The sequence below is a fragment of the Saccopteryx leptura genome, chromosome 3 (assembly GCF_036850995.1).
Source record: "Saccopteryx leptura isolate mSacLep1 chromosome 3, mSacLep1_pri_phased_curated, whole genome shotgun sequence".
Classification (NCBI taxonomy): Eukaryota; Metazoa; Chordata; class Mammalia; order Chiroptera; family Emballonuridae; genus Saccopteryx; species Saccopteryx leptura.
The window spans coordinates 157296370-157368458 of NC_089505.1; positions in this window are offsets into that span (position 1 = coordinate 157296370).

The window sequence follows — 72089 nt, forward strand, 5'->3', positions numbered from 1 at the left end:
AATACTTATGATATTGTGATAACTTTTTTCCTCCTGGAGATCTGGATAGCTTTGCTTTTCCTTAAAAATCTAAATTCCATCATTTGAAGTCAACCTAAAACTTTCTAAGATTTCTGCAAACTCTTGACCAATCATTGCTCTGGCTCCTAGGTTTTATCTTGTGTCACCCTTAGTACAGAATTTTATCACTTTTGCAGTAAATCTAATTAGTCAAGGCTTTTAGGAAATTTTACTAGAAATGACAGATTGAATTGAAGATCTGTGGGTTACTCAAAGAGGTCAGAGAATGCTGCTCAGTTTTCTCTCAATTCTGCTTTTCACTTCTCTTCCTTTCATGCACCAATTTTTCTCTTTTTCATCCCTTTCTGGTCTTAAGCATCTTCCATTGTTTCAATTTCTCTTGAGGTCTCAGTCTCCACCCTGATGATGACTCAATAGAAATTTATCAAAATATTTCTTTCAAACCATCACAGGGTTCTCATTGAGAAATTCAGATAAACATTTTTCTCCTCCAGTTCATCTTAGTTCTATCACTAAAATCTCATTTAAGGCACCGAGAGCATAAAGGAGCACAGGTGCTTTGTACCATATGAACCAGAACAAAACTGAACACAAACTTGGATGAAGACATTTCCCTTCCTCCAAACTGGTGATATTAGTTGCACAGAGCTGAACAATTACCAGAAGCAGCAGCAATAAGAGACAGCCGCACTGATCTATTCTAGACCAGTTTTTCCTGGTGTGTGACAACCAGAAAGCCAGGGTTTATGAAACTAGCAGGAGTGATGAGGACAACAGCTTTCTTTTCTGGGTGCTGGGCTCAGTGCTGATATCAAGAACAGGAGACTCATTGTATCAGCCTTATATGTAACAGGGCCAGAAATGTTATGAGATCTGGTGATTCAGAGTTACAGTTCCAGGAAGGGGAAAGAAGAAGGCTGTTATGGATTAGATAGGAAGATTACATCAGGCAGTAAACATGAGATATTCCCTGGGGAATTCCTGAATGAATCAAGGAGTTTTGTGTGTGAGCTGGGGTTTCCATCCATGCTGGGGATGAGCCCTAAGCCTGAAAAATGTCATTTTGTGACATTATTTTACTCCACAGTTAAAGTCAGTCTAAACAAACATGGGCTCCACTTGCATTGCACCTAGGTAACAATGAGCTAAAGACCTCCTGCTCACTTCAATCAAGCCTGTGCTTTTTTTCAGGAGTCACACATGGCTTTGAATGTCAATGCCACCTTTTTCTTAAAAGAGTTCAAACTCTACTTGACAGTGGTTTCCTTACTGTCTCAGAGCCCTATTACTTCCATTTAATGCTTATAATTGAAAGAAATATTTAAAATAATGAAAAAGGACAAAGGCATGTAAAACATTTTGGAAAGTTTAGTTATATTTTAGTACATTGTGTGTCACTATCTCTTTTGTTACTACCTAGATCCTTTTTGAAGGTTAATATTTTAAAATTGACACCAAGAACTTTGTAATGATTGTGAAACTAGTAACTGGAGACTAACTATTCAGTTTATGAATTATTTGCCTAGCCCTTTTCCCTCCTCAACAATTATTTTTCTAATTTTTTGGCATCATTATTATATGTATGGCACTCACTAAATATAATAATAATAATAATTCTAATAGCTAACATTTTTGGATATTTATCAGGGTCTGTGTGATTTACATATCCTATATATTTTAATCCTTAGAGCAATCTTTGAAATTATTGGTTATTGAGATTATATTGTTACCTTACTTTGCAGTTTGGATCTAAGAAAGGTGAAATTCTCTAATCTTTCATAGGTAGTAAACACCAATGCTAGGATTTTAAATAGGGCTTTGTCTTGTACCAAAGACTTTACTATTGATTACAATGCTATAATGCTTCCTCAATTTCAGTAATAGAAAGCAGGAATGCAATTGTGGAGAAATAAACAAAGAAATTCTTTTGCATATTAAAACTGTGGTGCTTTTGTAATTTGCCTTTTTAGGTAAATTGGAATTACATTTCCCAGAATTCCTTCCCTTTAGGCTTAGTTCAAAGAGACATTTAATGAGATTTGGAAAGCAGGAGCAGAGGAATAGCCATGGCTCTCTGAAGGCTGGAGTGGTTAGAGTCAGTAGGACAGATACAGGTGCTGGCTGATCTAGCTTGCCCTCATTTTCTCCAGTCTCCGTCTAGCTGTCCTTTGTGATTGGTTGGCATACTGAAGATCAAAAAGGACTAGAGTTGAAAGAGTGGCTGTGGTAGTGTGAGCAAGGGGACTGGACAGGAAACAGAGTTTAGAGCATGACCTTATTTTAAAGACCATTTTATAGGACCCTGTTAAGAACTTTGGCTTTTATTGAAAATAAGATGAGAAGCCTTGGGTGCTGATGGACCATTGTAGGAATGTTTGTGTGAACCTACTCATCTCTTTAAAGGGTTACTCTGGCTTCTACAGTGAACAAAGCAGGGCACAGGTGAAGCTGGAGACATTACTTATTATGAAGAATGTTCAGCATGTAGATGGTACTTAAGAGTCAAAGGACAGGGTGTAATTACTTAGGGAATGATTATTAATAGAGATCTGAGGAGGTAGGAAGGCAACCTGGATCAGTCTTATTGTTATGAGGAAGGAAAGACAAACCAACAAAGGAACTGAGCAGAAGCATTCTGTGAAGCATGAGAACCAAGGGAATATAACATTCCAGATGACAAGTTTCCACAAAGGAGAGGGTGATCGGCTTTGTTAAGTTTTGCCAATAAATTGAGTTAGATGAGTAACAAGATTTGTCTGAAATTTAATCAGTTGTGTACTACTGTACTACTAAAAAAATCCTAAATTTCCAAAAATATAAGAATGAACGAGCCTGACCAGGTGGGTGGCACAGTGGATAGAGCATCTGACTGGGATGCGCAGGACCCAGGTTTGAAACCCCGAGGTCGCCAGCTTGAGCGCAAGCTCATCTGGTTTGAGCAAAGCTCACCAGCTTGAACCTAAGGTCGCCGGCTTGAGCAAGGGGTTACTCGTTCTGCTGTTGCCACCCCACAGCCCCGTCAAGGCACATATGAGAAAGCAATCAATGAATAACTTAGGTGCTGCAATGAAGAATTGATGCTTCTCATCTCTCTCCCTTCCTGTCTGTCTGTCTGTCCTTATCTGTCCCTCTCTCTGTCTCTGTAACAAAACAAACAAACAAAGAAAAAAACAAAATGTAGCAAACACTATAATTATTTCTTTCTATAAAGCCCTTACCTCCTCTCTGATCAAAACCTCTATTCATCTGGAGATGTGAATTCAGATAGAATATACCTACAAACCTTTCCATTTTTTTTTGTGACAGAGACAAAATACTATATTAATATATAAAGGAAAAAGTTAAATGTAAATAACATTATTGTGTCCCTAAGATATGTTAGTCATCTTGCATGCAAGTTGATATTTTGACAGCTACTTATTCTATATGATTGGTATTATTTATCTAAGCACTTATTTTTAACCACATTCTATATTAGAAAATTAGTTCATAGCACTAAGCACCCATACAGGCAAACAAAGAGTAACATATACACTGATGGCAGAACTGGGATTTGAAACATACCTGACCTCAAGTGTTGGGGACTGAAATATAAATGGGGTATTTTGTAATTTGAATATATCTTGGGGGCAGAGGTGCTGGGCCAAACCCCCCACCTCACCTGCCTAGTTAACAAAGAGCTACACCTGATTCTCGCTTGTCCCACCCTTGTTCTCCGGAAGAGACTGGAGGCTAGTTTCTTATTGGTATAAAGTTAGATCTAAATGGTATGGTGGGGGTTGTCTTTGAGTTGCCTTGGACACAACTGAATTGCTAATATGCCACATTTTTTCCCTGAATAAAGACAGATGCGCTCTTGGGAGCAGCCATTGCATTGGCTCAGGAACAGTAGAGACATTTCTCCGTGCCATTCTCCCAAACCATCTGTATGTATATATATCTTTATGTCTCTGTCTATCATTTATTCAATTCCATACCTTTTCTTGTTCAAGACCCTGGAATAGACTTGTCGTGGCTGGACCGTGACACTCAAGATTCATGATATTTTTACTATGTTACATTGAAAAAATAAATTAACTAAGGAATGAATAAGCAATGCTTTCCCTTCCTGATGTCACTACTAGAATGGCTATTTATCCTCAGGATGCCTACATACCAGCTCAGCCCCTTAATAGATATGGCGGAAGAATCTTGGTCATTATCATCATCTGCAAAAGTAGCTGCATTTAACCTCCTCATTAAAATCCTAACTTTTATATACATTTATGCTAAATGCTTTAGAATAGATATTTTAAGAAATATAAAAGATATCAAGCCTTAATTTTTTTTTCCTTGTTAATCCAGCCTGCAATTTAAGTCTCCTGGACCATTCTGCCTTGCCTCCCAATTCTGCTTTACTTTTATATAAAAATAGCTCAAATTTCTTATATTTGTACTTATCTCCATATTGGATGCTATAATGAGCCTTCAGGCTGCCCTCAGGAATAAAGACTCATTTTCTCAACTTCTGGAAGGGCTGCCAGCCAAGAGGCCTCTGGTGACAGCCTCTTCCAGGGATTGGCTAGATATGGAATTGAGAGAGGCCTTGTCCAAGATCACACTTCTTCCCAGAGTTTCTTGTATGCAGTGATTGATTAAAAACATTAAAAAGCAGGGACACATAAAAGTCTTACTTACTCACTTAACCTTGGACAAGCCTGAATGGTTATCATATATTCAGAAATTCCAGGATTGAGAACTGTGTTGAGACTTCATTGTGCCTCATTTTCTCCCTTTGTCCAATTCTGTTTCCCTCCCATCCCTTCCATAGGGCAGTTCCTAATAACTTCTTGCTTGTTAATCTCTCTCAGAGGCCAATTCCCAGAGAACTCAGCTCTTGACACCCCTGAGTAAATGCTTTTCAAAGCATCTTCAGGATATAATTTAGATTTACTAAGAATTTATGACTATATTGACCACTCTGTGGTCATAAGATAATAGAAGTCTTTCTGCTCCCCAGAAGTAAATTATGTTTTATTTATTCTGCCCCCCAAAGTTAAGGCCATAAAAAATCAGTTTTAAGGGGAAAAGTACTAAAGACAGATAAAATTACTTTATATTATCTGAATTTTAAATTACATAATAAATACTTAATTCAAGTATTATTTGAGTCACAATTATGACATAATAAAATTAACCCTTTTCCTGCTTTCTTTAGTCAGTACTTAACCAGAGGACAGGTAATTATTCAGTGCCTACTATACACTCAGCAACATCTACTGTATTCTTCTTTATTTTCTAGAGGAGTGAAATAAACCTGGTTCATTAAAAGTTGAACTCTTGACTGACACAGGCGATGGTGCAGTGGATAGAGCATCGGACTAGGATGTGGAGGACCCAGGTTTGAAACCCTGAGGTCGCTGGCTTGAGTGTGGGCTCACCAGCTTGAACGTGGGGTGGCTGGTTTGAGTGGGGGATTGTAGATAAGACCCCAAGGTCGCTGGCTTGAGCCCAAGGTCGCTTGCTTGTGCAAGGGGTCACTTGCTCTGCTGTAGCCCCCGGGTTATGGCACATATGAGAAAACAATCAATGAGCAACTAAAGTGCTGCAATGAAGAATTGATTCTTCTTAACTCTCTTCCTGTCTGTCTGTCCCTATCCCTCTCTCTGTCTCTCTCTTTGTTTCTGTTACTGAAAAATAAAAAAGTTGAACTCTCGCTGTCATATATTTACACAGTTGTTTAAAGTTAAGTTCAGGAAGTAATCATCACAACATTTGCTTTATATAAACTTAAAGAATCTACATTTAATCAAAACCCTCTTTGTTTCATTAATACTCACTCAAATAGCTTATCTTAATATATAAAAATAATTAAACTCTAATTGATATGACACTTACTGAGAGTGACCAACCATTTAATAGACTCCTTCATACTTAAAATTCATATTCCATTTTGTAGATCACATACTTTCCAAATATGATTGTTTTATACAATTAACAGTATATATGACTCATATCAAAATGGTGTCACAAGTGAGTGGCATTTTGATGTGCTCATTTCTGAACACAGAGCATGATATACTGACCCTACTACAGAGAATAAATATCAATAAAACAACAGGTGTCTGATAAACAGATATAATTGCCAGAAGGATCTGCCTATTTACACATCAGGATTGTTGCCTTTATATATCTTATCCCATTACATAATCATGAAATAAAAAAGTAATTTGAGAATAAGTCATAGCAATCACATAGAGTACTGCATGGGTAAATATTTCCATCCTGGTTGGAAGGCATTAGTATGTAATATCTAACAAAGAATCACTCAGAATCTCTAAACAATGCACCGATACCAAACTGATGTCTGAAAAACCAATCAGCATCCAGTGAGAAGGTATTTCTTTTGTGATTCTTACATGGTTTTTTTTTTTTACTTTAACAAGTGAAAAAAACCCAAAACTGTCAGTTTTAAGACATGGTGGTTGTTTTTTATTTTTTATTTTATCGTTTAGTTTGAAGAGCTTCCCTTTTGTAAAATCAGAAGTCCTTAAAAGAGTGAATTTGGCACTGCAACATGCCTTCTTTTGCTTTTCAGGAAAGTATCTCTGTTTTCTTTTTCTTCCAGTGCTGTGATGGGCACACCAAGAGCAGTTTCTTGCTGAGCTGTGCAGCTCCTACAGATGAGAACAGCAGGAGGCCAGGCAGATAGCCAAGACCGAGAGTGAGCGGAGCTGAGATCACAGCCAAGGCTGCAGAAGGCGATCTGCTACTAAAGGCAGAAAAGGGAAGAGGTCCGCTCTGAGTCCTAGGATGCTCTGGAAGCCTGCTGCTTTGGGCACTGGCCCTCAATTGACCTGGGCTTTTATAGACCAGAAAAGACTTTTATTGAGACGCCTGGTTTTGAGTCACAACTTTGCATCATAATAGGTTTGGTAAAACCCCACTGGTAGCAATAGCATGCAGGTGTACAGAGACCTCCAGATTGATTGACAAGCCTGTTATCTGCTGCCATACTTTCAGTTCCCTCATTGGATGAGATTTTGGTTGGTTTCTCCCAAAGACATTTTTAAAAAAAAGAACTCTGTATTGTCCTCTAGGATTAGTGCCACTGTCTTTCAGGCTGAGCAAGATGGAGCATTTCAGTGTCACTCACCAGTCAGTCAAATTGTGACAGAAGGCAGTCCCATTCCATCAGAATCCTGAGGAGGAAAGGAGGGACTCTCAGCAGGAGCTTTCTTTGCAGCACTTAACGATTTGGGTCCCGACTGGAAAGAGTGGGAAGGAGCAGGAAATTGGACTTAAGTCACTTCTAAATCAGTACAGAGTTCAATCCTAGCTGGTGTTTGTTTATAAAACAGCTCTCTAAGTAATTCACACTCTGTTTCCCATTTAACCTCTCGGACACAAGACGTTCAGCCTACCGAGAGATTTTCTGCAGTTGTTCTTAAAGTGCTGAGTTTGACATCGACAGAAAGGAATTTGGGGTCAGAATTACTATTTTAAACTTAGGCCTTTGGGATTTATAAAAGATGTTACCGATATGCTAAAACAGCTGGAAGAGACTTAGAGATCTGTAGTGTAAGCGAAGGTTTCCTTAATTTGTATTACAGGTGAGAAAAAGCAGGCCTGAGAAGGTTGGCTGACTTCCCCCGGCACCTAGAGAACTTGTGATAACATTTTGCAGTCCCTCAGGCAGGCAGCTACTGAAGGAGACAGTAACCCCCTCCAAGCTCCCAGACCACTCCTGAGTTGAAGTTGCACTTGGTGGGGAGGTCTCCTGTCTCTCCTCATCCCAGCTGAGGGAGTTTCAATGTTGACCAGAAAAGAAAAGAGACAGTCGAGGTCATCAGTCCAATTTTTCTCTATGAGGGTGGAGTGGAGTTGGGATGGGCCGCTGAGCTGCTCTGATGACCCAGAAATTACTTGTATTCATTTCTTTCTTATTAGATAAAAGCATTTCTATTCTAGTTTTTCTATGGTTCTTTTTCAGCAGAAGAGATGAGGGAAATGTCTCACAGTTTTGCTAGCAGACTTTTCTTTTCTACTCTTAGTCTTTTATAATCTATCTTGATTCTCAGCCAATACCTTACTTTTTTTTTGTACTTGGTGCCTTTTAATCACCTAAGGAATCTGACTCAGTGTCCTTCTGTCGGAATCACAGGCTACTCCTCTCTTATCTATGTTTCGGAGGAGAGGGAGGGGCTAGAAACCTTTTTTCCTGTGTTGGCTCCTGCCCCAACAATATAATTTCCTTTCCTACCAGGTTTTTTTGAGGATGTTATTCATTCTTGACTGGTTTCTTTTCTTTTCTTTAAAAAATATTTTTATGCAACAGGAAAATCTCTTAAGAGATTATCTCATTATTACAACAGTTGTCTCATATACATGTGCACACAAATGCACAGAAATAAGTGTATAAATGCACATACCTACATACGTGTATGTCAAATAAGATTATGGAAACCTCTCTTTAGGTTTTTTTATTAAATGTAATAAATACAAGCCAAAAAAATGTTAGCATTCAATTGATTCTTTTTAAGAATTTTCCTTCTTGAATGGGCAGGCAATTACGTGATTAAATATTTTCTACTTAGGTCATGTCATACTCAAAGCCCTCTTTGTAACTACCCTTTTCAGGTCTTGGTATAATAGAGGCAAAAGATATAGTTATATAGAAAAAGAATAGCAATCTACTTAAGCATGATGAAAGTAATTCAAATATAAAAATTTCTGGTGAACTCACCAGAAATTATACCTTAATTTGTATTACAGGTGAGAAAAAGCAGGCCTGAGAAGGTTGGCTGACTTCTCCTGGCATCTAGAGAACTTGTGATAACATTTTGCAGTCCCTCAGGCAGGAAGCTACTGAAGAATACAGTAACCCCCTCCAATACTGTACTGTAATACAATCTACTAAAGCATGATGAAAATAATTCAAATGTAAAAAATGTTGGTGAGAGGATTAGGAACAAACCTGGTCCCATTTTAGTACATTTTGATGTGGACCGTGGGCTTCAGAATCATAGGCAGATTTCTTTTGGGACAAAACTTTTTTTCTGACCAAATTTCAATATTTTTTCTTTAGTTTGACTAGGTGGTGGTACAGTGAATAGAGCATTGGACTGGGACATGGACGACCCTGGTTTTAAACCCCAAGGTCACCAGCTTGAGTGTGGGCTCAACAGGTTGAGTGCGGGGTCGCTTGTTTGAATGTGGGATCATAGACATGACCCCATGGTAGCTGGCTTGAGCGTAAGATCACTGGCTTGAGCTAGGGGTCATTTGCTCTGCTGTAGCCCCCTGGTCAAGGCAGATATGAAAAAACAATTACTGAATAACTGAAGAGCTGCTCAAAGATTTGATGCTTTTCATCTCTTTCTCTCTCTTCCAGTCTGTCTATCACTATCTGACCTTCTCTCTGATTCTGTCTCTGTCAAAAAAAAATTTTTATTTAAAAATGATTTTTCTGTTTTCCATTCCATACTCAAATATATTTAGTTTTTCCAAATGCCTGAATTTTTATATAAAATGATGAATTTGACAAACCATAGTCTTCTTTACATTGGCATTTGTATTTTGCCTGACAGTGCCAGGTATTGGGTTATGTTTGGAAGGTTATGCTGCTTTTTAATTTTCTACAAAAATATATAAGTAATAAGAAATGTATAGTTAGAAACAGCCATCACAATTAAATATCACATCCATCTTGCATTGGTTGCTTACTTTTTTAATTTGTACATTTATCCATAAATCTCAGTGTATGAAATTCCTGAAGTAGAAATATAAGGCACAACCCTAATTTCTACTTGTTTCAAAGTGTCAACATTTATCTTAATTAAAAAGTGTTTGGGTTAATAGTTTATTATTCCTTTCCCAGCATATCTTAAGCTTTTATGGCACCATTAGTGAGAAAAGAAAGGCAAATATATTCTGAAAAGAGACCAAAAGAACTAAGAGTGAAGGAGAAGAAGCAGTACTTTCACATTGCGTTATGCGGGACAACAAGGGCCATGTTGCTAAAACCTGTGGTATCATACACACACTCAAATCTTTCTATTAGAGACACAATGTTTCTGAAGCTATGTAAATTTCCAGATCTTTTTTCTATAACTTATGGGATGATCCTTAAAACAATCACAAAAATAAGGGGAATGCAGAGTATTTCATGTTCTAACACTGTACCCATCAAGCTTCATCAGATTCCTGTGCAACAGTTCTGTCTTCAGCAGTTTTTAATTGATTCATTCATTATATTGTGAGCAATTATCAATTGCATGGTATGTATTAGGACTGTGCTATAAGCTAGGGATATGACGCAGTGTTTCTGCCTTTCAGGAGCTTTCCGAATGGTAGAGGAGATATATGTTAATCAAACAGCCATATGTCAAATTACAACCTGACAAAATGCTCTTGTGGAAAGAAACATTGTTCTTGTGTGCCTAGACTGAACAAAATGAGGTGATAGAATGACAAAGGGTCCCTTGAAGAAATTCTAGTTGAGGTGTAATATAAAGAATGGTAAAGTTGACTAGGTAATGAGAGAGTGATTAGCTGTCCAGAAAAAGAAATATTGTGGACCTTAGCTCTTTGTCAAGAGAAGCCATGGCACATGCATATAACTAAAAAGGGGGTCATAATGGAAGACACACAAACAGAAGGGGGATTATGCTAATGAAATGTAAGAGTTAAGCAAGTATCTTACCTATTAGTGAAATCATTAGTGGTATGTGTGTGGGGAGCAGGTGAAGGAAGACAGAGAAGGGCAAGATTAGAGTAGAATTAGGTTGTTTGTAATAGAGACAGAGAAGAGAGTTCTGATGAAGAATATGAACAAAGCATATTTTGAAAATGTTTATTTTATTTATTTATTTTTCTTTTAGTGAGAGAGCAGGAGAGAGACAAGAACATCTGTGCCTATATGTACCCTGACCAGAGATTGAACCAGCAACCTCTGTGGTTTGGGACTATTCTCACCAACCGAGCTATCTGACCTGGGTGAACAAAACATATTTGGCTGGTCTTGGTGGATGGGAGAGAAGGAAGAACAATGGAAAACTTTCAGGTTCCAGGGATGAGAGATTCAGATGTTCAGAAGATAATAAAATATAGATTACATGTGAGAAAGCCAATTCTGAAGGTTATAATGATGACTTCACTTCTTGAAATGGTGTGTTAAAGATGGTTAGCAGACTTTATGATAATGAATCTAAACATCTGGAGAGGCTATGCTGCAAATACTCATTTGGGAATATTAACATATAAGTTCTATTTGAAAGCTTGAAGAATAGATGAGATTTTCTGGGGAAAGTGTATTCAATACTAAATAGTAATGGGTCAAGGACAGAATCCTGATGAATACTAAGTTTTAAGAGGCAAGTAGATATCAGAAGCCTATGAGGAGATATGAACAAACAGTCTGATTTTTAAAAGAGGAAATAGTAAAAGAGAATGGTGATGAAAGTCATGGCAGGGAGGCAAATACAATGGAAATTGTAGCGGAGGTCTCCTTTAAACACGGGGAATTGAGGGATTTGGCACTCAGAAGATCATTAGTGTCCAGAATGAAAGAAGTAGAGTGATAAAGACAGAAGTCAGATTACACTGGATGGAGAAGTGAAGGAGACGTGTGAAGGCAGAGAAGACTGGAAACATGAAAGATAAGCGAATGTGTTGGATGCAGGATCAAAGGAGAGTTGTGTTGTTAATGAAGGGAGTTTGAAATGCATGTGTTAGAAAGGAGCCAATGCAAATCACAAGGTTGCAGTTGTATACTGAAAGGAGATCACTGAAGAAGCAAGGATCGGACAACTGAGGGGATCAGGTCAAGAACTGAGGAGGTGGGGTGATCTTGAATGAGAGTGAGGGCATCTGTTCTTTGGGGACAGAGAAAAGACATTCAATATGGATTATTGATAGTTTGCTTATCCTTTTTCACTGGGCTCCTTTCCACTAGGCGGGATTTTCTGCCAGAAAAAAACATGTAGATTTCATAATATTCTGTAATACAACACATTCCTGGTAGGCAGACAGGCCAATGTGGTGTCATTGAAAGAACATAGAGTATGAACATAGTTCACAGTTGAGATCCTGTTTTCTCATCTTTGTGACCATAAAAACATATATGCACAAACATGCATGAGCATGGTCACACATGCATATATATGTACACGTATTTTTAATCTTACAGAGCCTTTTTGTTGTTTTCTTGTGTGGGATAATGATACCTTCCTCACAATTTTGTAGTTTGGGTTAAACAAGATATGTAATATACGTGCCTTTTTATGTCAGCCAGTATTCAATTAGAAAAACAGAAACCATACAGGATATTTCCAACAGAAAAAATTAAAACAGAAAATTGGTTACAAAGGTGCTGGGAAAGTTGAGGAGTTAGTACAGGGATGATTAGGCAACATAAAGATTAGCCATATAGTAGCCATGGCCACATTTATTCCTAGAACAAAAGAATAAATTGGCTTAGCTGGAGCTACAGGTGGAGGATGACTTAGTACAAAGCAGAACCAGGCAGGGCCTGCTCAGCAGTATCTGGGACTCTGAAGGAGCAGCTGACTCATGAAACCTAGAACAGCAGAGAAGACGCAGATACTTTAAGAAATGTCAGGAAGAGGATGCTAGCCTTTTAGCAAAGCTTCCCTTTGACCAAATGTACATGAAGCTAGAGGAAAAGGAAGCTTTGGAAATAAAGGTCCCCATGAAACAACACAGCATCGGAAAGACAGAAAAAGCATCTGAGAACAAAACAAACAACTGACAAATCACAGGCATGCTAATTTATCTAAAAACATAGCTAGCACAGAGTAAGCACTTAATACACTTGACACGTTTTTAGTTATATCTAAGCTGGCACTAGTTAGTTGAAAGGCAAGATAAAACAAAAAGTCAAAGAATCATCTTAGAGTAGCTGCTCAAAACAATTGAGTTGACTTTTGACCCCATTTTTTGCCACAGAGTTGAGATAGCTTCTGGTTATTGAAATATTTGCAAGACTCATCTCATCACACAGTGGCAAATGTATTTGAGGGAAAACTTTCCGAGCACATTAGAAATAGTGTAACCATCTCTTAAACTTTACACAAAACACTGGTACTGCCCAACTACTCACGTTTTATGCCTAGGAAGTAGGTGACTTCGTCTATTCCTCTTTTTGGCTCTGGTACCTCATGGCTATTAATATAATATCATCACTACCAGCAAAACAGGATGTACTGCTTGGAGGATCTTGTCTTTGAAGTGAAATGAAACCTTAAAGCTTTCATTTGCCTAATGAAAACCTCTGCCAGAAAGTTTCCTCGTTTCTGATCACATATGGAGTCTTCTAAGCTCAGTTTAGCTTGGGACACCAGATGCTGGTCCCGCAGCACGTGGCGTTCTCATGTAAATTCGGGGCAGGTGCCAATTATCAGAACAGGAAACAGACATTCAATCCAAAGAAAATCCCCCCTCTTGGTTATATTAGAAGGCCAGTTCGGTGTTAAATTATAGAAGGATCCTTATTAGCTTGTTGCCCTAAGTACCAATGTAGGTAGGTTTTTGTCTTCTCCTTGGCCTATGACTTCCTGGGAACTCGGGCATAAACATTCAGATCTCATATAAGAAGGCTTTATGTAAATATGAATGTAATTTTTCCTACATCTAAATGTGGTTTTCGTTAAAGAGCAACAGTAGAGCCACACTAATAGCCAGCATAGTATGAAGAAAAATATTCCAAGCAGATCTGAGAAAATGGGCACTGACACAGATGTTTCTGTGTGGGAGCCCCTGCCCACCCTCCCTTTTCTAAATATACAACACTGAATGGTGGCTGTCAGGGTCAGGAGAAGAGGAAGTTCTCAGATGCCAGTGCAAAGCAATAATCTTCAAGTGGATGCCAGGCCGACAGGGATATGGTGTTAGTTACAAGGAAGTCAGGAGGCCAGGTCTGACAGTCAAGGAAAGTTAAAAACAAAATCAGTATGAGGGAAAGGGTCACAGAGGGAAGCAAAATGAGAGTCAGAAGGAAAACATCTGTAGGTATCGCAATAACTAACAGGGAGAGGAAGAGGGAAGAGCACTTTCTTTCTTCCCTTTCTGTTGTGTAGGGCATGGTTTTGATATCCTCCCATTTTTCTTAAGACTACTAAGGTGTGGATAGGAGTTATTCTCTCTAAATTGAGGGTCACTAAACAAATGTTAACACTCACCTAATGCTTCAGGTCTACATCCTTATCCCTTTTACAAGATGTCCAGTGTGCTCTCACCCACACCGTGCAGTGCTACCTTCAGATGCCATCAGCTTTTACTCAATTGGATGTGTGTTTGCTTACTTCCCAAAGGAATTTGGGGAAGCAAATACAAGAAGTGTTTTGTTGTTTTTTTAATCTTTCTCCTGTCCAGAAGTAGAAAAATGAGTTACATCTTTGTTTCATAGCACATTATCAACTTAAGTTCTGTCTTTTTATTTGATTTTAGTTATTTTATTTTTCACCTTTATCCCTTATCCTCAGTTTCATTCTTCTACCTTCCCATAGGCACCTACACTAATATATTTGATTTTAGTTTTTTGATATGAATGTCTCCTTATAAAATAGGTAGAGTTATTAGAGTATTTTTACATATAAATCACACTGTGCTGTAATTTTTTTTGCTTCTTTTTTTCTTTCACTCCATATCGTATTTGTATTCTGTACATTATGTTATATATATATACTTATGCGTTTTTAACTGTGATATCATAGTCTGCAGTATTTATCGGTCACATTTTAGTTATCCAATCTTGTATCCATTCTCATATTCGTAGGTTGCCTCAAAGTCCTCTGCTTCTGTAAAAACTGTCATGATGAACAATCCCACACCTGTGTCTGTAGGGATCAATGTGAGAAATCCTCTGGCAAATATACCCAGGAGAAGGATGGCTGAGATGAGATGTGGGCTCGACACACACATTATTCTCCTCACTACTGTGAGATTGTAAAGCAAATATTTTACAATTCTTTTGGCCATCTGGTTTTCATTTGACCTCCAAACCATACAAAAATCTCCAATCAATACTCCTTAGCCTCATCTCTTATTGTTCCAAAATTTCCTGTGTAAATTTGTTTCTTCCCACCTGCTGTCTTTTGTAGAACCACATTATGGCCTGCAGACATTCTGCTGCATCAAAAATAAGTCTGTGCTTACTTTAGAAACACTTAAGTTACCTTTATTAGAATTCATATGGATTGAAATACCACAAATGTGATCCTTCAATACTAACTTGATTATTAAATATTTGAATTCACAGCATTTTCAGTCATAGCTATCATCCCAAGTGAGGTGTACTTTGTACTGAGGAATGTTGGTAAAAATTCAAGTTAATTTTAAAGTCCTCCAATTCTTCATGAAATCCTGCACTGATTCTTATAGCATGAACAGTCACAACCTCTTAAGAAGATCAGATAATGTTGCTTTACTAGCATAGCAAAGGAACAAAAACCATGAAATATGATTCTTTCACAAATGGTTTTAGTAATACAGCTTATATAACTTCTGGAACTCTTTTCCTTTAATGCTCTTCAACTCTTGGCATTGTTTGATGGCAAGAATAAATCTTCCCTTATCTAAGCAGGAAGGCTCTGAAACACAAAGGTGCTCCCTCTTACAGTTTGCCTCCTACCTTACTGATTGATCCTTCTCAACTGCACCCACTCCTTAGCATAATGTGACCTCCTTAGAGAGAGCTTTCCTGCTCAACCAATGTAAAGTAGTTACATAATCTCTCTCTCTCTCTCTCTCTCTCTTTTCCTCTCCCTTCATATATCCCTTCATGTATGTAATATGTGTTACACACCTCATGTTATATATGTAACATATTATGGCATGCCTTCCCCATAGAATACATATTCTACAAAGTAGGATATGCATCTTCTTTGTCATCCACTATGTTTCTTATACCTAGAACAGTACACTCATTGACTGACTGAATAAATATTGAATAATGATACAGGGAATTCTAGTGGTATGTTTCATAAATCAAGGCAAAGTTATGCTAATAAGACCTGAAAAGAGGTAGTACCTGAATGTCATCTCAGATTACAACCATTTCTTCTCAAAATGCAGTCAAGAGAAGAAGAGTTCACAAAAGTGAGAATGATGCTGGAACCACAATCACTTTATTGTCATCTGTGCTTGTGCTCAAGCCCCAACACAAAGTTCTACCTTCATTTTCTTAAGAAACTGTTTTAAATATTGACCTGAATTTTATTATGGAATCTCAGGAAACTAAGGAGAAGAGAGGGCCAACATTTAAGATGCAGGGGAGAAAGGGGCAAGATGACCAGAACTTCCCTTTTATGCTTTTGGCTTTACAGGGCAAGGAGAGAGACAAGCAAGCAACATCCTTATGTGGACTTCCAATGGCCTGTGAACCCTCTCATGAATAACTGTGGTTATACATATATTGACATATGATCAATCAGGTTATTTTTATCCTTCTCGAAGAGATAGAAAAATGAGGAGGGGGCAAATAGGTGACCAAAGGGCCCTCCTTCTCACATGCTTTCATTTAATCTCCTTTCTTTACCCAGTATTGATCATTGCCTGTTCTCTGGTTATCACTTTGAAACTGTTGAGGAGAAAAGGCACAGACATTTTTTTGAAGTACTCTACAGTATTAAAAGCACTTTTACCACTAAGTGATATCTTTAGAGTTAACTACACCTTTGGAAAAAAAGACCAGATAAATCCTAGCATGCCAATTTAAAGGATCAAGAAATTCTTGGTTTTATGCTCAGTGAGTTTTGCCACATCCATTAGCCACATAAGATCAAGTTATTATTATTATTTTTCCTAATTGCATCTTGCATAAAGCAAGTAGATAGGCTATTGGGATCTATACAAAAAGGGTCTCCTTAATGTGTTAGTTTCTATAGCTGATCTTACTAACTACTTGAGGCTTGGCTATTTGGCTTATATAGATAAGACTTCTGAAAAGCCCAAACCCTGATGTAAAGTTCTATTCTCACATTCTCAGGAAACTTTACTAAATCCTAACCTAAATTTTGTAATGCTTTCATATTCTAGTTCTGATTATTGAATCTCAGAAAACTAAAGAGAACAAATAATCAATATTTAAGATACCTTTCTACCTTTCTACCATTCTACCATTTTATTTTATCACCAGTTAGAGGCAATTGAGAGGTTCAGAAAAAAATAAAAAGCAAAATACAATTGACCCTTGAACAACATGAAAGTTAAGGGCACCAACCTCCCACACAGTAAAAAATTCTTAGATAACTTAAGTCTGCCCTCTGTATCTATGAATTCCCAAAAGCAGATAAAAAATACTACTGCTTTTCATCCATGGTTGATTGAATCCATGGGTATGAAACCTGGGTTACAAAGAGCTGACTGTATATTTATTTATAAAAAAAAATCACATATAAGTGTTTCCACGCAGTTCAAACTGTGTTGTTCAAGGGTCAACTGTACACTTCTCTGCTCAAGAAAAGAAGGAAGTGTATAAGAGTTTATAGTCTATATAGTCATGGCTGGATATTTTAAACTTTACATTTTTTTATATTTGTGCAAAAAAATATGAGGAATCGTTTAGAAATCTTGCCAAGAATTTTCTCAGAAAAATCTCAACCTCCTTAAAGTAATTCTCCCTCTTCCCTAGAGAAAAATGTAGTGCTTACAATTCTCCATACAGAGGTCCTTAAGATACAAAAATCTTGTCTCCTTAGCATGCATATTAAATACTTTTTAGTTACATGCACTAAGTTGCTTATTTTAGTCAGGGTTTGAGTTTGTGCCAGTCTATGTCACATTTCCCGGGGAAGCTGAAGCTAGGTCAACAGAGAACACGCTTTATCCATGAGGGTATTACTGTGGGAGGCACTCAATGAACATTCAACTCATTTAATACTTGTAACAAGTCAACACTGTTATAATTAATACAGCTATTGGCCACAGCCATTTTATATACTGTTTTTCCCCTTTTTATTGAATTTATTGGGGTGACACTGGTTAACAAAGTTATACAGGTTTCAGGTGCAGATTTCTACAGCGTATCATCCATAATACTGTATTGTGTATTCACCACTCTAAGTCAAGTCTCCATCTGCCACCATTTATGCCCCCTATACCTTCCTCCACCTCCCTTCACCACCCCTCCCTTTGGAAATTACTACACCATTGTTCGTGTTCATGAGTTTTTCTTTTTTTTTTTCCTTTTTTGCTCAGTCCCTCCTCTACCCACTCAGAGCCCCATCCCCCTCAACAGCTGTCAGCCTGCTCTCTATCTGTGAGTCTGTCTCTATTTTTACTTATTCACTTTGTTCGTTAGAATCCATGTATGAGTGAAATCATACGGTCCTGTCTTTCTCTGACAGTTTATATCACTTAGCATAACGCTCTCTAGGTTCATCTATGCTGGATGCAAAGGGTTTATATAATATATATTTCAAGTTTGTGTTTAAAGATCTCTAAAAATCACCTAATCTGAGTTTGGGCCCTTCTAATAAACCTTGGTTCAGTTTATTGAACCACACAAACAGATTTGCCTAAAATAATAAAGTTTTATGTATGGCTTTCACCTATTCTCAATTATACATAAACACAAATGATGGCCCTGGTCGGGTAGCTCACTCAGTTAGCTATCCCCATACACCAAGGTAGTGGGTTTGTTCCTCAGTCATGTCACATACAAGAATCAACATTTATGTATCAATGGACACATAAATAAGTGGAACCACAAATTGATGTTTCTTTCCCTCTAAAAATCAATCAATTAAAAATAATCATGACAAAATAAACTTGGAAAAATAATAGCACAAACTGAATTAATTCTTACTATTATGACTAAAATAGATGCACAGAGTGACTATATTTTATATTGGCTTATTGGTGTGTGTGTGTGTGTGTGTGTGTGTGTGTGTGTGTGCGCGCGATATGGTGAATGGTGTTTGCTTTATTGGACACATAGCTGTTCACTTTTATATATGGTTAGAGCTCACATATTACTGGTTATTTACCTTCCAAGTTTTCTCTTATTGATCTGATTAATTTATAATTTTGTTGAAATCAATTAAATAAATACCTGAAGAAGGCTTTCATTGAATGGTTCCATTAAAGACTATTATAACTAATGTACCTTCAACTAAGGATCCTGTCTTCTGTCACTCAGCATCCTCTTTGACTATGTACAGAATTTACAGAAGGACATACAAAGCTCTTCATGGAGGTGAGAAGCAGGTGAGAGCAGCTAGTATTTCCCTACTCTTCTATTTACTATCACATTGTAAGAAAACTACATGTCAGAAAAAAAGTTCTTGAAAATTAAATCATAAGCACTGTTTCTAGTCTAAAAAAAGGATTTGAAAGTTCTTTGCACCTGATTATTTTCAGTGAGTAAAACAATAAGCAATATAGACAACTTATAAGGGAAAACTCTATCTCAAATAGTTTTCTCTTGATTTGGAGTTACATTACCTTAACTAAATGAACATCATATTTTAATGTGTCTAGCACAAGGCTGATATATGGAAAGACTAAACAAATATTATATTTATTGAATGTGAATGTGTGGATTTATTATTATTTATAATCAATTTTCAGCCATCAGGTTTCCAAACAGTAGCTCATCATCCAAACTGTCTACTTGAAGAAGTGTAGCTGACCTCACTGCAGTAATATGTTATTTATTTTGGTGCTTTTGCTCCCAAATACCTTAGAGAATGAGCTTTGTGTTTTATTTACAAAGAGAAAGGTCTTCAGGTTGTTCAAATCACTATTACTCAAATCAGAAACCTTCTAGTCTGGGTGTCTCTTCTGTGTAGACTTCCCTGCTCTTCAAAGTCACCGTGCACATTCCCTACTCATGCACACAGTGCATACTGTTCTAATAGCATGGCTTGACTTTTGCTACCACAGGGCTCAATGTAAGAATTTTGTTCCACAAAAGACTATCTCTTACCTGAAGCAAGGACAAGACTTAAGATTGGACACACTGCTCCTAGTAACTTCCTAGAAATAAAATGGTTTCGAAAGGGATATAAAGCCAACATTCACTCATTAAATTCTCTTATAGGCCGTTGAGGTAGAAAGGGTAAGTGTTATTATCCCTAATTCACAGGTGAAGAAAATGAGGCTAAAAGAAATTAAGTAATTAAATAAAGTCACCTCTCAGCCAATCTATCAGTTAAGCTCCAGGCAAGATAGAGATGGCACACACACAGAGACTGGGTAATTAGGGAGAGTTTAATGAGGGGGCAATTTACAAAGTTATAGTCAAGATTTAGGAAAAGTCATGAGGAATTGCATATATATATAATATATATATGCAATATATATTGCATATATATAATATATATATAGCTGTATATTGGGGCTGGTAAACCTGGGAACTGTTTCTCTTGACCTGAAAGCAAAGAGAGGAAAGAGCAGTTCCCGAATCCCAAGACTGGGTCACCCGATAGACCAAGTGACCTCCAGTACAGGCCACTGCCCAACCCATTACTTGAAGGTAAAGGAATGAAACCCTGGCCCTACTTTCACCTGCCTCCTATTAGCTGAAGTCAGAGGGAAAATGAGCCTAGAGATGTAGCCCATCTAGTCCAGGCTCTTGGAATAAGGGGAGCTACTAGGGCTGAGTTTGAATTCAGCTCTTTCTATTACACTTTGTCCTCTTGATACAAGACATTATAGTCTTTGCTGTTAGTCACAATTTTATATTTCCCTTAAGATGGGCAGATGGATCTAGTCACATTTTGCTTCTTCCTTACACAAGTTTTAACCAGCTGACTTACAGGCCACAAATGGAAATCACAATGATAATAAAGATTTTTTTTAATATTTCTGAAGACAATTCTAATTACAGTGGCACTCTGAGATACGAACAGATCAACATACAGATTTTATTTTAAAGATACGAGCTGTGACTTGGTCCATATTTTTGTTTGAGATCTGAGCGAAATTCTGAGATACGAGTCGTGATTCGGGAAGCTGCGGCTAGTTGACGCGCTAGCACGTTGGCACACAGGTCCAGTATCGGTAGTTTGATATACGAGTCGACTGACTTACGAGCTCAGTTACAGAATGAATTAAATTCCTATCTCAAGGTACTACTGTACTTTGTTTCTAGATGGACAAAATAATTATTCCTCTTTTTCCATATGAAGCATAAATCAAAAATTGTTCAGTGGTTTATTTAGAAGTTATACCTATTTACTACAAGACAAACACTGCTTTAGGTCTTTCAGGGACCACAAAAGACTACAATATATAGACTAGCCTTTGAGAAGCTCACAAGTTTAGTTCAAATACTGCATATTATTGTTATGAAAAATGTAAAATCAAATCTGTTTTCTATTTGATTTGGATCTAAAATTGTTCTGAATAGTAGTATCAGAGATATTTACGTCTTAGGTTAAAGTATGATAATTTGTCTGTGGTCATGTAAGCTTGGGGGAAATGGTAAATGCAAATCTTCAAAAGTATGAACTTATTTCTCAGAATACTTTTTTACCCATGTATGAAATCTTTGAAGACTAGGCTTCCCCTCAAAAATATTGTTTTGGAAAACTATGACCATCTGGCCACTTATCATTTCAAATTGGAGGTAAATCTACTATTCATAGTGTCTTCTAACATTTAGATTAGTGTCTTTTAGGCTGTCTATCTGGTAATTTTTAAACAAAATACAAATGCTTAATTCAGTAACAGAACTGGTATTGAAAGGGAGATTTTAATTTCTAAAAATCTTTTCTCAATAAAAGTAATATTTATTTTTATTTATGATTTGTTGGTCTGAATTTTGTTCATCAAATTTCTTAAAGTATGATATGTTTGCATGTAATTTTAAGGGTTTAAAAGATCATGTAACATTTCTTGTGTTTAACTTATTTTATAAAATTTAAGTGATTAGTAATGACTAAGTGTAATAGTTTTGTAGTCATCAACATATGACTACAGATACACACAAATATATATGCACATGTATAATACTTAGGATATAACCTGCTAATAATTTTCACCAGAACATGGTATTTTTATACTTTTTCCTTATTTCCTGACCTTCCTCTGGCCCTACACTGCAGCTCCCTGGGGCTGATGGAGAGCCTGAATGCAGGGCTCTAACTGTACATCTATTTTCCTGCAACTGCAAACTCACAAAGCTAGCTTCCCCAAAGCTAATGGAAAAAAAGAGTTGGAACTTACTACTGTGAAGCTCTGGCCATTCATTAATTGAAAGTAACCTTGCTAAGGCATTATTAAAGATAATGCATGTGGAATGGTGTGAGGTTTTCAAATTACTGGACTTGGAAATAAAGACATGGGATATAATCTCAAGTCTGTCCCAGATGAGCTGTATGGCTTCAGAGAAGTCACTCTGTAGGGCTGAATGGAGACATGAGGGCATGCCACAAAGCCCCTTCATTATCAATTCTCTGGAAGTCTCTATTCCCCATTTATTTAGAGGAGCAACTGAGCTCTGCACAGGGTTTCAGAAGAGAAGGAGGATGACACAGTTTGCAAAGCTGCAAGTCTTCTTTGCATTAAAGTGATTAGTTTCCATAGTAGAAATTTTAGAGGTTCAAAGTAGTTATTACTACCACTTGGTAGTTTTAATTTTCTCTTTCCACTACTAAAACACTTCAGGCAATTTATTGCCCGCAAAATTCCTTCTATATTTCTACTATACACCTGAGATATTTTCACATAATTTCTTTCATTTTTAAACATTTTCAATAATATTTTAGTGCTCATATAATGTCTTAATATTTGTTTTAGGTTAGTGCCTCCAGAGGACTGACTGGTTGGCTTAAAAGATGCACAATTCTTCCAATGAAGGTCAGTGTTCTTATCTTCTGGTTAGCATGGTTGGATGAGATCAGTAATTACCAATCCTGAGAATCAAAATCATCTCGAGAGAATTAAAAACATACACATTCTCTGCTTCCCCTCAGACCAACTGAATCAGAAGACTCCTTAAGTGAGGATTCAATACACATGTTTCTGTGAAACCTGTATGGATGGGGCAGGTACAGCAGGTCTGCAGGCTGGTGTGTGATATCTCATGGCTAAGTGGTTTGTTAGGCAGAGAGTGATGTCTCTCTGCCTAAAAAAAGATTGTGACCTGGAAGTAAAAGAGATTAAATAGAATACATGCTGGTTAGATGCATTGTCATATTCCACAAGGAGACTTTATTTCTCAACAGCTATGTCATCACAACTTTAAAGAATCCATATAGTGTCATTATTACTTTCCTTTTACTCAGAACACCAGAGACAGAAAGGGACACGCATATGATTTTTAGCATTGGAAGAGGATATATAGCTCCTGATTTTTAGTACAATAATCTTTAAATTATAGCAGTTCTAATATGTAGGACACTAAAGAAGGGGGCTTTAAATGTCAGTATGAACTCATTAATACTTCCCCCCTCTTTCAATAGGAGGCCAAGGGAAAGAAACGACTTCTTCTGGGTATGCTGTGGTTTTCCTGTTTAAATAAGCCTATTAAAATTATCCTCTCTTCTTCCTGCCTAACTAGTCTCCCCTGGTTCTCAGTGGATGAAGTAACATGTACTACTTAAGATTCATATTTCCTTTCTAAATATGCCTTGAAGGAGCAGGATTAACTTTCTCAGCTTCTTCTTTAGCAGTAAACTCTAATTGGCTGACAGCTTGCTCAGACAAACACATAGCCCCTGAGGGATTTTATGGTGAAAGAAAAGAAAACATGGTCATGGATTCACCACTTCTCAATACAGTTCTCCCACAGACTATATATAAAAATAGTACTGCATCATGAAGGCTGAGACAAAGATGTTAGATACTGACCAATAAAATTTTAAAATGAGCCAATATCATTCCGTCTTTTAAAATACTCTTTTTATTGTCCCATATAAAAAAATATTCTCAGCCTTGTAAATCACAATCACATATGCTATGATCATTTCCACAATGCTTTGTTGAATTACTCTAGCCAGAAACCTCACAACTATCTCAAAACTGACCATTCATATACTGCCTTTGTGTTTGTCTTTATCTGTGTCTGTGTTTGCTGGACACATGGATAATTTCTTCTTCAACTTTACTGTATTCCTTTTACGCTGTTTAGAAGCAATAGGTTTTGAGGACTGACTTTCCACCAATGCAACTTCATGTCCACGAAGACTGATTCCTTGAGGTTTGAGTGACTCAGACCTAAAAACCATTGCATGACTTTCCCTGACCATGGGGAGTAATAAAGATGTAAAGGGGTGGTTTAATCAGTTCAAAGTCCAAAACCTTCTCCAGGGATTTTGGCACTGGTCCACTATTTCTGGATGATGTGAGTTGCAGAAGACTACACAGTTGTAGCCATCACATTTTTATGAGTGAATGCATCCTGCAGATGAAGCTGACACGATGGAGAGGTCAGAAACAGGAGAGTTCAATGGAAATAGTGCCAGAGCCATTTCTATATACAGTTTCTGCAGTAATGGAATGTATTAAAAATATTATTCATACCTAAGATTTGTTACTTCTATTCTCCATTAAGCCAAGTCTAAGAAAGAGTTTTAACAGGATTACTAAAACGATAGAGGAAGAGGATGTCATAGATTTCACAATGGCTTTGGTAAAGTCTCTCATGAAACTTTTAAATCTAATGGCAATATATAGTCTGGGCAAATAATCATTTAAATGTCAAGGTCTTCAGTTTCTTGTCACAAGGCTCTGGGATGTTTAGCCTTCATGTAACCCATTGAAGTGAAGAAATAGGAAACATATTTAGCAAATTTGCAGATTTAGGTGGAACAGATATTATTTTTGATGATTAAATTATAATTTAACATTATATTTATGATCTAGAAAGAATGAAAAAAGATGAGATTAAACACATATACCTGTAAACTTTTACATATAAAAAGTGGTTTTCTAAATACTTTAATGGTATTTGCATTTTTTTTTTTTTTTACAGAGACAGAGAGAGAGTCAGAGAGAAGGATAGATAGGGACAGACAGACAGGAATGAAGAGAGATGAGAAGCATCAATCATTAGTTTTTTGTTGCGACACCTTAGTTGTTCATTGATTGCTTTCTCATATGTGCCTTGACCGCGGGCCTTCAGCAGACTGAGTACCCCCTTGCTCGAGACAGCGACCTTTGGTCCAAGCTGGTGAGTTTGTTCAAACCAGATGAGCCCGTGCTCAAGCTGGTGACCTCGGGGGTCTCTAACCTGGGCCCTTCCGCATCCCAGTCTGATGCTCTATTCACTGCTCCATCACCTGGTCAGGCAGTATTGCTTTTTTATTGACTTAATTGGGGTGATATTGGTTAATGAAATTATGAGTTTCAGGGCACAATTCTACAATACATCATCTTTATATGGCATTGTGTATTCACCTGCCTAAGTCAGTTCTCCCTCTAGCACCATCTATTCCCCTTCTACCTTCTTTCACCATCCCCACCCCCTTATAATTATTTTTGCTTAAATTCTTCACCTTTTTCATCCAGCCCACCTTTCATCTCCCCTCTGACAGCTATCTGTTCTCCATAATTATGAGTCTGTTTCTATTTTGTTTGTTAGTTTATTTTGTTCATTAGAGTCCACACATAATTTAAATCATATGGTACTTATCTTTCTCTGACCGGCTTATTTTATTTAGCATAATAATCTCCAGATCCACCCATGCTGTCACAAAAGGTAATATTTCTTTCTTTTTTATGGCTGAGCAGTATTCCTTTGAAAGAAGTGTTTAAATAAGAATGGACAGGCATGTGGACAAGTCCTGCTGGGGGTAAGGATGATGGAGATGCAAAGACCTGACTCCAGGGACCAGGTTCAGTGACACAGATCCACTTTATTCAGGAAATAAACTAGCTTATATACATGGGTTCAGCCAATAGGATGTTTTAGTGTGTCCTTCATAGCCAATGGCTAAAAAGATCAGGGAGCTGCGTGGTTGGTGCTAAGTCACTTCCTTATAGTGGGCAAACTCCCTTCCTGGGTATGCCCAGGAGGCTCCTGGGAGCTGGAGTATTCTCACAGCATTGCATCAGCCACAGCCTCTAGGAATGCACTCTGCACTCCACCCACACCTCCCCCTTCTCTTTTAATTAAGGCCAATTGGACTTGATGAATGACAGCTTGCTGTTGTTGTAGTTTCTGAATGCTACGCATTATGCAACAGAACCCTGGTAGAACTAAAACAACTATAATACCTATTACACTATATGCTAATAGATTAGCTGGATTAAACAATGAGGCAAGCTTCTGTAATGTTTGACTAGTTAGGAAACAGAACAGGGGTCTTAAACAGAGGATTTCTCCTAGGGTTCAGGATGCCATTGTGTTACAGAGACCTTCTAGGTGCTGTGTAAAAAATGGATGTAGGTCCATGCATGCCCCCTTCCCACAAAGGTCCCAATGTCCAAACACAGAACGAATGGCTTGCCATGGGCTGCCTACTGCATATGGTTGCAAGACACATTACACAAATTACAACAACATGACAAATCATACAATTTCAACAATTACAAAGGTACATTTCACCAGTCTCTGAGCACTTTGCCAAAAGCACAAAATGTCCTCAGCCTTCTTTCTAGCCATGGGAAAAGCTTCCTGGGGCAGGGGAAGGGCCTCCAGCAAAGCTGACCCCACCCCCATCAGGGTATTTCACATTATCCAAAATCCATAAGTCCATCCAACAAAGGAGCCAATGATCACTCAGGTCATAGGCCAGGAAATCAGTCCATGCACATGAGGCCTCAGCCACCCCCCTCATCCCTGCCATCCTGGCAGGTCTTACACTGTCTCAGAGGAGCACATGGCAATGGCAGTCAGCATTTCCATCTCTTCTCTAGAGAGCTTGATGGCAACCACTCCTATGTCACTAGCAGCTTAGCAGGCACTCCCTGCTGTTCCAGTGGCCACTCGGCAATGCAAGCCTCGCTTTCATTCATCCTCTTGCTGCAGTTGCCACCGTTTACCTTCTGAAGTCTGTGAATCACAACTCCGGCCCAATTCTTCTCAGCCTCCAAAGATGAACTAAAACACCAGCTTGCACTGCCAGGCTCGAGCCCCGGGCTGCTGCTGCCTGTGTCTGGGAGTCAGTGGTTACTATAGCACTCATAAGCAAGAACAGAGCACCAGGGCCTGGGGGCCCATCAGGGGCAATTCTCTGGGCCCGCCCTGCCAAAGCCTCCACATCCCCCCAGGTGATGGGACATGCATGCGGGCCACAAGGTTCTCTTCTCTAGTGCTGCGAACCCTTCCCCTCAGGCGTAATCGATGTGGAGATGTCCAGAGCTGTGGCTTTGGATGGATGAAGACTGAACCATTTAGTAGGTGCCCAAGAAACCGTGTCAAGCAGTTTGGGGGTTCCTGGGATCCAAATTGGCTGAAAAACACAAGCATAACCTCTCCCTGGCATTAGAAGAGGGTGTGATCCTCATCACTGTGCTGTGGCTGGGTCCTTCCAGCATCATTTCAGAGAGAGGGGTGGGGGAGAGAGAGAGTGAGAGATACAGAAAAATAGACAAGACAGACAGAAATAAAAAAGACACATATGGGCGTATAGGCTGGGACATGGGTCTGCAGCAGGAACACATGTTGGAGAAAATGGCATCTGAGAGGCTGGGGTGGGACACTGAGCCCCGGCAGGGAGTGCGGAAGTAGCAACTTCTGCTTTTTCTGGCAGCAGAGCTGATGGCTCAGTTAGTAATTCAGTTGGTTTCATTTCTGTGCGCTCAGCTGCAATTTTGTCAAACTCGGAGGCTAAACTATTTTTCTTCTCAGTGGAGGGGGGTGAATAGAGAGGTAGGGGCTCCCCAGAGAGAGAGGCAGTCTGCAATATCTTTGGCACCGGTGGAGGGTCCCCAGGAGGAGCACTGGTCAGGCAGGCATGGGCAGGGCTAGCAGGGCAGGAGTGAGCCCGAGAGGGAAGGTTTGTCCCCTATGTACCTCGGCCGAACAAACGTTCCAGAAAGCTCGGGCCCAAGTATCGGAGTCCCAAAAAGGTGCATCCTGGAGCCAAGGATTGAAACCAGAGAGTATTTCCCAGTAAGTATAAAGATCCTTTTCACAAACTTTAACTCACCTACTCTGCAATAGGGCATGCAGGGCTCGAGCCTGCGGTGCTCGAGAGTGGGGAAGAAGGTTTTCCATTGCAGAGGGTCACTCACCCGTCCCTTGGATGCCAGTTAGATCCCTGCCCCACGTTGGGTACCAGTTGTGGACAAGTCCTGCCGGGAGTGAGGACAACATTGATGCAAAGACCCAACTCTGGGGACCAGGTTCAATGACTCAGATCCACTTTATTCAGGAAGTAAACTAGCTTATATACATGGGTTCAGCCTATAGGGTGTTACAGCATATCCTTCATAGCCAATGGCTGAAAAGATCAGGGAGTTGCATGGTTGGCGCTAAGTCACTTCCTTATAGCGGGCGAGCTCCCTTCCTAGGTGTGCCTAGGAGGCTTCTGGGAGCTGGAATATTCTCACAGCCTTGCATCAGCCACAGCTGTTAGAAATGTGCTCTGCGCTTTATCCACATAAGCATAGAAAGACAGTAAGTCAATGAAAAAGCTCTGGTTGTTTAGTTGACTATAAACATCATCATATAAATCACCATATAAAAATTAGGTTGTATATATAAAAAATACTTATAATAACTAGGGCTTTTTAGTCTGGAAAACTGAAGATTTATGGAGTCTAAAATAGTAATTTTTGCATATATTTAGTAAATAATATGTATTCCACACTTATTAAGTGGCTGGAATTGTGACAGATCCTGGAAATGTAAACATGAACAAGATCTTAAGACACAGTTTAGTGAAGGAAAAAGACACAAGTATAAAAAAATTAAAGTATGATAAAATTAGTATTATGAGTAAATGAATATACTACTAAAAATGCAATGGTAATGGAGCCACTAAGTTAAATTTGATAAGAGACTTTAGCCTCTAATTTGAGTCTAGAGAAAAGAATACAAGATTTCTTAGGCAGAGAGAAGTTAGATAGTGCCTGACCAGGCAGTGGTGCAGTGGGTAGAGCATAAGGCTAAGAGATATAAACTTTAATTAGCCCTTTATGACTAGACCATGGAGAAAAATCCAGTGGGGAAGAGGGTGGGAAGATTGGAAGGAAACTAGAGGCTTGATTATTTAAATAAGATAATTGGCTGAGATATAAAGAATGTGTTAGAATCCTAAATGTATAATATTTATTAGGGAGAATAAATGGTTAGGAATAACCAAACCAACATTAAAAATTAAAAAATATTTTTTTCAACAAAAGGGAAACTTTATTGAGGCCTCAGGGCCATGAGGTTCACAAAGAGGCATTCCTGCATGCTGTGGAGGTGATGGGGGTTCTATTTGCCCTTCCAGGGGTGCAGGTTGTGGGTGTATTCGCTCTTCCTGCAGCAGTTGACTATGCAGGGATGCAGGCAGATCATCTTGTCACAGTTGTACTTCTGGGTGAACTGGTAGAAGGAGGGCTCAATGATGCCTCCCTGCAAAGCATCACGTGCAGGATGGACTCTTTCTGGATGTTGCATTCTGAGAAAATGTGGCCATCCTCCATTTGTTTGCCTACAAATGTTAGACTCAGCTGGGCAGATGGACTGCTTCCTTGTCTAGGATTTTAGCTTTGACATTCTTAGCAGTGGCACTGGGCTTAACCTCCAAGATGATGATCTTGTTCATCAGGGTCTTTACAAAGATTTTCATCTCCGTGTGAGCTAGGGTGGCTAGTTAGGGGAAATTTACCTACATTAATTGAAAAAAATATGACATTTAATATTAACAGAATAAAGAGAAATACCAGAAACATATTTAAGCATCTACAAAAGTTGGTATGTGAAAAAAATAGTCAGTATATTTCTTGTATGTGGAAAAGGAAAGTTATTTAACATGTGAACAAAGATTTTTGAGATAATTAAATGTTTAGGGAAAATTAAATTAGAACTCAATGTCATTTGTCTAAATAAATTCCAAATGATGCAACAATTTAAATAAAAAAGTATGAAATCTTAAAACAACTAAAATATACATAATTAGTTCAAAGTAAGGAAGGATGTTCTGAGCAAAAAAAGGATAAAAAAAAACCATATAAGAAACAATTTATGTATTTGGTTCATTAAAGAAGAAGAAAGAGAAGAAGAGGAAGAGGGGAAAAAAGTCAGCAGACATCTATCTGCTCTAGTTTTCTCCCCACTATATCTGTCAGCACTCAAACTATCCTCTGTGCTTCTCATTTTATTAAACTACATTTCCATTTACCTACTTACTAAAATCCAACCCTTATAAGTCACCCTTGACTCTTTTATTTTCCCTGTTTCTCCATATCTAATCTATCAGCAACTATTATCTACTTTACCAAAGTAGATTTCAAATTCATCCACTCTCTCTGTTTCTTCTGCCCTCCCTTTAAAACAAGAAAACCATGACTCAGATTCCTGTAATTGCTTCCTAAGGGCTTTTCTTGCTACCACACTTAGTGCATTAAGATCCATTCTCCAATAGCAGTCAGGGTGTTTAAAAAGCGACAGTGATATCCACCATTCACTTACCTAATGTTCACTGAGAACCTCCTATGCTCCAGATCTATTCTGAGAGGTGCGGCTGTATCAGTATGGCAAACAATCACAATATCTACTCTCATGGAACTGACATTCCATTGGGGACATAGGTAGGGGAAGAAAATTGCAAAATAGTGAAGTAGTGTTTTGGAAGGTAAATACTATGGAAAAGTGCAAGGCGCAAAAGGGATAGGGACTGACTGCCTAGGAAGTCATCTTGTGCAGTTGTGTACTTTGGCACTGCATAGAACCTGGCAGATGGGATAAGAAGGATGAAAATCCCAGGGAGATGATTTTTCTACTTCTTGTACCCAGATGGTACTAATTTTTAAAATGTTTCTGCCCATAGTGAGTATCTTTTTTCTAATTTACTAAAAGACATAGTTCAGACCATATAGGTGGATCTATTTTAAGGGGATCACTACTGACACATATGTTAAGAACACAGTGCAAAGGTGAAAGTAGGGATATAATTGAAGAGATTATTGTAAAATTCCAGGTGAAGAGTTACCATAGCTTGAGCAGACTATGATGACAGAAGTTCTAAGAAGTGATCAGATTCTGGATATATTTTGAAGGCAAGGGAAATGAAATTTTCTGTTGGATTGCACGTGGGAACTTTCAAATCTAACCTCTTATTCAAATTTAGTATCTTACTCAATTTGAGCCTTCCAACCTCTTGATGGCATCTTCATCCATTCTCCTGGATGCTCACAAAACTTCAACTATATTGCCTTTTTGTTTTTCTTACCCTTTAAGAGTCCAAGTTCATTTTTAGTCCAAGGCCTTAGCACTTGCTGTTTTCTAACATGAAACTCCTTTCCTTTAGATTTTTGCTTGGCTTACTTATTTTCACCAGTCACTAGCTCAAATGTCACCTGTGTAGAGAAGCCACCTCTGACCATACTATATAAAATATCCTCCCTAGACACCCATTACCGTTTTACTGATTTATTCTCTGTCTTGCTAGAATGTAAGATCCATGCCATTAAGAACATTATCTTGATTTAAAACAATGCCCAAGGTATACTAGCCATTGGAAAATATTTGTACTTATTGATTTAGACTACCACAGAGCCTACAGATATTTACTTAGAACTTTCATTGTTCTTAATGTTTTTGACTACTGCCCAGAAATAAAAACTTCTCACCTTTTGAAAAAAAATTTAATGCTAATAAAGTATATTGCACCAAGTTGTGAAGGATGGAAGTTTCTTATCTTTCTTCATTCCATTTTCTCTGGATGAGTCTAAAGCATATTAGGGTGATAATGGTATCTGCTCATTTTAAATTTTCAAACACTGTATTTTCTTATACTTACCTTGGAAATTATTTTATATTGATAATACTCAATTATGTCAGAGATTATAAAAAATTAGAAGAATGAAGATAAAACAAGCTTACATTTATCAGAGGCAATCATGCAGAATGAATATATTAGTTATATGTCAATAATACAATATTTTGTTATCATATACAGAACATCAGTTATGTACAAGAAGGGAACATAATTGTCTATTTATAAGACCTGCCTAGGAGTACTTTAATTCTCTTGCCAAGTTGCTAGAAATTCAATTGATGCAGTGCAAATTAATGCTCAATGCTAATAACACAAAGTTCAAGATATTTAGATCCAAGACAGAGGTTTTTAAAATACCATTTCAATTTTTAGTTCTCTTTAATAAAAAGATAAAATAGTTATCATTCTAAATCCCTGGTTAGATTCCAATTATCCTATTGTGCCTATATAAAGGCATTTTAGAGATTTGCAGTGAATTTTTAAATGTAAATATTTCAGATATTTTAAATTCTATCTAATTGATATATAGAAAACAATTTCAAATAATAAGCTATTCTTTAGAGAACTACAGTAAAATAGACAGTTTGGGTTTATTTCTTTCTGTTTTGCTCTCAAAATAACAAAGCCCAATTGAGACAATCAGAATATTGGAAAACAACTCCTGAGCCAACAATCATTAGAAATGAGAGGTTTAGACTGCTACCAGTAAACCCAGGGGGGGAAAAGCAACTAAAAAAAATAAAGTTAAGTTTATCTTCAATAGATTTCAACTGACATCCTACAAATACTTTGCAAAGTTTGTATGAGTGTGCAAAGAGAAGAGGAAAGGTGTGAACATAAGAAACCATGTCAGTCTGAGATGAATTTACTCTGTAGTCATCTAAATGCAATTCTAAATGTGGTCCTCTGTATTAAAGTCAAATAGACTATTCATTGAATCAATGAAATTGCTCTTCAGACACCACATTAGCGAAGAAAGCTTACCTAACACCCAGGTTGGACAAGCATGTCCTTGGTTTTCTTCTATATTCACCATATTATACTGGAGTTAACTATTCACAAATCGCTCTTGCTCAGTATTCTCTGAGTTTTTCAAGGGCAGGAACTGTACTATTTATGTATTCTTAGTGCCTATTAGAGTGCCTAACATGGAGTAGATACTCAAAAAATATAACAAACTGAATTGATGCAATAAAAGGGTTAGTTTTATAAATTTATCATGTTTGTTTTGGTTTTCAATAATTTTCCAAAAATAAAAATAGATAGGTATAGCTTGGAACAAAAATTCAGATACACTTTTAGAATATTTTTCATATGCTAGTATTTTTGGTGTGGGGTGGTCTAGTTCTGCAAATTTTATTAAAAACATATTTTTGATGTTACTGAAATATTTTTAGTTCAAAATTTGTAAGATCTCTAAACTGTAACTATTTGTTCTATCTCATTACTGAAATGGCTTCAGTATAGAATTTTGTTTTCCTTTATTTCTAATAATTTGCAAAGAGAATAGGGACTGTTTTGTTACAAACCTTGTAACAATAGAAAATGCATACTCTAGAACAGGGGTCTCAAACTCGCGGCCCCTGCTCTAGAAGATACTTTATTCTCAGAATTCTATTGTGTAATTGAAAAATCTGACAACAAATGAAAGTCTTATAAGATATGCTTTAGTGTTTACCTACACTATCCTAATTCTATGAGTACGGCTAGAGCAAGATGGACATGGTCTTGGAAAAAAAGATCTCCTTAATCATTTGTCATAGAGTATCATCCAAATCTAGTCTGGTGACTACTCTTCAATTCTGCACTTTTAGCCCCCCATTGAGTTTGATATGATATCAGTGCTACTTCTCATGGAGCACTGCATGATTTTCATGAGTTTCTAGAGCCAACTATGGTCTTGTATGTCTCCCATAAATCTCTACAAAACATAAGCTACTATTGAACAAGATGCATTGTACATCCAGTGTCCCCAAAGAATGACTCAGAAGCAAACTTCTTCTGGAGAGCAGCATGCCATTGAAATACAATTTGTACCTGGAGGCAAAAGTTGCAAAAAGTCAATACTTGATGAGGGAGGACTTTTAAAACCCTTGCAACAGCAGAGTGGCTAAAGGCTATTTGTTGTATTTGCAATAAAATGTAATCCAGTGTAATATGCAGGTAGTTACCAACTATAAAAAGCCAGCTGTGATACTATTGAACAACATCCCTCCCTCCCACCAAATGAGCTGTTAAGAGAACAAACAGAATTTGTAAAGAACTAATAAGAACTTTGAAAAAAAATCTTCAAGAAAGGTTATCATCAGAGTTATTCCAGAAGCTGTAACAGTCATAGAAATCTTAGTGATTCTACAATATGCCTTTCAAATACTTAATTGTAGATTTGGGAGATGCTCAAAAAGAAAAGGCTGTTGTGTGCTAAAAGAAACTTTGGTAGGAAAACATAAAATTATACAAAACTTATTTATTTTAAAAAATCAGAGACAAGTATTTTGTTAAAAATATTGTAATTTGTGTTTTGATAAACTATGCTACTACCATCTGTAACATTCTATTTTCTGGAATCTAGCTGCTTTAATTTGAAGTTGATGTTAGTTCACTACCCAGATTTTTTACACATAACATTCCTTTGTCTGTAGTTATGATGGGTTTCTGGATAATATTTCATTATTCCACACAAATGATAGAAGAAACGTGCTCTTCCTTCAAATGCCCAGTGCTCTCAGAGGCAGAGTAGATTCAGTGAGGGTCTGAAAGCAGTACAAATAAACAAAGGATAAAGAAAATCTAAGTTTTTAAAATTTTTTTTTGCTTGTTTTTGTTTTTGTGTTTTTCTGAAGTGAAAAGTGGGGAGGCAAAGAGACAGACTCCTGCATGCGCTCTACCGGGATCCGCTTGGCAAGCCCACTAAAAGGCGATGCTCTGACCACTGGGGCATAGCTCTGTTGCAACTGGAGCCATTCTAGTGCCTGAGGCAGAGGCCATGGTGCTATCCTCAGCACCTGGGCCAACTTTGCTCCAATGGAACCTTGGCTGTGGGAGGGGAAGAGTGAGATAAGGAGAAAAAAGAGAGAGGGAAGGGTGAAGAAGCAGATGGGTGCTTCTCCTGTGTGCCCTGACTGGGAATCAAACCCAGGACTTCCATAGGCCAGGCCAGTGCTCTATCACTAAGCCAACCAGCCAGAGCAAGAAAATCTAAGTTTTTAAATTCACAGGTTGATTTAAAAAAAATTAGTAAAGGGATAGTGATTCAAATTAAATGTTAAAAAAAATGTTCTAGTGCCTCTGGTGTGCATAATTTCTGTTTTCAAATGTAATCTCCAAGCAATGAAGACATCGTTTAGTTCTACCACTGAGAATACACAGCAGAGCCTTTTTAAGCCCTTAAATTGAAAATTGTTGGCCCTGCCCTGTTTGCTTAGTCAGTTAAGAACATTGTTCAGAAACAATAAGGTAGCGGGTTCGATCCCCAGTCAAGACACATATGGGAAGCAACCAATCATTGCATGACTGAAGGGAACAACTGAAGAATGTTTCTGTTTCCCCTCCCCTCTCTTTATTCCTTTCTCTGTCTCTAAAAACATAAAAAGAAAAAAATTAAGCTCAGATAGCTCAGTTGGTTGGAGCACTGTCCTGGAGCATAGAAGTAGCTGGATCAATTATCCAGTCAGGGCACATATAGGAGCAGCTAAATGTTTTTGTCTTTTTCTCTCTGCTACTTAAAGAAAGAAAGAAAGAAAGAAAGAAAGAAAGAAAGAAAGAAAGAAAGAAAGAAAGAAAGAAAGAAAGAAAGAAAGAAAGAAAGAAAGAAAGAAAGAAAGAAAGAAAGATTGTCTTTGTCTTAGCTAATTGAGCACTGGTTAATTTGTTAAATTTGGGAGATTTTATTGAAATGCATGATATTTATTGAAGTAAAAATTGAATGCAGAAGTTCTGGATTTGGGGTATTCTTTGATATAGGAAATATAAATTAAAGAAGCTGAAGGTGTGGAACTCTAATAATTTGGACATGGTTTCTCTGGCCAAGGGAGAACAGTTGGGAAATAAAGTTGGTTTGGATGGGGGATGAGCTCAGTGAGGGCACGTTGGATTTGAGATTTGGATGGGATTTTTAAATTTAAATATCTTGGAGGCATTTGAAATATGAACCTAAGAATGAGTATAGAAAATAGAAGTGGCAATCAGAGTTGCTATTTATTAGTATAGCCATGAAAGTCAGAACCCTAAGGAAAAAAAGAACTCTCTCAGTTGGATAGGGATTTATTCTTTTATATGATATAGAATGTGCTCATTATAGAACATAATAAAGAGAAAAATAAGAAATATCACAGACAGAAAAACTTATAGTTGCTCTGAAAACCACTCAGAATAAAAGGTTTAAGGAAAAGAGGGCCATTATCAGATTCCAAAGATGAAATTAGTGAAATAAAGAGAGAAAGTAATAAGATTAATCAAATGTGTATATAATCTTCAAGAATCTTTCAGTAAGATGGTAGTATTTTCCTTCTTTCAAACACAAACTACTAAGTAAAAGTCACCAATTGCTAAGAACAGATATCTTTTATAGAAGAGATACAGAAAAGAATGCTACTTTTTATGACTTTTGCATTGACCTGTTAAAAGAGTACAGTTTTTGACATTTATTCGTAAATCTTTTAACATAAGTCTTACATGTATTGAAGTGCTTACACTAACAGACAATCATAACAACCAGGTTTAAATGTTATTTGAAACTGACAACTTTTTAAACACTTTTATATTTTTTAAAATAAAAGTGAGTGGTAAAATTGATATTATCAGTGCATAGACATGATTTTATGAGTTGAATTTACCCAGTCTCTTAAAGAAGTAATTTAATTTAAGATTTTACTTGAAAACATAGTGAATAGGTTGTTGGATTTATATTAAAAAAACTTTCAAAAAGGCATGGCTTCAGATATGTCTAAATTTCTTAAAAATGAGACCAAATGATGATATTTTATAGATGATACATATTTTCTTCTAAAATTTTCCATTTCTATCAGCTTTTTCCCATGTCATACTGGCTTTTATATCATTGTTCATTATTGTTAACTCATAAAAAAGTACTTGATACTACCATTGTTTTTACTGTAATTTTAGAAAAATATAAAATTTTAACAGTTAGTTGTGGTTTCTGACATTAAAAATAAGATACAACAGAAGTAATTTTTCTCCAATATTTTCTTCTACACATCTTCTCCAAAGAAGATGCAAGTTCTCCTTAATTAAATCAGTGTATTATTATTATGTATATTACTATATATGTTCATTTTATTTTTTTAATTTTTTAACACTCTGAGGTTGTTCTTCCAGTGTAATGTTATTCAAAAGGCTCAGTAATTCTCAAGAACTAATTAGAAATTGTGTTTCCAAGTTAATTGATGCATACCTTAATACATTCCATTTGACTACCAGCCTCTTGAGAAATATTGTGGCTTTCATTTATATAAGCTTAAAGGCATACCCACTGTCTACTTGATATACAATAGTCACTCAACATTTGCTGAGTAAATTAATGGAATACTACTTTATATGTTATAAAGATATACAGGGGATTCTTGGGTTATCACAGTCTAGATATATCATACAACATTTCAAGTTTATGACACTCCCATAAAAAGTTAAATCAATTGAGACGTGAGTGTTTTGGTGTACACCTTCAGCATCATACTTATGGACTATGTGGGCAAACTAGTTTGGTTGCGCTCAGCAAAAGAATACGTAGTAATGCAGCATATGAGTGAGGGAGTTGGCGTCCCCCGGTACGCTTACCTATGCCATTTTGGACTATTAAAAATGCAAGTGTTTCACCTGTCTTGTTTTATTTGGTGACTCTTTGGCCCCTATTATGCCTCCTAAATGAAGTCAGAGTCTCAGATGGTAGTGCTTCAAAGAAGAGGAAAGCCATCATGATGGACATCACAGAGCTACTGGCATCACATGGAGAGGAGCTGTCTGCTGAAGACCTCCTTCAGCCAGAGAAACAGCTGACTAAAGAGGAAGAGATAGAAACCCCAGAACCCAAGAGATTCACTAGCAAGGGTTTGGCAAAAGGTTTTTCTATGGTAGAGGATGGGTTGGCAAAATTTTGGGCTGAGGACCCCATTGATGACAGATTCAGTGAGGTCTACAGAGCTGTTATGGGTGCCTTGCAATGCTATAGGCAGATTTTGGAAGAGAAGAAGTCATCAACCTTCCAGACTATCCTGGAACAATTCTTGAAGAAGATAGAGAAGCCTGAAACAGATGTTGTGTGCTCTACATCAGCTGCTTCTCAAGATGGAACACCTGTAGTACAGGTAGGATCATCTTCAGCATTTCCTGCATGTTCCTGAGGCAATCCTGGTTCATCTGACCCCGTATCTCCAGCCCTTCTGCATGTTTTCCTGCCTCTCCAGCTTCTTCCTCCCAATGGGACACTCTCTCCCACCTTGCAATACTCCATCGAACAGGAATAAAAAAAAGGAATAATTTTTTTACACTTATTTCTTTCTCATTTTTCTGTTACTACAGTACCATGTACAGTACAGTATACTTTATGTCCTTTTCCTTTTTCTGAAGTTTAGTTGTGTTTTTATGTTCTAGATTATAATTTTACAACTGTGTTAAGATAGGTGAGTGACTTGGGCTAGGGTGTATTGTGACTTACAACAAAATTCAGGTTATGTCACTGTCATAGAAATAGAACTGTGTTGTAACTTGAGGAACTCTGTATTTATATATAATCCATATATTTATATATAAGTATATATAATTCCAGCACTATGGTAAAATTTTAATGTTTTTTGAATTTAAATATTTTTTTAAAATACCACACCACTTTTTCTTTTTACTTCTCTAACCAAGTTACCTACTCCCAGCCTACAACATAATATATTTTCTTAGTTTAATTACCAACTATTATTTTTTTAAAATATTAAGATGATATTCCATTTAATTTGTTTAATTCACTTTATCTGGATCAATTTGTAAATACTGACTATACTTTTTATGGACCTCTGAAGATAAACCAGTAGCCAAGAGTAGTGAGGTATCAAGAAAAGATTCACCGAGGCATCAAACTATAGTCTCTGATAATCTAGGAAGAATGTTTTACCTGTTTGTTCCTCAGTTTCCCCACCTGAACACATGAGGAGATTGTATATGTTCTTCTCAACTCTATTATTGCATCAAATTTTAAGAAATAATAATAATAATAAAACAGTAAATTCTCAGTAGAAATTTTGTCCATAAAGCTTAATAAAAGCTGAATTTAACTATGACTGGTGTTTCATAGACCCAGTATTTATTTTATTTTATTTTTATTCATTGAGTAGAAAAGTTTTGGACACAATCTCTTCTGAAACATTCTTAATAATTTAGCCAGCATGTAGTTGATAAATGACTTATGTTTCTAACACTAATTATGGCCAGAGGCAATGTTATGGGTGATTGTTTCAGATCTGAAAACAAATCAAATAATATGTAACTTTCAAAAAGGTTTATGTTTTCTTTTTTAAAAATGCATTACTTTTAAAATTCTATCTTTTATGTAAATTGGAATGTGGCAATTTATATTTGGTCTTATCTCTCTAAATAGAAGTCTCATAATACAAGTGAGCATCGTGTTCAGAGAGAATTATCAATTTCATATAATTATCTAGCACTTTCAACTTTCTCAGTTTGCTTTCACACTTATTAACTCATTTTATTTTCTCAAAAGGACATGAGCATGACCAGGTGGTGGCGCAGTGGATGGAGTGTCAACTGGGATGTGGAGGACCTAGGTTCGAGATCCTGAGGTTGCCATCTGAGTGCGGGCTCATCTGGTTTGAGCAAGGCTCACCAGCTTAAGCTCAAGTTCGCTGATTTGAGCAAGGGGTCACTCGGTCTGCTATAGGCCCCCAGTCAGGGCACATGTGAGAAGGCAATCAATGAATAACTAGGGTGCCACAGTGAGGAATTGATGCTTCTCGTCTCCCTTCCTGTCTGTCTGTCCCTATCTGTCCCTCTTTCTGACTCTCTGTCTCTGTCATAAAAAAAAAGAAAAGGACATGAGAGGTAAACAGAGCAAGTATTAATTTCACTGTTAATAGGATGAGGAGAGGAGGCATAGTGCATATGAAAAATTGCTCTGAATCAAGCAGGGAATGGAACCTCTCTTGATCTGTAGACCTCTAGTGCTGGGTCTTCAGCATTAATTGTAACTGAAACCACTCCAATGTGAGAGTCTGGTGCTTGTGGAACTAATGTAGATGAAGGGGTCAGAGAGAAGAATATAAGTAGGCATTGAAAAATATGAGACTCTTTTAAGAATTTCTAAAAATAAGAGAGGTCCAACAGTCATTGAGGAGACATAAGGTCTTTGTGCTGTGGGCATTAATATTTGGTGTCCTTCATCTGTATACATAGAAGAGAAAACTCTGAAAATATCTTTGGTGACAAAGCTATTTATCTTCAATTGATTGACTATAAGAGCAATTCTCTCTTTTCTATAGCTATATGTATACTTTTTATCTAGAATTGTTTTAAAGGAAATTAACAAACTCATTTATCCTGAGTACTCTTTTTTTTGCCGTACCCAAGGAATAGAACCAGTTTAACCAAAGGTGACAGCAGCACAGTGGGTCTTGGCCATCCAAAATTTTAGAGTTGGCTATGGAATCAGTTCCTAGAGGTTGCTTAGGTAAAGCTCATGGCAACAGCAGTCCATGAACTTTACACTTCATTGTGCAAAAGCCTATTTGGAAATGTTAAGCCTTTGGTAAGATATAAGATCACTAAATCATCCTTGCATGGTTTAGAAATCCTTGTTCATGAACAGAACCAGTAACAACACTATGTGCCATATTTTGAGCAGTGAAACTGTGTTCCATTAAAGGAAATAACCATGTCCATATTCTCCAGGGAGCTACAATTAAGTTTCTATCACATAAAATAAAATGTCAAGAGTTTCAACAATTTTACTGATAAAATATTTAAGATAGGGAAGGAGCAATTAGCATTATTAAAATTCAGAAGAAAAGAGATGTTAATCTTATAGTATTTTCTTTTATTATCAGCTTAATAATTAGAATTTGTTTTTAAATATTTGTAAATGCACATGATGTATGCTGTACAAATATCTATCTGTCTTACACAACCATCTGGAGAGGCGAAAAGAACAAAGGACTTTAGGATCACACATACTGGGTTTTGATCATGGCTTTATGTCATCATTGATTCAGGTCAGATTTTTGAGTGCTTAGTATAAATCATGTACTTTCCAGCTAACAAAATTACTAGATAAGCACAGAGACACTGTTTAGGGGGGGAGATAAACTTGAAACAGAATAAACCCACAAATCATCTTATCATTGAAATATGAAAACTGATTTGAAGATTAATTACAGGCCAATATAAATAGGAAACCTAACAGCCACAGAAATTCAGAAGACTGGAGAAGTTTGCAAGATAAAATAAATGATGTCTAATTGAATTTGAATTTCAGATGAATAATAATTTTTAGTATGTCTCAAATATTGCATGATAAAAACATGCATTAAAATTACATATATTACATTATATAGAGAGAGGTGAGCAAAAGCAGGTTTATAGTTGTTCATATGGCAAATAATACAACAATTAAATCTGTTTTGTGTACTCCCAAGTGTAAACCTATTTTTGGCCACCCCGTATATATCATCTCCCTCCTCCCCCAATCTGCTAGCCCAAGGAAGGGAGTGTGATCTCTATACCTATGGACCTGTAAGGAGAGTCAGGTAAGGTCTCTATGAAGAAGAAACATTTAAACCAACCCTAAGGGATGAACGGCAATTGGCACAGAAACAAGGAAGGCAGAAGAATATTCCGAGTGTACAAAGTATCAGATTGAAAAAAGCACTTGTTGCCTTCCATGGGCAATTAGAAGGCTAAAGCATGGAAGCCTAACTCGCTGCCGGGGGAAGCTGCTGGCAGGGGGAGCTGGTGGGAGGGGGGAGCTGGTGGAGGGGGATCCGGTGGGAAGAGGGTCGTAAAAGCAGATGGGGCCAGATCACTCAAGACCTTTTCTAACCTTGCATCTCTCACCTTTTGCCTCTTCGCCTCAGCTTTCGTATGTGCATACTAAGATACTACTAATGACTCAGGGCAGGAGTGTATGCACCATAGTGGGTGCGGAGTGACACGGAATGAACATTTGTTATTTCTCATATTGTTCATGCTAGAGGTAATGCATCTTATTACTTATGAAGACTTTGTTTTGTTTTATGTAAGATGTTTTTAACTAGCTTTCATTTTCCCCAGTTTAAGCATTGACTTTAAAGATATCTGTTCTTGCTTTTGTTCAGTTGCCTCGTGTATTACTATATTAAATCTGGAGTTAGGAGCAATTTTGCCATTGGGTATCTACAAATCCTGGAAATGGTTATTTTTGGGTTAACTACTTTCTCTCAGGAAAATATGTATCTCAGTCAGTAATACCAGCACCAAATAATCCTCCTCTTTTTTTTTCTTTTTAAATTATATAAAGAATTTTAAATGCCTTGTTTTTCAGAGATTATTTTGTAGACCACTCTGAAATGTGTCCTATGGTTTTAAGCTAAAATGACATTACTTTGGAGGGGAGATGTTTCCAATATCCTGGCCTCCTCTCCTCCTCGCTCACCACCCCAGAGACAACTTCTGTCTGCTGCTCCCACAGCTGGTTTTGAGCGAGCACGTCGGCCTGGGAGTGGCAGCACCAGGCCCGAAGTCTCAGTGATGAATGTCAGCGCAGCAGCCGCGGTCTCTCTGCCAGACAGGAGGCTAACAGGCAAACGGCAGGGAGTTCACAGGCTTGGAGGGGCTTGTTAGACACAGTTCAGAATTCTCGTGAGCATCTCTCTGCCACTCCACAGAACAGCTGCAGCTGCAACAGTGGGAGTCTTCACACTGATTTTTCAAAAAGCTCCCCCTCCAGAATTTCATGTCATATTACATTGCTAAAAGCCCCGCATCGCGGTATACTGTTATCCATCATACTCCCTGCTCATCATTTGCTGCAAAGTTGCTAATTTGGCTGTAGAACAGTCCACTTATCAGAATGAGTTTTCTCTCATTCTCTCCTTTTCTGAAATTCTTGTCAACTTTTTATACAGAACTTTTCTGTATGATACAAACGCAGTCCTGCTTTTCCCCGATGTAGTTATCAGCCACTTGAAATTATTTCATTCTAAGAGGCAAATTATTCTCTGGGGAACAAAAGTCTAAGAATTTAATGTAGACAAGAGTGACTTACTTATAAAAATATTCCGCCCACTGAATAAGGTTAAAACATATTCATTTGTCCAACAATTAAATTTTGAGGACCTGCCATGAGTCTGTTCTAGATACTAGAGTAGGCGTCAGAAACCTATGGCTTGTGAGCCAAATGTGGCTCTTTTGATGGCTGCATCGGGCTCGCAGACAAATCTTTAATATAAAAAAAAATGTTAAAAATATAAAACATTCTCATGTATTACAGTCCATTCATTTCCTACCTCTCATCTACATGGTTGTGGGTGGCTGGAGCCAATCACAGCCCTCCTTTGGGACAACACCAAATTTTTATTGGATAATGCATAACGTACACAGGTCGTTGAATGGCTCTCACGGAATTACATTTTAAAATATGTGGCATTTGGCCCTGGCTGGTTGGCTCAGTGGTAGAGCGTCGGCCTGGCGTGCAGGAGTCCCAGGTTCGATTCCTGGACAGGACACACAGGAGAAGCGCCCATCTGCTTCTCCACCCCTCCCCCTCACCTTCCTCTCTGTGTCTCTCTTCCCCTCCCACAGCCGAGGCTCCATTGGAGCAAAGTTGGCCCGGGTGCTGGGGATGGCTCTATGGCCTCTGCCTCAGGTGCTAGAATGGCTCTGGTTGTGGCAGAGCAATGCCCCAGTTGGGCAGAGCATTGCCCCCTAGTGGGCGTGCCGAGTGAATCCCGGTGGGGTGCATGCTGAGTCTGTCTGACTGCCTCTCCGTTTCCAACTTCAGAAAAGTACAAAAAAATATATGTGGCATTCATGCCTCTCTCAGCCAAAAAGTTTCCCAACCCCTGCACTAGAGCTAAAATGGTGACAGGACATAGTCCCTGCCCTTATGTAGCTTGCATTTTACTAAAGAAACAGATCAAAGTTTTATAAAAAATAAAACATACAGCATAATTTCAGATAGCAGTAATTGCTATAAATTAAATGAAAGAGATAAGGAAGCGCTGGTGGGGGCAGTTAGAGGGAGCAGCTATTTCTGATAGGGTAGCCAGAGAGAAGCCCTCCATTATTTGTGGTAAGATCTAGAAGCATGAATGTGTCAAGAGTGCACACAAATTTGGAATTTTGGAAGGTGACATTAAAAAATGTATGTATAATATTGGGTGTGCAGCTGATGTTAAATAAACATTTGTTGACTAGTTCTCATAATGTTCATGCTATCTCTATGAGGGTAAATGATATTCTAGGTATAAGGACAAGAAATGTGAGGCATTGTGAAAGTTGAATTTTCTGGGAAACAGACAGAGAAATAAGTTAGTGTTGCAAAAGTTTTATTAGTGAGCACTCTTAAGAACAATGCCAACAGAAGAGAAGAGAAGGAAGGTTTGGGCAGAGGGAGAAGTTGAGCCACAGTGAAGCCTTAGTTGGAGCTCAGCTGACCATGCAAGGAGCTCTAATGATGCAGCAATCCTTCAGTGCTGTTGTGCATTAAGGCAAGAGATGTAGGCCTTTCTGTTCCCATGTGGCTCAGCCATTCCATGTGCGGCTGTCTCAGGAGAGGATGTGACTCTGTGGGGCAAAGAAATTCCTTTCGGCCTAGACAATACCCAGAGGCAGATTAAGGTGGGTTGAGGCCCAGGTGCAGAAGAAAATATTGGGCCCCTTAAAAAGAGAGAGAGAGACAGGGAAAATAAAAATACATGTTAACCATATTTTTAAATAAATAAAAAATATTATGTACTATTAATGTTAAAATTGCACATATGAAACCAAACTTGGTGTCATTAGAAAAAAGTATAAAGTTGGGGTTTTGGAGGACCTTCAGAAGTCGGAGTCCAGGGCCCACATCTAGTATGTCCGCCCTTAAATCTGCCTCTGCCAATACCCTAAAAAGACTGGCAGCTAAGGCTGGTTGATCAGTAGTATTTCCAGCATCTGGGTGCTAAAAGATAATTCTCCATGGGTCTTTTATATATCTTTAGGAGAGGAAGAACTTTATATCTCAAACAGTCCTTCAGGATCTAAGCAGCACAACACAGACTTCACCCTGAGGAGTAAGCAACCAAATATCACTTTGAGAACCAGATTCCTTCGAATCAAACTTTCAAGTTCTATGTATATCAATTGATTCTACATAATTTATGCCTTAAATTCCTTGCTTTTATAAGATGAAGATCTTGCCCTACAAGATATGAAACACTAAGTGGTCTATTAATTCAATTAAGCAAATATCTTTTGAATTGCTTAAATAAGTGTCTTCAAAGAGCTTAAAATCTACTGGAAGAAGTAGACACCAATGCAAGTCACTATAATATACAGTGCAGTATCAGGAGAACTAAGGCATAACCAAAAATGTATTTTGAAATATAAGGCAAAAAAGATACTTTTAAATGAAAGGAAATAATAATTAAGTAGAGGAAATGCTGAAATACAAAGATATCCTCAAAGTAAAATTTTGATGCATTGGAATGGGAGGCAGTCTTTCAAGTTGAGTCAAACAAGAGAGCTGGCCTGTGAGTATGGAATGTGAGGTGAATAGGCTGAGTGAATGGGGAGGACATTTTTGGAGGAATGTTGTTAAAGATAAGATGGAAAAAATAATCCATACTTAGAATGTTGAAGACCTTGACTGTACTGCTGGTAAATTCAGACTTGATTCTCTAGGTTAGTGTCTCCCAATGTGGCCCGTGGGGCAGCTGCAGTAGGACTGCACGCCTGATCTCATACTTTCTGAATCGGAGTCTCGGAGACTAGTGACCTGAAATCTAAAGATATGGGATATTCCAACGATAGAGGATCTCTACCTTAGAAAACGGGAAATCACAGAGAACTCTGTTATCTGCCTTTTTCTGTAGGATTTGTGTGAAAAAGTTTTCACACTTAAAGTATATAACTGAAACATTTCAAGAATTCTGACCTCAGTGTATTTCATTTGAAACAATAAATTAGTAATTTAGTATAGTTATATTTTATTCACCTATTTCCATTAATGCAAACAGTCCAAGAGAACTTTCTCCTCTTGTCAAAAAACTCACTTTTATAAGCTGCTCATAGATTGTTGTCAGTCCTGCTGATATTCTCTACTTCTTATTGAGACATTTTTCTTTCTTCGGATCATAAGAATCATTTTACACTAGAATTCAAGAAGCTTCTTTAGGGCCCTTGGAGACTCTGTTTTCTGAGTTGCAGTTATAGCAGGAGTTTATTTTTTTGTTTATGATCTATAAATACCCTCCAAGTCTCTGATAGGCTTTATATTCCTTAACAACCAGTCTAAACTCTTATCTTCTACTTGTAAGTCAACCCAATCACTTAAATATTTTTCCAAAAAGCTTTTTTTCCCTTGCTTCAATCACAAGTACTTATATTTTGCCTGCTTCATTTTAGAAATCCCTTGTTAATATTTTCTTTCAACTTGGTCTTCTTTTTTTAAAAATCTTGTGTCAAGGCCGTGCACACTAATGGTGAAGTGATGTATTTTATAACACAAATCAGATTCCTCACCTTCTCATTTAGTAGTAGTAGAATCATCCCTATAGTATTGCAAATATTATAGTTTAAATAACAATGTTTCTCTTTCCTTGTTTTTCCTCCTGCCATGCATATCTAATCATTTTTATATCATCTGTAGTAGGAGAAGAAATTAATGCTCTCTTTTTCCAATATAGTCAAACATGGATGCTAGCAATATTAAGGAATTTCTCCCAAAGCCATGCAGTAAGGTATTGGGTGAAAAGGCAGAAATCAGGGAGACATAGCACCTTCCCTAGCTGTGACGGTCTAGAAGGTCCAAAATTATTAAGTGGTTACTTCTAGTTGCTCTCCTGATTTTTGAAGGATGGACCAACCTTTACCAGTTCCAAGATTAAAAAAAAATTTGGGGGGAGATGACGTCAGAGTAATGGCGGGGTAGGAAGCGATACCGATAAATCTCCCCCAAAACTCAACAAAATCTTCAACCAGAAACAGAAAAACCTATACTTGGAGCCTCCAGATGCTTCACAATACACCCAAAGGTATGGTCGAGTGAAAAATTGGCTAAATATATAACCAAACCCCGAAGGAAATAGGGAGTAAGAAATGCTCCACCTTCCTCACTAACCTAAACAGGGCGGCTTTCTCTGGTAACTGTGAATATAGAAACTGAGGCGCGCAAAGGGGGTGAATAGATCCAGGCCGCGGCACAAACGGCCGAACCAGGCTGTGGCAAGGAGATCCAAGCCAAGGAAAAACTGATCCTGTGGCAACCCGGGCAATACAAGCTAACACTCGCGCCAAACCCAATCAAAGAAAGACAAACGGGGCGGCCATTTTACCCGGTCTCCTGGTCGGCACGCGTGCAGTTAGTGGGCGAGAGATTTCTTCCTAGGCCCCGAGAGTGGGTGCCCGTGTTGCCCCACGGAGAGGCAGGGGCAGAGGCCTTTCTGTGGGCCGAGGGCAGAGTCTCTGGGCAGCCCCAGCGCCCTGGGAAAGCCACGCACAGGAGGGAGTGAGAACTAATTCCAACGGTGGAGATTTTCCATGCTGGAGGGGGTTTCACTCAGAGGGAACCGCGGCTGGCCTCATATCCTGGTCTGCGCACGCAGATAGTGAATGAGAGATTCCTCCGAGTGCCTCGGCAGTGCGCGCCCGTGTTATCACACAGAGGGGCAGAGTCAGGGGCCTTTGTGTGGGCCAAAGCGGAATCTCAGGCCGCCCCAGCGCCTTGCAAAAGCCGTGCACAGGGACGGAGCGAGACTCAATTCCAATGCTGCAACTTTTCCCTGCGCTTGGGGGTTTCACTCAGAGCGTGAGACTGCTGGCCGGATATCCTGGTCTGCGCACGCAGACAGTGAGTGAGAGTTTCCTCCAAGCGCCCCGGAAGTGGGCGCCCGCCTGTGTTACCAGATAGAGTGGCAGAGCCAGAGGTCTTTGAGTGGGCAGAAAGCCCGCCTGATTATGCTAGCAGCTCTGACTGACTGAGCCTTACCCAGAGCCCTGTGCTGAGTGGAAATAGAGTGGGGAGTTGCCAGCTCTTTGAGCCTCTTACTATCCAGGCAGAGGCAGCAGCAACCCCATAGCTGGATTATCAGGCTACTAATTGAGGAAGGAAAGACTAGGAGAAAAGCTCCAGGAACACGGACTCTCTCACTGTCGGAGCCTATAAATGCTAATGAGCCTCGACTGCCAACGAGACTAAAGCACAATACATGACATTGCCATAGAGACTTATCAACTGCAAACCTCTACCTGAGCGTGCCAAAGGGGCAGAACCCGGGGTACAGAGCCACCGACCAGGAAGAGGGAGAGAAAAGAAAAAGCAAGAAGATAACCTCTCAAAATCAAGAATAATCTGCAGACTTTATAACCTATCCCATTTTATTATATTTGTTCGTTTGTTTCTCTTATCTTCATTCTTGATACTTTTTTTCCTCCTCCAATTTGGCCGATTAACTCTCTGCCGGTCTTACTCTCTCCTCTCCTTGAACTACACTACCCATAAGTGTTACATCTCCCATTATCTTTTCTCTTCTCTTCCTTTCTCTCTATGAGGGCTGCACTCCAAAACCCTTAACTCTCTCTCTCTCTCTCTCTCCTTTCTTTTTTCTTCTTTTCGTGGTTCCCTCTTTTTTTCTCTCTCTCTCTTTCTTTTCTCCCTCTATATTAGTTTCTTCCTTTCTCCTTTATATCTCCTCTCATTCAAACCTCAATAACAAACAAATTATCTTATCTGGGACTCAAACTTATGTTTGTGGCATTTTGGGGGGTTTTTACTTCACCTTTTTAACTCACTAGCAGTGCTCCCATCCCTGGCTCTCCATTTTATCTAGTTCTTGTTCCACTAAATACAATAGTAATTTTTTAATTTGTCCCCCCATTTTTCCGTTTTCCTCTTATTCCTCTCATCATAACTCTTAGACAACCAACACCTAAAAGCAAATCATTTTATTCTTGACCCAAATTTTTTCCTTATTTGCTTTTTGTGGGTCCATACGCTCTTTTTTTTTCTTTTTTTTTTTTTTTTGCCCCTTTATTACTTTTCCCCAATTCAGGCCCTCCATCACAGGCATTGTTTGTTATAATTCACAGTTAACCACAAGATTTTATCAAGGAAGAGGGGAGAGGAGAGGAGAGGAAAAAAGGAGGGGGGGAATAATTTCCTTTTTTTAAAATTTTTATTTTATTTTATTTCTCTTTATTTCGTTATTAATTTTTTTTAAAAAAACTTCGATTTTTTTATTATTTTTTTTTATTTTTTTAACTTTTTATTCTTTATTAAATCTCATTAATACTATCAACAAAACCACCCTCAGATGCCATTAAGGAAGAGAAAATCGAATATCATGGATACAAAAGAAAGAGAGGTAACACAGCTAGATGAGGAAAAATCTATGGAGAAAAAATTTAATATATTGGAAACCTTGGAGCTAAATGACAGAGAATTCAAGATAGAAATCCTAAAAATCCTCCGAGATATACAAGAAAACACAGAAAGGCAATTTAGGGAGCTCAGAAAACAACTCAATGAACACAAAGAATATATGTCCAAGGAAATTGAAACTATAAAAACAAATCAAACAGAGATGAAAAACTCAATTCACGAGCTGAAAAACGAAGTAACAAGCTTAGCTAATAGAACAGGTCAGATAGAAGAGAGGATTAGTGAAACAGAAGACAAGCAACTTGAGGCACAACAGAGAGAAGAAGAAAGAGACTCAAAAATTAAAAAAAAATGGGATAGCCCTACAAGAATTATCTGACTCCATCAAAAAGAATAACATAAGAATAATAGGTATATCAGAGGGAGAAGAGAGAGAAAATGGAATGGAGAACATACTCAAACAAATAATAGATGAGAACTTCCCAAGCCTGTGGAAAGAACTAAAGCCTCAAGTTCAAGAAGCAAACAGAACTCCGAGTTTTCTTAACCCCAACAAACCTCCTCCAAGGCATATCATAATGAAATTGACACAAACCAACAGCAAAGAAAAAATTCTCAAGGCAGCCAGGGAAAAGAAGAATACAACATATAAAGGAAGGCCCATTAGATTATCATCAGATTTCTCAGCAGAAACTCTACAAGCTAGAAGAGAGTGGACCCCAATATTTAAAGTCCTGAAAGAGAGGAACTTTCAGCCACGAATACTATACCCATCAAAGCTATCCTTCAAATATGAAGGAGAAATAAAAACATTCACAGATACAGAAAAGATGAGGGAATTTATCATCAGAAAACCCCCACTCCAGGAATTACTAAAGGGGGTTCTCCAATCAGATACAAAGAACAAAAAAAAACAGAGCCACAAGTAAAAGCTCCAAGAAAACACAATAAAACCAAATTTAAACTGTGACAACAACAAAAAGAAAGAGGGGGAGAAGATGGAGATTAGCAAAGGACGATGGAGTGTAAAAGTACTCGCAAAATAGTTTGCTACAATGAACAGGGTAGGGACCCTTTTCATTACTCAAAGGTAACCACCATTGAAAAAACCACCACAGAAGCACATGAGTTAAAAAAGATAGCAACAGAGGAAAGATGTATGGAATACAACCAAATAAAAACAAAAGATAGAAAAATGAAAGAGAAGGATCAAACAAGACACAAAGCTAACAGAAAGCAAGATATAAAATGGCAATAGGGAACTCACAAGTATCAATAATTACACTAAATGTAAATGGATTAAACTCACCAATAAAAAGGCACAGAGTAGCAGAATGGATTAAAAAAGAAAATCCAACTGTATGCTGCCTACATGAAACTCATCTAAGTAACAAGGATAAAAACAAATTCAAAGTGAAAGGCTGGAAAACAATACTCCAAGCAAATAACATCAAAAAAAAAAGCAGGTGTAGCAATACTCATATCGGACAATGCTGACTACAAAACAGGAAAAGTACTCAGAGACAAAAATGGCCATTTCATAATGGCTAAGGGGACACTGAATCAAGAAGACATAACAATTCTTAATATATATGCACCAAACCAAGGAGCACCAAAATATATAAGACAGCTACTTATTGACCTTAAAACAAAAACTGACAAAAACACAATCATACTTGGAAACCTCAATACACCGCTGACAGCTCTAGATCGGTCATCCAAACAGAGAATCAACAAAGACATAGTGGCCTTAAACAAAACACTAGAGCACCTGGATATGATAGACATCTACAGGACATTTCATCCCAAAGTGACTGAGTATACATTTTTCTCCAGTGTACATGGATCATTCTCAAGAATTGACCATATGTTGGGCCACAAAAACAACATCAGCAAATTCAGAAAAATCGAAGTTGTACCAAGCATATTTTCTGATCATAAAGCCTTGAAACTAGAATTCAACTGCAAAAAAGAGGAAAGAAATCCCACAAAAAATGTGGAAACTAAACGACATACTTTAAAAAAATGAATGGGTCAAAGAAGAAATAAGTGCAGAGATCAAAAGATATATACAGACTAATGAAAATGACAATACGACATAGCAGAATCTATGGGATGCAGCAAAAGCAGTGATAAGAGGGTAGTTCATATCACTTCAGGCATATATGAACAAACAAGAGAGAGCCCAAGTGAACCACTTAACTTCACACCTTAAGGAACTAGAAAAAGAAGAACAAAGACAACCCAAAACCAGCTGAAGAAAGGAGATAATAAAAATCAGAGCAGAAATAAATGAATTAGAGAACAGAAAAACTATAGAAAAAATTAATAGAACAAGGAGCTGGTTCTTTGAAAAGATCAACAAAATTGACAAACCCTTGGCAAGACTGACCAAGGAAAAAAGAGAAAGAACTCATATAAACAAAATCCAAAATGAAAGAGGAGAAATCACCACGGACACCGTAGATATACAAAGAATTATTGTAGAATACTATGAAAAACTTTATGCCACTAAATTCAACAACCTAGAAGAAAAGGATAAATTCCTAGAACAATACAACCTTCCTAGACTGAGTCAAGAAGAAGCAGAAAGCCTAAACAGACCTATCAGTAGAGAAGAAATAGAAAAAACCATCAAAAACCTCCCCAAAAATAAAAGTCCTGGCCCTGACGGCTATACCAGCGAATTTTATCAAACATTCAAAGAAGACTTGGTTTCTATTCTACTCAAAGTCTTCCAAAAAATTGAAGAAGAAGCAATACTTCCAAACACATTTTATGAGGCCAACATAACCCTCATACCAAAACCAGGCAAGGATGGCACAAAAAAAGAAAACTACAGACCAATATCTCTAATGAATACAGATGCTAAAATACTAAACAAAATACTAGTAAATCGAATACAACAACATATTAAAAAAATAATACATCATGATCAAGTGGGATTCATCCCAGAATCTCAAGGATGGTTCAACATACGTAAAACGGTTAACGTAATACACCATATCAACAAAACAAAGAATAAAAACCACATGATCTTATCAATAGACGCAGAAAAGGCTTTCGATAAAATACAACACAATTTTTTGTTTAAGACTCTCAACAAAATGGGTATAGAAGGAAAATATCTCAACATGATAAAGGCCATATATGATAAACCATCAGCTAACATCATATTAAATGGCACAAAACTGAAGGCTTTCCCCCTTAAATCAGGAACAAGACAGGGTTGTCCACTCTCTCCACTCTTATTTAATGTGGTACTAGAGGTTCTAGCCAGAGCAATCAGACAAGACAAAGAAATAAAAGGCATCCATATCGGAAAAGAAGAAGTAAAGGTATCACTTTTTGCAGATGATATGATCCTATACATCGAAAACCCCAAAGAATCCACAAAAAGACTACTAGAAACAATAAGCCAATACAGTAAGGTCGCAGGATACAAAATTAACATACAGAAGTCAATAGCCTTTCTATATGCCAACAATGAAACAACTGAGAAGGAACTCAAAAGAATAATCCCCTTCACGATTGCAACAAAAAAAATAAAATACTTAGGAATAAACATAACAAAGAATGTAAAGGACTTATATAATGAAAACTATAAACCATTGTTAAGGGAAATCGAAAAAGATATAATGAGATGGAAGAATATACCTTGTTCTTGGCTAGGAAGAATAAATATAATCAAGATGGCTATATTACCCAAAGCAATATACAAATTTAATGCAATTCCCATCAAACTTTCAATGAAGTTTTTTAAAGAAATAGAGCGAAAAATCATCAGATTTATATGGAACTATAAAAAACCCTGAATAGCCAAAGCAATCCTAAAGAAAAAGAATGAAGCTGGGGCATTACAATACCTGACTTCAAACTATATTATAGGGCCACGACAATCAAAACAGCATGGTATTGGCAGAAAAACAGACACTCAGAGCAATGGAACAGAATAGAAAGTCCAGAAATAAAACCACATATATATAGTCAAATAATTTTTGATAAAGGGGCCAACAACACACAATGGAGAAAAGAAAGCCTCTTCAATAAATGGTGCTGGGAAAACTGGAAAGCCACATGCAAAAGAATGAAACTGGACTACAGTCTCTCCCCCTGTACAAAAATTAACTCAAAATGGATCAAAGATCTAAACATAAGACCTGAAACAATTAAGTACATAGAAGAAGACATAGGTACTCAACTCATGGACCTGGGTTTTAAAGAGCATTTTATGAATTTGACTCCACAGGCAAGAGAAGTGAAGGCAAAAATTAATGAATGGGACTACATCAGACTAAGAAGTTTTTGCTCAGCAAGAGAAACTGATAACAAAATAAACAGAAAGCCAACTAAATGGGAAATGATATTTTCAAACAACAGCTCAGATAAGGGCCTAATATCCAAAATATACAAAGAACTCATAAAACTCAACAACAAACAAACAAACAATCCAATAAAAAAATGGGAAGAGGAGATGAACAGACACTTCTCCCAGGAAGAAATACAAATGGCCAACAGATATATGAAAAGATGCTCATCTTCTTTAGCTATTAGAGAAATGCAAATCAAAACGGCAATGAGATACCACCTCACACCTGTTCGATTAGCTGTCATTAGCAAGACAGGTAATAGCAAATGTTGGAGAGGCTGTGGATAAAAAGGAACCCTCATACACTGTTGGTGGGAATGTAAAGTAGTACAACCATTATGGAAGGAAGTATGGTGGTTCCTCAAAAAACTGAAAATAGAACTACCTTATTACCCAGCAATCCCTCTACTAGGTATATATCCCCAAAACTTAGAAACATTGATACGTAAAGACACATGCAGCCCCATGTTTATTGCAGCATTGTTCACAGTGGCCAGGACATGGAAACAACCAAAAAGCCCATCAATAGATGACTGGATAAAGAAAATGTGGCACACATACACTATGGAATACTACTCAGCCATAAGAAATGATGACATCGGAACATTTACAGCAAAATGGTGGGATCTTGATAACATGATACGAAGCGAAATAAGTAAATCAGAAAAAACCAGGAACTGTATTATTTCATACGTAGGTGGGACATAATAGTGAAACTAAGAGACATTGATAAGAGTGTGGTGGTTATGGCGGGGGGGGGAGGGGGGAATGGGAGAGGGAAAGGGGGTGGGGAGGGGCACAAAGAAAACAAGATAGAAGGTGACAGAGGACAATCTGACTTTGGGTGGTGGGTATGCAACATAATTGAACGACAAGATAACCTGGACTTGTTATCTTTGAATATATGTATCCTGATTTATTGATGTCACCCCATTGAAAAAATAAAATTATTAAAAAAAAATTTTTTTGAAAAGAAAAATGGTTTTTAAAAAATTAAACAAAAGGAAGATCAGAATTGAGCATTCAAGGATTTAAAATGTAGATATAGATAGAATGTGAGAGAAATTGGTTGATTTTATTTTTAATGAAAAATTTGTAATAGAGAATTATTGGATCCTTTATACCTGATAAGGATGTGGATGCAGGAAAATGATACTTTTAAAATGTGATGTGCTATGTTTTCCTTTTGTTGTATTTCAAACTTCATGTTAGACAGACCATTTGGAAAACAACTGATTGCTGGTGTTGGAGGTGTGTGATTATGATTCTGCTCTGGGTCTGGGCCATGTGGATCTATGGACTCATAGTTGTTAAAAAGTCAGCACAAAGCAACTCTAAGCAAACAGGCCTTGCTTTTTAGGAAAAGAGAAAAGTGTCTGCACCAATGTCCCCAGAAAAGGGATAGAACTGTTCTGTTCTTGAGGCATGAGGAATGAGTCTTCAGAAGGTGGGTGTTTTAGTGTAGACTCAGTCTCGAGTACAACAGCTGGGGCTGCCTGGGCAAAGCAGTTGTGCAAGGTTGTAAGGATGGAGCCACATGGCCGGAGTAGAGGGTACAGTCATCCACAGTATTGACAGTTACAGTATGGCCTGTTCAGCTGGGATATGAAACTTTCTTGAGCAGAGAGAAATGAGGAAGCACGTGTCAGGTTGGTGGGAGGGGGGCAGGTCAGAATTCTAGCTGTTCTATTGTTGGAGAGTCAGACATAGGTAATTGGTTCTGTTGCCATTGTAGGTGTTACTCATGAGCCCTCAACTGTCCTTTCTCAAGCATAACCTATGATACATATAACAATCTATACTGCCAAACAAAATATACTTCTTTGATTCTCTTGCATTCTTCTGCTAGCCTTACATCTCTGTTCCCCTTGATGCTAATCAAATATCTAGAAGCATTCTCTATGGATAAAGACTCTTCTCCCGTTCTCTTTCCCTTACTACCTGTAGCCATGCCCAAGAGTAAGTGCTGATGATTTTGTCATTAGACTGCAGACAAAATATGTTCACTACTGTGCCACCACATCTCCCTCTGACATGAACTACTACAGAGCCTGAGATTGCTCTTCTGGTGAACAAGGTAAGTCCCCATCTAGTGTGGTTACAAGGAGAAAAAGAATAATGACAGAAGAACATATAGCCCAGCTCCCTCTCAAGCTGGGTTTGTTATTTTAAAAGCATAAAAATATAATTCTCGTTTGTATTTCAGTCTTGCAAGCTTGGTTAATGCAAATCTGCCTTTCAGATATATATATATAGATATATATACACACACACACACACACACACACACACACACACACATATACATTACTACTATACTGGAGAAAATATTTCTCAGCCTAAAGGTTTGAAGATGGGTCCAGGGCTGGGTGATCTCACAAAGGCACTATGGAAGGGAATTGACAAGTCTGTCCCACCCAGGGCAATGTGTCTCTTGGCACTTTTTCGTAAGTCTGTTACAACTGTTAGCTCATGCTTTTATTTTAGTTATTTGACCAGATAACTTTGCATGATAGGTATTCAGATTACTTGATTGCTTCTTCATGTTTACTTCAAAGAGCTCCTGCAAATCACTTCCTTCTTTTCAAAGATAATTGGTTGAATTTCAAATGATAGTAAGATGTTATATAGACTGGACTCTATATAATATTGCCGACTTCTGATTTAGTGGTGCTAATAATTGACTCACTTGCAGTGAAAACTACATCTTTATCTGAACTTAATATGCCTTTATATTATAAGGAACTGTTCATTTGTAATGGCTATTATTTTCATTAAGTCTCAAAATTTTTAAATCAACATGAGGGTGTTCATCAGCCATTATCAAATCTCATTATCCTTATTTTACTTTATAGTATTTTTCTCTCTTTATTTTTTCTTTATTTTAATCTGCCTTTCTTAATCTAGTTGCTTCATATAATATTTTAACAATTTCTTAAAATCACTCTGATTTTATTTAGTCATTACATTATACTCTGTGTATATGTTAGTGCTTGTTCCATCTGGTTAGAAATTGCTGCTTATCTTAAAATATACAATTATATTTATATAAGTCTTAATATTACTTTGAAATGGGTTTTCTGCAATATTCTCTAGAATAAAAAAATTTAAAAATTGGTGACTTATTCAATTTTAGTTTGAACTGTTTCACTTGTTCTTGATGTACATATGATATATATATTAATATATACACAGTGAGTTCTCAATGTCATTGATAGGTTCTTGGAAAATGCAACTTTAAACAAAACAATGTAAAATGAAACAAATTTTAACATGGGCCAATTAATATAAACAGGAGTTAATTTTTTATGGCTTATTTCTGTTCACAAGACATCACCAAATATCTAAATAGAAACACCAAATACTTTTAATCTTAAATATTAAAATACATGTTGGCTCTGGCCAGTTGGCACAGTGTTGGCCTGGCATATGGATGTCCCGGGTTCGATTCCTAGCCTGGGCATACAAGAGAAGCTACCATCTGCTTCTCTCTCCCTTCTCTCCTTCTTACCCTTCCACTGATTCAACTGGTTCCAGTATTGGGGTTGCTGAGGATAGCTCTGTTGGTCCCATTGTGTCAGCCCCAGGTGCTAAAAATAGCTCGGTTGATTTGAATATTAGCTCAGAGGCTGGATATATCCTGATAGGGGCATATGCAGGACTTTGTCTCACTATCTCCCCTCCATTCACTTAAAATAAAAACAAAACAAAACGTGAAATATGCATACATTTAAGAAAGACTAATAAAATAAGTAACATAATTATATTCAAACTGTTTATTCCAATTCAGGGTCGAGCATGACCAGAACCTTTCTAGGCAGCTCAGAGCACAAGGTGGGACCCTGGACAGGATGCCCTTCCCTCATAGGGCATCCTCATGTCCACACCCACATTCACTCAGGCTGGGATAATGTAGTCAGGCCAGCTCACCTCATGTGCATATCTTTGGGGTGTGGGATAAAAAAGAGTCCACAGAGAAAACCCACGCAGGCAAACTGCACACAGACAACAGCCCTGCACCAGAATAGATATTTTTATCTTATCAACATTATAATGAAGTAATGTTGAATGAAAGGACATTATTTGAAGACCTGCTGTATAACTAATTATAGTTATATCAGTATTATATTGGTTCTTGGAAACTGCTTCTTATCTCTATTATTTTAGAGTATTGGTTTTTTTATTCAGGACTTTGATAAAAGTTTTAGTTAAACCACACAATAACTTGTTGAATTAATTGGATATATATATATTCTGATGCAGCTTACATAATATAAAGTAAAATGACTTTTTAATAGAGCCATGACATTTAAGAGACCTAGCTTAAGGCTGACTTTTTTTACATGAGTAATTATTAACTTTTTTTTTTTTTTTTTTTTCATTTTTCTGAAGCTGGAAACGGGGAGAGACAGTCAGACAGACTCCCGCATGCGCCCGACCGGGATCCACCCGGCACGCCCACCATGGGGCGACGCTCTGCCCACCAGGGGGCGATGCTCTGCCCATCCTGGGCATCGCCATATTGCGACCAGAGCCACTCTAGCGTCTGGGGCAGAGGCCACAGAGCCATCCCCAGTGCCCGGGCCATCTTTGCTCCAATGGAGCCCCGGCTGCGGGAGGGGAAGAGAGAGACAGAGAGGAAAGTGCGGCGGAGGGGTGGAGAAGCAAATGGGCGCTTCTCCTGTGTGCCCTGGCCAGGAATCGAACCTGGGTCCTCCGCACGCTAGGCCGACGCTCTACCGCTGATTATTAACTTTTTAATTTTTTTTTACCTTTGTAATACTTTGGAAAAAAATAATTAGTTAATAATGCCACCTATTTAAAATGATGACTGTAAGGTTCATAATACCTTGCCTATTTACTTATGGAAATCCTCTATGTATAAATAGTATGCTTCTACTGTCACTTCTATATCATTGAAATACAACTGGAATAGTATGTTCAATTTATTTAACACACTACCTCTAAGGAATCAGAACTATTTTATGTAATCTTAACTTTTTAACATTGTTATGAAGGACAGGCTGAAATAATAGTATTTATTTTCATCTTTATTTTATATATAAAGAACTTGTTTAAAAAGGTGACTTAGTTTTTCCCAAATAAAAAAGAAGTCAAATTGGTTGCATGACAAGGAGAGAGAACATTGGGCTCAGGTTCTCAAGTCTTCAACCAGTAAATAAGCTTCAGCTTTGTAAAAGTCACAAAGGTTTCTGTAAGTGTGCAAATATAATACAAATATAGATTTCTACGCATATCTATATATATACAAATGTATATATGTGTGTACATATACATCTCATTCCATTCATTTCTATTCAAAAATCCTAAAAGCAATAATGTTCAGAAAGCTTATTATCATTGTTATGAAATATAAATTCTCTCTTTCATCTATCTGTGTATGTATGTTTTTAAGTTAACAACTTCAAATTCTTAAAAATTCTGCATCTCATTGAAGAGCCACTATATGCAAAAAGCCCATTAATTTTATGGGGAAATTATTATGTACTCCATTTGGACAAAATTCCCAAATAATATTTTGCAGGTATAAAAATAATATGTTTTTAGTTAAGGTAAAAAGAGAAAATGGGCATGTCATATGAGCAGTGTTTCAGAAAGACTAATCTGGCAGCTGCGTCAAATGATGGGTTGGTTGGGGAGTAGGGAGACTGAAGACGTAAAAGTTGAGTTCGGGTGGTTAGAAATGGATCAGGCAAAGGTCCTAACAGGAGAGTGGTGATTGTGTTTTCCAATGAATGTTCAAGTCAATCATGCAGACCTTGACAATTTATATGGGAGGAGTATAGGTTGTCTAAATTTAGTGCTAATCTCTAGATCAGAGACTTTCAAACTTTTTTTTTTACAAAATCTATAGTAATAAATATATTTTGTGTCATGACTCCCTGCATGTGTGTGCACACACATATACGCAGTTGAAATAAAATTTTGAAAACATATTTGTTTTATCTGTGCAACGCTATTCTATTCTATTATTTATTTCAGTTAAAAAATACCAATCACAATGCTTTACCTGATTTATAACCTACTTTTGAGTCATATCCCACAGTTTGAAAAAACTGCTTTAGATTTAGTCCTAGGAATTGGATTTAATTAATTCACATATACCTCTAGATTACAGTATTCCATGTTTACGTATCTAACCATCTACCAAGAGTTAATCAATTTGACCTAAAGCAAAAAGTTTAAAGGCTAGAGAAAGTATGCCCTTAGAAACTTAACCTCTTTCAAATGCTTATATCAGACTACTTCAATGGCTGAAGTCACTCTGCCACCAAACAGGTCCCTGCCAGAGTAATCTGCCTAGAACTGCCTTGATTTCTTGCTGCCTAGTCCAAAAAAAATGAAACAACCCTCAAAACTATATATTGAGTAAATAGTAAACAACACTTGGAAGTAAATTCAGTCTGTACATGAAACAGTGAAGGTTTATTATACTTTTTCTCTTTCTATACTATCTTCATTACAAATATTTCAACTTTTAGGGAGCTCATAATTATTCATTTAAAAATAAAACTGTAGGACAAAAAACATTTTTAGATAAAACTAAAGAGTGAATGAGAAGGCTTTTAAACACTAAAATTGCTCACATACAACAGATAAAATAATCATAAAAGACACTGAGCAACATATTTGAGTTAACACAAAGATGATGTGTTACTCAGATTTATTTCCTTTTTAAAAGAAACTATTGTTTCAGAAAAATTGGTGATGTATCTTTGCCTGAATTTAAAATGTCAAATGATAACTTCTTATAATATGTTCATTTCATGTTGTGTGCATATGTGTGTTTAGAAAGTCATAGAAATCTCCAAAATGAGTTGTTTAGAAGCTAATGTATCTTTTCAAGTGTCATTATTTTAAAAACTTATTATTTGAATGGTCACTATGTAAGGTAAGTTAATGTTTTTCCTGTCCAGGCCAGTAAACAATATTATCATATTGTTCTAATTGATTAAAGCAGAACTCCAAGAAAAGAAAAATAAATGGCAATCCATGACATGTATTCTGGCTTTATAATTTAGAATAAGCAGGCAGGGACTAAATATGCAAAATGCCCAGTATATAAGGAGAAAGTAATTTAACCAAAATGGTCTTAGTTGAAAAGATAAACCATTTCACTGTTTAATGTTGAGTGTTTATTTATTCTGCTAAATTTTGTAAAAGTCATCATTCTAGTATAAGGACAATCAGCTTTGACTGACCCACAGTTCCAGAGTTAGAAAATGATATTCTAAGTAAAGAGATGTTTTCTGTAAATTTATGAAAAGGAATACGACCCAGAACCAAAATCCAATTATTTTTCAATGTAAACAGTGACTCTCTGTGAAAAAAAGGGACTTCAGTTTACCTTAACAAGTATAGTCAGACAGTAATGCAAAGGACTTCATACTAGTTACTCAATAAAAATCTGAAGAGTTTATGCAGCTGATGCAAAGAAGCAGTCATCCAAATAGCTATTTGGTACAGACAATGAAAAGTGCAGATTAAACAAATCGAATTTCAACTATTATACTTTGCTACACGGGAGTGCTCATGGCTATCAAAGAGTCAGCTGCCCAGAAGTTTTGGTCAGAGTAATTGTCAGATTAAGTAAACTACTGTTTGAAAACTTTGCAGGGGAGTGCCTACTCACATTAATTCAGAGCACTATTAGAATTTTCTTTTTTTTTAGAATTTTTATTTCTGAGTTTCTTCTGTAAGATAATCACGGGCCCAAAAGAACCACAATTTTCATTTTATTTCAATAGAAGTTGGCAAACTTTCTTCCATGTTACTAGTCTGATTTATTTAAAGATATGTAGAATGAGGCCCTGGCCGGTTGGCTCAGTGATAGAGTATCAGCCTGGTGTATAGGCGTCCCGGGTTTGATTCCCGGCCAGGGCACACAGGAGAAGCGCCCATCTGCTTTTCCACCCCTCCCCCTCTCCTTCCTCTCTGTCTCTCTCTTCCCCTCCCGCAGCCAAGGCTCCATTGGAGCAAAGTTGGCCCAGGCGCTGAAGATGGCTCTATGGCCTCTACCTCAGGCACTAGAATGGCTCTGGTCACAACAGAGTGACGCCCAGATGGACAGAGCATTGCCCCCTGGTGGGCGTGCTGGGTGGATCCTGGTCGGGTGCATGCAGGAGTCTGTCTGACTGCCTCCCCGTTTCCAACGTCAGAAAAATACAATAAATAAATAAATAAATAAAGATATGTAGAATGAATTTTTATATTCCAAATATGTTATTGGCATCCTGTGTTTTATCTTGTTCTGGTCTGAACCATAAAATATTATTTACATAAAAACTTCTTTTTTACTGAAAAAGTAAAAATATTCTAATATGTACTTTCCTCTGAAGTCCCTCTCAGTGAACACATTTTAATTATGTGAAATTATTATATTAGAAGTTTTATGTTTAATTATGTTAAATCTAACAAATTTTACCCTTATAATAAACAATATTGCAAACCGGGAGGGACAGACAGACTCCCGTATGCGCCCGACCGGGATCCACCCAGCACGCCCACCAGGGGCGACGCTCTGCCCACCAGGGGGCGATGCTCTGCCCCTCCGGGGCGTTGCTCTGCCGCGACCAGAGCCACTCCAGCGCCTGGGGCAGAGGCCAAGGAGCCATCCCCAGTGCCCAGGCCATCTCTGCTCCAATGGAGCCTCGGCTGCGGGAGGGGAAGAGAGGGACAGAGAGGAAGGAGGGGGTGGGGATGGAGAAGCAAATGGGCGCTTCTCCTATGTGCCCTGGCTGGGAATCGAACCCGGGTCCCCCGCACACCAGGCCGATCCTCTACCGCTGAGCCAACTGGCCAGGGCCTATATGATTAATTTCTTGATATAATATTGACTAGTAGCTACAAACATGATCCTAGAGTTAGGTTAGACCTATAGCCTGCACTCACCTCTTAACTGAGTGGGTCTTGAACATATTCTTTAACCACTCCCTGCTTCAGGGTTCTCATCTGTGAAATGGAGATTATAATGGTACCTATGTTACAGAGTGGGTCAGACTTAAATAAGCTAATCAACATAAACATATTATCCAAACACCTGGTATGCAGTAAGATCTTAATAAACTTTACTATTATTGCAGCTTGGACAGTTTTCATTCCACAATTCAACTGTGGAAAAAAAATATTATATTTTTAAATATTTTTAGATCAACTTAATTTTAAACTCTGAGCTTCCATTCCACTAAAATGTGAAAACTTAGCTTTATTCTATCAAAGCTTTTTCTCCATTTCTGAGTGACGTCGAGGCCAAGAGTTCAGGATATTTGTAAATAGCCACAATGAGATAGGGAAATTTGTCATGTTATCCATTATCTTTCCTTAAAACAAACAAACCTCTGATACCAGCTTGAATGAAAAATGAAAAAAAATTTTCAGGGAAAAACATAAATTAGATACACCTAAAATGTCCACAATATTTTAATATAAAATAAATATATAATTACTTTCAAGAAACTCTATTCTTTGACCATGGCCTCATGCACCTGTCACTTCTCTTTTCATAGTTTGAAACTTACATATATATGTTTCAAGTTTATTTTTAATTACAGTTTACATTCAATACCATTTTGTATTAGTTTCTTATGTACAGCATAGTGGCTAGACAATCATATACTTTACAGTGTTCTTCTCAATAATTTCAGTATCCACCTGGCACCATACATAGTTATTACAATATTATTAACTATATCCTCTATGCTATATTTTACATCCTATGACTATTTTATAACTACCAATTATATATAATTATCTATATTATATATATATATACTAATATACAAGTCATTATATATTTAAAAAGCATATTATATATTTACCACAGTTTTTTTATTCACACATCTATTGATGGGCACTTGAGTTGCTTCCATATACTGGTTATTGTAAATAATGTTGCAATAAAAATAGTGGTACATATATTTTTCCAGATTAGTGTTACGGGTTTCTTCAGAAACATACCCAGAAGTAGGATCTCTGAATCATAAGGCAGATCCATTTTTAATTTTGAAGACTCTCCATACTGTTTTCTGTAGTCACTGCACCAATCTTGCATAGTGCATAAAGTTTCCTTTTTCTCCACATCCACACCAGTACTTGTTTGTTAATTTACTAATGACAGCCATTCTGACATGTGTGAGGTGATATCTTACCATGTTTTTAATTTGCATTTCTCTGATGATTAATGATGTTGAGCATCTTCTCATATGACTGTTGGCCATCCTTATGCTCTCTTTGGAGAAATGTCCTTCCAGGTTCTCTGCCAATGTTTTAATCAGATTTCTTTTCTTACTGTTGAGTTGTATGACCAGTATATTTTTCACATGGCATAATAAAAAAATATAAAGCTGTCATCCATAAGTGAATGCTATGTGACTCCTTTGTTACTATTCTTGCTTTGACTCGCACTCTATTATTTCTCACCCACTCTGACACCTCATATTAAAAAGATATTGATAGAATGCCTATCATTTCTAATAAACATTAAATCCAGTACCTCTCAACTCCCGAAGCTCCTATGGTGCCAGTGGGGAATGGGCGGGCCTCATATCAGATACATCAAACAACAGAGTCATGCTTGATAAAGAAAAAATGTTGACTATATTACATAAAGAGATACTTAAAATGCATTAAGCTTTATTATTTAATTTGTATATTAAATGATATTGGGGTTAATTATTGATTGATACCTGTTTGAACAAATCTCTAGAATATAATTTGAACTTTCCTAATTTGAGAAAATATTTTCAGTACAAGGTTCTAATGTATATTATCTCTCAAAACAAGTATATTTTAAATTTATTTTGGGGGAAAAAGAAAAAGATGCCAAAGTCCCCAGAGAAAGACAACTCAAATATTATTTGTTCCCCAAATTAAGAAAAGGTCAAATATTGTACTAAATTATTTTTACTGTCACTTGAAAAATTTTGTCTTTGAGGTGATTAAATGTGTTAATAATAAAAGAAATTGTTTTATGTATTTATAGTTGCTCAATCTTCCCATGCTTCTTTTCTAACTTCTATCATTTGATCTTTGTAAACCTTTATGAGACAGATAAGCAGAGAAAGCATTAATATGACCGTTTTTCAGTTGAGAAGATTCCAGCTCAGAGAAGCTAGATCAGAAAAGATCTACCCAAGGTTACTGAATTTACAAGTTCTGGGCCCAGAAACTCAAATCTGGGCTTTTAATTCGGAACCAATATTCTTTTTGTTTATAACCTGCAGACAAGTTATGAACTCGGGGTGGCCAAGAGCATCCACTCTGCATGCCAACCTGGATAGATTAGACAGTATGCTTGGGAATTCTGAAGGACACAGAGAAAGAACACAGCCAGCTGAGGACAGGGCTTTCTGCTGGATGACCACCTATATAAAGGCCCAGTGATAGAAGACTATAATGGTCTTCAAAGAGCTCTAAATATTTCTCATCATTTAAACTAAAAATGATTCTTTATTTTTAATTATTTGCTTTGCCTTCTGACTCTTTAACGGAAAATGCTCCTCTAATGATGCCAGGCTCCTCTGAGTCTCATCATGGCTCACTGCAGCTAGGTCTCCACAGTCATTTCAGACCTCTGGATCGTTACTCAGAGTCACTGCCAGGATCACCTGATGACAGTCACCCAGGGATGTGTCTTTCTAGAAGTTTGTTCTGGATAATTAGAGAGAGGCTTCATCAAGCCTAGTGATTGATTATGAAATATTTTCTGATTGCATATCAAAATTCTGAGCAGAATGAATAAGCTTTTTTTAGTAATGAAGTTCAAACTGTTGATATTTAATGAAAAGATTTTAGAGATTTTCTTATATTTTCAATTAGTAATTATAACAGTTGTACCTTTAATGAAAATTAATAGAATAATAACAATAATTTTATTAACTTAGCCAACATTATTTTGCGCTTAATATATTTTATAGACTTTTGAGAAATTTATATGAATTATCAATTACCTGTAATCCTTACAAGAACATATTTATCTCCATTTCATAAATGAAGAAAATTAATATTAGAAATATGAAATAACTTTATAAATTCACAGAGCTACTAAAAGATGGTACAGAGTTGCAAATCCATGTCTTTCTGTTCCTGGATATAAGAACATCTTAACCATTGTCTCTTGTTTCACTGTTGCTTAACTTTGAATGTGAAAAGAGGAAACCAGAGAAGAAAAAGAGTGCATATACACAGCTGTGCCAACACATTTTCCATAAAGAAAAATTATCTTAGAATGTAAAAAAGGTAGCTTTTGCTTGATACATGTTTATTGGTACCTGTAATCAAGTAAATCTGGTTGTAATGTGTTCAGTCCACTCTGACAATAATTTTCTTTCGATACCTTTAATTATAATGTTTCCATTTCATATCTGGACCCAAGAGTTGTTTTAGAATCCTGCTCACAAATTAGTCTTTTAGGACATATTTGCCTTAAGAACATGCTGGAACTTTGCTAAGAACTTTCATCAGAAAAAAACAAACAAACCCAAATCTCTTCCAATTTGGCTTGATTTCTATAAAGAAGACTCAGCTACAGAAGCACTCAGACCCCTGGCTTTTCTAAGACTTAGTTTTGTTTTAACATCTACAGCTATTAATATGGTTTCTTTTGTTTTCCAGAATATCACCTGATATATTACCAATGAGGTCAATATCTATTGAACATCAAGCTTCTCCCTACAACCAACATCCTCTGCTATATGTAGGGTTATTCGATTGACTGGGATATATCCAAGAGCTATAGTTACTTAGAATTGCTCACAATTACACCAAGACAGAAAACAAGGTTTTCAATGGATGATTACCAGATGGTTACTTGAGAGATTTTTGGTCATATTTTAATCTTGAGCAGATAGGTACTCAAGAAATGGAACACGTTTGCAAGAGAGTTCTGTATTCTTGTCTTGAAATAAGCATACTGATTTGGAGTATTAAGTATGATGTAAGTGAAGTACTTAATAGAGTACTTATTGCGAAGTGATCAAAAACACACCTCAATACGTTTCATTATTTCAAATAAACCACTTGGATTATTAACTACTAACTTTTTGGGGAACTTTATGCAATATTGTCTCTATAGAAATATTAAAACTATGATTGTTTTGATTGATCTACTGATATAACTGTAAAAATAAACCACTTCACTATTTTACTATTTTCTTTAGCTTTGGAAAAGGCTCAGGTTTGAGTTCTATTAATGTTAACAATACCATGCAATTTTAATAAACCATACTTGGGTACCAAAATTAAGTGCTTTCTGAAAATAAGTTATTATAAGGTAGATGGATTTCCTCTGCTGAGATGTTAGCTTGCTTTGACCTGAGAATTCCTCTGTACCATAATTAAAGAGTAGAGCCATGAAAACTAAAGACCACTGGCATACTGGCATAGAAAAAGAAAATACATTCCTTCAAGATTGCTAGTATTTGGTCTAGGGCTTATCCAACAAGCTATTTTCCAAGTGTTTATTAAATCAAGCAAATCAGTGTTTTTCACATGTCTTACTGCTTCTAGAATCAAATCAATTCAAAATAGGTGAGGAAGGGAAGTGTATAAATCATAATTTACATTGAGAAATTGATTACTTTGCCAAATGAAACCATGTGCTCTGTCAGAGTGCAGGAACATCAAAGCAACTATGAACAATGAGAATGAAAACAGAGGTTTTGAAATGGAAATTGAACTTTTTAATGCTTTGCTTATGGTGCATAAGCTGTCACTATGGATAAAGCCAGTCTCCCTTCCCAATTTTTCACATCAGGATAAATTAGTAATTTTGTTAATTTTTATTGCTCCTTTGAGTAACTATATTTATATTTTTTTCCGTGTAAACTTAAGAAGATCTCTGAGATTTTAAGAGAAAATCAAGAAGCTTTAAATTAGTGCTGATTTTTTATTTGGTTCAGATATTTCTTAATAAAAATGCCTAATTCTATGGTTTATAGACACAGTAATTTAAGCCAACAATAGGTCATTATGCAGTCTGTGTAACCCTGAAGAGTCAGGTGTGTTCTTCTTCAGGCCTATACTTTTTTACTTGTCCTTGTAATTTGCAATATATAAATGTTGTATAATCTAGCTTCCAAATTAATATTGGATACTCATGTGTGACCATTGTTGTTCTTAAATTGTTGCTTAACTATAAGAGGATTCAAGATTTTTTTCTATTTGCAGACTTTTTTTTAACTTTAATTTTTATGATTTAATGATTTAAAATATAACTTGTAAAATCTCATGTGGTAAAAAATTATTTAAGTATTTCATATTTTGAATAAATACTAGTACATCGTTTATCTTGGCATTTGAAAAAAAAATTGTTGCCATGATGCATTTTGGTAAAATAGTGTCTTCCATGATGTATAACAGAAAATGTTAAAGACAAATATCCATGTTTTAAAGATCATATTACAAATTTGGGCATATTTCCCATCAATCTACATAGAAAATTAAAAATCTAGTCACTAGTTGAGTGGCTTTTAGTCAAGAAAATGCATGTGTAATATATAAGCTATATTTTGTAATTCTATTTACATACTATTTTTAATTTGGTGTGCCTAGGTATATCAAGTACATAATAGAAGAATTTTTTAAGACTATGTTGGCATTTGAAAATACATCATAAAAGAGATTAATCTTTTCTCATGATAATCCAAGTAGATATATGTTATTTCATTTAGTTTTAGTATTCTCATTGTAAGGACTTTGATTTGTCATGGGCTATCAGGTGTGATTCTGCATAATGCTTATATAGCTTCTATTTTCCTCTCAAATACACTCTCATTGGCTCTGTGCCCAATGAGAAGGACTGTATAGTTTCTATCAAAGGGCCCCCTTACCCATTGTTTCCTGTTTGTTTAAGTAAAGGAATCTTTAGAAAGAGATCAGAGGGACGCAGCAGAGTGAGGTACTCTGCTTTCTCTCTGTGGTTTGCAAAGCACTGGCTTCATTGTCCTGACAGACAGCCCTCTCCTCATAGCATTCCCTCTTCATTTCTAGAAATGCAGCCTCTCTTTGGTCCTTGAGGAGTACATATAATAAAAACACCTAGTGCTATGAGAACCAGAGTATTACAGTATATTTTGTGATTTCCCACATCCTATTCACACCTTTGAAAATGGTCCTTTTATTACACGCTCCATAAATTATATAATTTGGGTATGTCACATATTTCCTGTCAGTAGCCAGACACACACACTCAAGCAGAAGGTGATAGAAGAAACTTGAGTCTCCTGTAATCTGTCTCCACAGACTGGATAGTTTTTTGACTCTAGGAAATTGATGAATATTCATTTTAGAATTCCCTCCCTAAACTCCATGGCCCCTCCTTCTTAGGCACTGATGACTCTTTCTAGTTCTCATTTTATGGTTATTGATTTTTTTAGGCCTTTACCAATGAATTAAGTCCAGCTCAAATTCATCCTCTTCCACAGAGTCTTACTCATTGTTCTCCATCCATGTGAGTTCTGCTTCTTCATGGCTCTCTGTTTAAAACACCACCTAGACGCTATTTCACTTCCTAGAGTATTAGAGCTAAGTTTTCACATGTAGCTGAAATGAAACCAAATGATTTCAACAAACACATATTGAATATCAGACAAGGGGTTGTGCTCATTGCATGAGAACAGGGATGTGAAAAAGAATAACAGGTAGTAACTTGGAGATTCAACATTTCTATGAACTCACTTTGAAAAGAAGGCTGCCAATACCCAGCTCTTAGATGGTTTGATAGTATTTTTCTCCAAACACAAGTGTAATCACATTTCTGTATCACTCCTTTAGCCACTACCTCCTCTCTACTCCCACCAAACACACTCACAAAAAACTTTTGATGGTGACTTCTGTTTTCAAAATAAATTTAGATTCCTGAATATCCTATGGAAATACTAAAAAAAAAAAAGGTGGGGGGAGGACTTCAGCATATCCAGGTCTAGTTGCATCCTACCGCCATCAACACTGCTAACTCCTCACCCTTTTTGATTGCTCAACATTCCATTCCATGGCTGGTACCTCTCAAGTTGTGCACATTTCTTTATTCTTATCTTGCCCTTTATGGTCATTATTCATATGTTAAAAGAAGGGTGTTCCTGTCAAGTCTAGCCCAAATGCCAACTTTCCCACCAGAACTTATAACTCCCATGAATGGTAATCCATTACCAGAGTTTTCCTTTCATCAGAATTAATGACATGTTTGCAATCTTTTCAGTGAGATTCTAACTTCCTTAGGTGAAGGAATTAAGCTTACATATTTGTACTTGTAGACTCACAGTGTCTAGTAGAGGGACTCCTTTGTACATGTATTTTGAACTCAGTAAATATTTCTAAAACAACTCACTAGTGCTGTAATTAAACTTAGTACAATCTTTCTTCAGATGTTAGCAGTAACTTAGCTTTGCAGTGTGAGAGATAAATATAATTAGGTAATTTTAACCTTATTAGTCTTTATTTAAATTAAAAGTTGCACTACATTAGTTTCTGAATCTGTGAAAAGACTTAGTTTGCTTCCCATTTCTTCTCTTGCTACACAGAATTACCTTCATAACCTGTAAAAGACGAGTTATCCATTTTACTTCTTTAGAATTTTTCTTTCACTTTCAAAGAAAGCTTCCAAAAATTATTGGCCTGCTTTATAAAATAATTATGTATATAATCCAAAAATCTGTAAAGTAGAAATTACTTGAAAAAGATGCAAATATCCACAATTTATAAAATAAAGAATTGGCCTTGGCCCAATTATTAAACTTTAAAACTATTAAAGGGGCTTTTTTTTAACATTTAAAGATGTTCTTTTTTTTTTCTTTTCAAAAATAAATCTCCAAAGCTACCTATAGATTTATTGAAATATTTATGATAAAACGAAATCCAGAAGCTTTATGTTGGTGGCATCAGAAAGAGGTTGAGTGATAGATATGATCTGATTCTCAGGGTGAATTATTAAAAACATATTCTTCTTTACAGATCAAGAATTGAAAGATCAAGCAGCACAGTTCAAAAGTTGAAAGAGATCAGATAAAAGATGGGTTGTGCAGAAGAACCCAAGGAAGAGATGAAACAACTGGTGAGATGGTCACTGAATTTCATTGCACCCGGTATGTATGAGCCAGAACTGACATTTTTATAGTCTATTCTTGTGTGTCATTAGTAACAAATATTAAATTTATAATTATTTTATATAAATAAAACAGATAATTGCTTAATATTCCTCCTAAAAAAATAAATATCTAATACTTTTGAGCATTTACCAAAAGCTACATTTATTATTTTATTTAATCCACAATGGATCACCCAGAGGAAGACAGTGTTCTTACCTCTCTTTTATAATAGAGAAACTAGAAAAAGAGTTTGTAATTTATGTAAAGTTACCATAAACATTGGACATGAGGTCGCAGTGTACCTTCTCCTGATGAGCCAACCTCTCTGACCTTTATAAGTGCTGGGTATGAAAACAGTCATCATCGTCTCAGAAGTACTCAATGCTATTAATATATTTTTCTTGAAATACACTCTTACCCTGGTTTTTGGGTCACCACACACAACTTTTCGTGCCCCTACTTCTCTTTCCTTTTCTTTGCTCTCACCTTTAGCAATTCTTCCTAAAGCTGGCTTTTCAAGGGCATTCATAAGCCCTCACCCTGCAGTCTTTTTCTCACTCTATACTCTTTCCCAAAGGTGATCTCATCTACACATATGGATTTAAGTATATCTATATTCTAATGATTCTCAAATTTATTTCTCTTGTCCAATTATTTCCTATGAGCTTCAGACTCTAATAGCTAATTAGGTCATCTACATCTCCATGTGGAAGCCTCATCTTTTCTTCAACATCTTCAAAACTGAATTCATGATCTTCCCCATGAACATGTTCTTCTTCCAGAGTCATTTATCTAATTAGGTCATCTACATCTGCACTTGGATATTTTATCTTCATCTTCAATACTTTTCATACTGAATTGTTGGTCTCCCCAACTTTATGTTTTTTATTCTTTTAATTGTTGTGAACTAGTCTTTCATTTATTTATATTTTTCCTGTATTCCCTCAGCTGGACTTTATTAGCATTTTCCATCAAATCTTGCATATCTTTCATGTGGTTTTTTTCAATGTCTAGAATTGAAATGCCGGTACTCTGAAGCAGAAAAAACTACCTCTTACAACAGTTTTTCTTTTTTTTTAATTTTTATTTATTTTTTATTTATTCATTTTAGAGAGGAGAGGGAGAGACAGAGAGAGAGAGAGAGAGAGAGAGGAGAGACAGAGAGAGAGAAGGGGGGAGGAGCTGGAAGCATCAACTCC